General features: G+C 40.9%; 1 pseudogene; it reads left to right on the forward strand.

The window, feature by feature from the left end:
* Nucleotides 1-20,072: 20,072 nt before the first annotated feature.
* LOC142453870 (U1 spliceosomal RNA) lies at nt 20,073-20,208 on the forward strand (annotated as a pseudogene).
* The last annotated feature ends 51,881 nt before the right edge of the window (nt 20,209-72,089 follow it).

A 72,089-nucleotide genomic window follows, 5' to 3' on the forward strand; every position in this document is an offset into this window, starting at 1 on the left:
ATATATGCAATTCATCTTCTCTTGTCTTTATAATGTAATATTTTCAATTATCTCTGAGCTAGTTATGTGTCTATAAGTTGTCAGTTGACTTTATATCTCCTAATAATAATTGTTTGAACATTTAAAAAACATTTTCATTTAGAGAAACTTTAGACTCATAAAAAATTATACAAAATTTCCACATTTACTCAGAATCCTACCTTCCCCCTTTTGTGCAATATCTGTCTTGGTGACATAATGTAGTACATTTGTTACCGTTGATGAACCAGTATTTATATATTATTATTAAGCCCATACTTTAATACATTATTGATCCCATAGATTACACTAGATTACATAGGTTGCAACTTTTTGTGTTGAACAGTTCTATGGTTTTCACAATGCTTTATGTCATGTATTGCATGAGGATAAATCACAAACTATTGCTATAAAATCATAGAAACCTCTATTAAGCAAAAAGATCAAAATGTAAAACCACTGTTTCTCAACAGATCCTCTATCTATGGCTATACACTGCTGAGGGCAGTGTTTCCATTTCTCTGACCCTTCCCTGAAGGATTGTACTCTGATTGCTACCACACTGAAACAGCAACCTGGGTATCCTCGGCGAACTAAAATTGTGTTCATCTCACATGGTCTTTGAGTTTGGCAAACAGAAGTTTGAAGGGTGAAGCTCAGGGCTGCAGGGTGGATGGGATAAGTCTTCCCAAAAAAATTCTCACAGGCTAGCCTTGTCTAACCTTGAAAAGTGAGCAGAAACATTGTCATAATGGAAAAAAAATATGCAGTGTAACTTTCCAGTCTTTATCTCAGTAACACCATTTTCAATGTTTTTAAAGCTTCTGTCTTTATTAAAAGTCCTGTGATTGTCCTGACTCCTTCAACATACTATCTATATTAGCCTTTGGAATTTCCCCAAATACCATAACCACCTAAGCTATCTTCTCCACTTTGAACATTATGGATCCAGCAGATCCCCTCAGAACCACTGTATTGATCAGACCTGTCCTTGAAGGCACTCAACTAAAATGAAGACGGCGGTTTTACTGAGTGAAATTGTCGACAGGCATTCCCTGGGTGCAGACTGTGTTTAAGCACATTTTGTTTGACTGATCCAGTGCATGTATAAACCAGAACCCCAGGAGTCATCCTTTGTAACGTGCCCTCGTGGTATTATGCAGAGCCGTCTATGCTCCGACAATGACCTGCATGTTACCTGGTCAGCCCTCCCTCCTCCCTGTAAATCCTTGGTGCACTGTAATATGCTTGCTGTCTGTACTCTTGCCTGTTCTAGAATGGCTGTGTAGCTGAAATAATATAGTACACACTTTCTCCAAATGGACTCCTTTCATTTGGAAATATTCATTGAAGATTTGTTCATAGTATCCCACTATTTGTCACTGTCCTGTGGTGAGAAAGACAGGTGGCTGTACTGCTGGATGCTATCCCAGTGGGATTTCAAATACCAGATCACCCATAGTAGATAGGTTTCAACGGAGAGTCCTAACGAAGACAGACCAGACAAAAGGACCTGGTGAGTTACTTCAAAAAAAGAGGAGGGTGGGCAATAAAACCCTCATAAATAGCAATGCAGCTTTGTCTTATTTAGTGCCAGAAGATGAGCTTCTCAGATTGGAGGTACTCAAAATTCCACAAGAGGACTGCCTTCTGAAATGTACTTGACCTTAGTGACATGGGTGCAGCAAAGCACTTGGGACCTTCATTTGCTCATGTGGCATAACTCAAAAAAAATCCACTGCAAATAGCCATTGAGAATCATCATATGGATTGTATAAAGTATGAATATAGGAAGATTGGAAGTAACAAAAAATGAAGTGGAACATATATTGGTTCTGGGCATTAGTGATACGCGCCAGTCTGAATTAGAGAAGCAGATGGTTTAACACATTTAAATGACCATTTGAAGATCAAGAACATCACGTTCATGTATAGGATAATATCCATCTGCCTCTCACTATAAACCTTTACGGGAGCAGGACGTCTCATCATTTTCCCATGGAGTTCCAGGTAGGTTTGATCCACTGACCTGTCATTAGCAGCCCAATGCCTAACCCACCATGCCACTAATGCTTCTAATTAATGCTAAAGATAAATTGAAGATGGGGTTTTTTCGGAAGGTTTATTACCAACTTTATCATTCTGAAATTGTCAAAAGAAACAATCATGTTGCATAATCATTATTGGTGATTAGAACACAAAAGTTGAAAGAAGGATCAGTAACCAGAAACAATTATCTGGAAGATGGAAATGACACAAGATATCACATGATAGAATATTTTAAGATTAAAGTTAATGACTACGACAACTTTTCTATCGCAGATGCCTTTTTAAACACCACTTATATATGTCAGCCTCATTGACTGAGATACACAGGAATCAAACGTATTATTTCTGAAGAAAGAGACAAGGAACGATTCCAATAGCATCAGTCAGAACAAGGTTAGGGGGCCAAGGAACTGGTCATTTACAAGTCCAAGTGGAAGCTGAAGAAACTCAAAACACGTTGGCAGGAATGGGTGGAGGCCATGTTTGACCTCATCCAGCTTCACTAAAGAGAACAAGAACCTAACTCTACAGCAACACAGGACCATTTCTATAAGGCAAAGATCACACATGCCTCCTCCCTCCAACCTTCTTTCATCTATTCCGACACCAACCCTTCCTCCCACGGTGTTCTACTCCGCTGCCGGGTTCGCTAGACCATTGCAACAGCAACACAGGACAATACTCATGATTATGAAGTTTATTAGGGAAGATAGCAGGTTACACGTCCAGATCAGAAATGGTAACAATGCATCTCTTTTGTCCACAGCCATGCCCACAAGCATGCCATCATCTACTCCTTGGTCTCACAGCTACACATCTCCTTGGTCTCTGCCCTGGTCAGGCAAGTGTTGCAAAGGCCCTTGGGTGCGAATAAATGCCCCAAGGGCACTTCATTCTGCAGGCTAGCCCCCAGCTCCAAGACATTCAGCTTGATCCTCTCTGTGGGCCTCTAAATCCACTCTGTGTCACGCACTCAGTGCCACTATCTCTGATATGCTATTGCTTCTCTGTGCAGGGATAGAAAACACGCTCCGATGAAAACTTTTCCTTCTTGATAGCCATGAGATTGTTATTCCTGTTTCTGAGATGGCTTCCTTCATTTCAAGAGGAATGACGGAAGCAACCAATTCCCACACTAGAGCCTGACACACCTTATTTGCATGCTCCCATTCAGCCATTTCAAAGAGGTTACAAATTTTTTGGCCCAAGTAATTCAATTGGACCACCACGTCCATGAGAGCTAAAGTACAATGTTGAGCATCTCTCATCAGAAGGTAGAGACCATTTCAAGAAGAGATGTGGTCCAGGCTGTGAGATGCCAGCCAGCAAGAGCGTCACACACGAAGAAATAACGCGCTGTTAAAGACAGCGCAAAAGACAATAAAATGGATCTTGTTTGGATAGGTTATTGATGGTGGAGGGAGAGGAGGGAGGGAAAGGAAAGATCATATATGGAGGGTATAACAGGCTATTGTCATTGATTTCATTTCTTGAGATAGGCTGTGTATGTGTGTGTGCGCGCGCGTGTGTGTGTGTGTATAGTGTGTTTAAAAACGGGGGATGGGGGAATCCTCTAGATTCTTTATCCTCAAACCTAAATAGTAGTCTGAGTGGCTTTAAAAAAAAAAAAAAGAGGAGGTAAAGTAAAATTGAGGCCCAGCCCAGGGCACCTGCTCTGCCCCTGAACACCTGCAGGCGATCTCTCCAACTGGCATTCGGGAACAAGCAGGGTCAGTTTTCTATCAAAATAAGGAAGTATGGCGGAAAGACAATGCAGAATTGAAGACTGGGGAGATGAGAGGCTCAGAAGCAGGCTGGAAATCCTGAGCGGGCCAGAGATCTGGAGCAGGCTGGAGACCCGTAAGCACGTCTGAGACTATTCACCATATTTCTTTGATCTGTGTGCTAAGCAAATAATCTGAGAAATCTGAAAATGAATGCAGCATCAAAATTGAAGAAAAACTGGTTATCAGCCGGTAATATGCAGATGAAGCGACCTTATTTGCTGAGAGGAAGAATTGACGCCATTGCTGATGAAGATTAACTACAACTTTTAGTAGGGATTATACCTCAACATAAAGAAAGCAGAAATCTTCACCTCTGGACCAATAAGCAACACCATGATTAGGGCAGAAAATAATTAGGTTGCCAAATATTTTATTCTACTTTGATCTATAGCCAGTGCTTCTGGAAGCAGCTGTCAAAAGTCAAGTGATGTATTACATTGGACAAATCTGCTGCCAAAGATGCCTTGCAAGGACTTCAAAAGAGAAACATGTCCCGCTGAGGCCTAAGATGTGCTTCACCAAAGCCATAGTCTTTTCTCTAACCTCATATGCATGTGAAAGATGGATAATTAATTGAAAACATGTAAGAATTGAATCATAATGAAGACGAACAATATTTAATAACCCATAGATTGTGGGAAGAAGGAACAACTTGTCTTGGAAGAAGTATAGTTAGAATTCTCTTTAGTAGGGAGGATGTGGAGGTGTCGGCTCATGTACTTCGGACATGTTCTCAGGAGGGACGAGAAAGACATCCTGACCCTCAAGTAGAGCATCGGTTAAAAACAGGAAGATCGTAAAGATGAACACAGGGCCTGCCGCACTGGGCTGACACACAGGCTCAGCAATGTTTGGATCTGTTACATACAGAGTGGCGGCTATAAGATGAAACTGATTAAATGGTCCCTAGCAACCCTCTCGTTTTGTAGTTTGATAGCTCACTGCGTTTTGTTACTGAACAATATTCCATCGTATGAATATAATTAGCCACCATTCATCTATTTGGTTGACTACCCGTGTGTGTGTATGTGGTGTTCATGTGCACGCGCACATCTGTGTATGTATGTGCCTTCTGCATTACTATCCAGTTGTTTGTTTATATTTCTTCTCTTCATCCCTACTTCCATCCCATTACGTGGAGCTCCACGAGTGCAACGGGCATGGCATGTGGAGTTTGTGTCTCCAACGCAAACTGCGCACGGTGGGTTAGGCATGGAGCTGCTGAGATCTGCAGTACAAAATGAAAGAAGAGCGATAAGCTTGGCTGTTCTTATTAAGATGTACTAAAACATTAAAAGAAAGATTTACAGTCTTAAAAACCCTATTTAAAGCCACTCTGAATTGGAATTGGCTCAAAGATACTGTGCTCAGTTTTGGGTTTAGTGACAAAGACAGTGGTTGGTGTGAGAAAGTACAGTGTAAGTGTCAATTGAGGAAATTACAGACTGTCACCTTAGACAGAATTTTACATAAATGGAATCACACATAAGATCGTGCTTTTACTGTAAAGAGGTGGAGCGACACAGTGGCTTTAACTATGGGTGCGAGCTTAGGAATGCTTCCAAGGATGGTGCAGGACCAGGCAGTGTTCTGTTCTGTTGTGCACAGGGTCACTGTGGGTTGGAAGCAACTTGATGGCACCTCACCACAGCAACAACCGTAGTATGTATGGGTCTTTAAGTGAAACCGAGTTTGCACTTGACTATTAACCTCAAAGTTGACCAGATGGGCTCACCCAGCAACGCTGAAAGGAGCTCTGCTGGTGTAGTGGTTACACTTTGGGCTGTGACCCACATGGTCAGCAGTTCAAAACCATCAGCAGCTCTGTGGAAAATGGGGCTTTCTATTCCCATAAACAGAGTCTGGGGAGCCCAGAAGGAGGGGTGTGACCAGAAGTCAGCATGGACTCAGTGGCCGTGATTTTGAGCAGTGCTCAGGGTTCTGTGATCTGCCTCCTTAAGGGTTTCAGCGCAGTGCTAGCCTGTCACCCAGTGTCATTCAGGTCCCCACCAGTTACAATGTGGGCCAGCTCACTGCACTAACGAGTTGCTGTTGAGTTGATTCTGACTCACAGTGACCTCACATATCAAAGACTAGAACTGTACTCCGTCAAGTTTTCATGGCTGTGATGTTATTGGACCTTTCTTCCAAGGTGTCTTTGCAAAGGTGGATTTGACCTGCTGACCTCCTGGTTAGTAGTCAGGCACTAATCCTTGCCACCCAAGGATTCCTTTATAACATGTCTACCTGATTTTGTTCTTCTCTTGAATATCTCAACTTTGGTCTTAGTGTTTGACTAACACCTCAAACTGTAGTTTCACCTTAGACTTTAGAAAGCCTAAGAGTCAGCTGTCTAAGTCAAGTTCATTTCAGGCATACCTAAACTAAAGCAGTCATAGAGACCCACCATTTCCTCTAATAAACGTAACCAAAAGAGGGGGGCGGGGAGAGGAAGGAGTTGATCCCAAGGGTTCAATAGAAAGTAGCTGCTAGAAATGAATGGTAGCAACATATGTGCAAATATGCCTGACACAACTGACATAGTAAGCATAGTAAGAGCTCTCAGTAAAGTGATTTTTAAAAAAACAAAGATCGTGCTTTTAAAAATCTATTGATAAAATTTTTATCTTTAAATCACAGTTAAATACATGCACATGAAATAATGGTGTAAATAGTATGACTCTTGTAAACACACAAAATTAAACAGACACCTAGATTTTTTTAACCTACCAAATAAATCTTGTGACTTACTTTCTAAGTATTATTTTATCATGAGATACTACCTATGTCTGATGTTTACTTACAAGAAGAAAAACAAAAGGAGAAAATGAGAATGAACATCATTCAAATTAAAAAGGAAACTATTGTAAGAATTCTAATTCCATCGAGGTTAAAAAATATTTCAAGAGATAAGAGGGAGAAAAAAAATTACAATTTGTTTGGTGAGGAGACTACTCTAAAGTATGCTCCGAAACCAAACTTTGTATATATCATATGAAATGTCACTCTGACTTGCCCAGATTGTTGATACCTCTGTTGGTTCATTGCTTCATGCTGGTATGTTACATTCACATCTTGGCGAACCACGTTGAAGTCCAGTTCCTCTCTCTCTCTCTTATGGAGATATAAACAATACCCTCCCCTTGGGAGGGCTAGTGGCCTGTTCCCCCCACTACCCATGTATTTTTTTTTAAAGAAAAGTCTTATTACACAGATTTTTAGGACCACATTAATATATGGAAAGTTAGTAGTTTATCTATTTTACCATAGACAAAATGACTTTGTGCATTCTAATACATTCTTAAAGAAAGATAGATTTTATTCCATGTCAAGGTTGGAGAAAACACTATAAAACTGGATTCTAAAACCTACAATTCCTTTAATAGAAAGTTACGTTTTTGGACAAGGACACAGAAGCGATCATAAATTACTCATATTTCGTACTAGTTAGTCAGTTTCTGGAGAGGAAGATCATGCTGGGTTACGTAGGGGCTCATCCAAAAGGAGCAAACCCCCTCCAGGAGATGGAGTGACACAGTGGTTGCAGCAATGGGTTCAAGCATCACAAGAGTGAGGACGGAGCAGGACCAGCCAGTGTTTACATCAGTGTGAGTCGGTGCAGACTCCCTGGCACCTAACACCTGCAGTCTGATAGAATCGTCTGATGATGCAGTGGGTAAGCTGCTTCCCAAAACGTCAGTGGTTCAAACCCAGCAGGTGCTTTCCCAGAAGAAAGATGTGGCAGTCTGCTTCCGTGAAGACTTGCAGCCTTGGAAACGTGTGGGCCTGTTGGTTTTCCTCGGTCCTGCAGGGTGCCTATGAGTCACCAGCAATTTGATGGCCGTAGGTTTGCTTTTAGTTTTGTGTTTAGTCAAACAGAGATGTAAGTTAAAGTACACGATATGCTAGGTGACTTTGGAAATGATCATAGAAGTTATCTGCTAATAAATTAGTTCTTATATACCCGCAGATATTAAAGCAGCCTTTACAACAAGGATCTATAAAGTGGTTGCTCTTTTGTGTTGAAGTTCTGTCTTATTAATTTCCAGATTTATGATGTGACTGTTACACATAAATGTCCGAGGAAGCTGAAAATGAAATAATAATGTTTGAATGAAGAACTCATTCTTAGTAGACACTTGGCTCTTTGCTGTGTCTCTCTAAACTTACCTTTATGAAACCTCCCATTCATGAACATCGGTGTGGTGGCTCAAGCCATTAAAAAAGGTATTATAGGATTCAGGTAAGCCAGTGAGGAGAGAACTTGTCCAGAGTTATGTTCTGCTCAGGCTCCAAGGCTTTAGAAATGTTTGAAAATGAAGAGACACCCCTACATAGTCTTTAGGCCAGGTAGATTTCAAAGAGTAACTGAATGTGTTTTGATTTTTATGATTATTAATTTAAAAAGTACAATATAATGATACCACCTTGGCCTAAAGTGTTTCTTTTTCATCTAATTCTGATGAAAGCACTCATTTTTCATCTAGATCTGATGAATACGTCCAATCTGGAAAAGAAAGAAAAGAAAGCGTATTAAATCACCTGAGAATGAACATCAGTTTAAAGGTATTTTATATGTACTCCAGAATTTCATTGAGGTCTAGCCCACAGCAAACCTTGCTTTATGAAATATTCCTTCAGATCAGCCCAACCTTAGAATAACCCTTGTAAAAACCTCAACTGTGGTGCAGATAAACAGTGGCCGGCTTCCATCAGGAGACGTCCTTGCCAAATGGGAGTCAAAGAAGACAAGAAGCCTGCCTCCACGAAGCAACATGCTCCAGGGCTCTCGTGGCGGAAACGCCATCATTCACAAAGTGGACCTGCTGCCAGCAAGTCTAACTTTCACGCTGGGCTCCCAAAGGGGAAAACCTCTAGAACCCCTCATAACAAGAGAGCCCCAAAGATCTTTACTAGTTCTCACATGCTAATACCTACTTTGAACAGATGTTGCTAACACTGTAAGTAAAGGATCAGTTGCCATCACTACATCTAGCATGGTGTTAATCATGCACAAGTGCTTTGTTGTCGTTGTTCGGTGTCATGCAGCCAGGTGCCATTCTGACTCAGTGACTCGATAAACGGCAGCACTAAGCACTGCCTGGCCCTGCACCGCCCTCACAATTGTTCTTGTGTCTGAGTTCATTGCCACGGCCACTGTGTCAATTCATCTTGTCAAGGGCCTTCTTTTTCACTTAATGAATGATCATTGAAATTAATTACTTGTTGGTCTTCGGGTGAATTTATTTTAAAACGATTTCTTTCATGAGCAGGGTGGACACCACATGATGAAACTTTCACAGAAGCATCACTTCCTCCTAGAAAGAACTGATAGCCCACAGAGGCCATACACAGAGAGGACCAAGCAGTGGGGTCAAAAATTAAGAATACTAACAGCAAACAAATTTTGGAGACTAGCTACAAAGAGGGTAGACATGTAAGTAGAGAAGAGCTCACTGACCATTCCACAATGCGTCAGGGAAACCGTAAACTTCTATTAGCACACTTGTTCACGAAAGTGAGATTTCATAGGACATATGGGACAAAATTAATGTAGAACTTTAATCTCCGGTTTCTAAGAATATTCCTAGGGTTTAATGGGTTTACCTTGACTGCACTGTAGGATAATTGTTGAAATGTTAACCGCATGGTGGGCCGTTCAAATCTATCAGTGACTTCTTAACAGAAACAGGAGGCTAACATTGACATCCTCAGACAGTCGAGGAAAGGTTGCTTGAGGCAGAAGCCACTGGATGGCAATATGTGTGTTCAGCTGGGTTCTCTGGAGAAGCAAACTCTATGATATGCACACAAAGTAACTTATGTCAAGAAACTTGTTCCCAGCGTTGTAGAAACAGGTAAGTTCAGTTTGGTGTAAGCCCATGGTTGAGATACTAAACAATGGTATTTCCGAACTCAAGTAGCTGTCAGGGATGATGAACCAGGAAGGAGATCACACTTGAGTGGAGACCAAGGCAGATAAACCCAATGTCAGCAGGTTTGGCTTTGACTTCACTGAATGGATCCAAGGTTGGCAGGCAGTGTGTCAGGCCAGAGGTCAGTGAGACCAGCAGGATCCAAATCAGCAAGAAGGGACAAGCCTCCTACGGTCTGCTTAAATAGGAGTAGGCCACATTCCTCAGGAAATCCAATTGCGTCTGGGCTGAGCCAAGTTGATGCAAAAACCCACTACTATCACAGTGGGGTTTTGTTTGTTTAATTAAAGGATCTCTAATGGTGGGGCAGGTTCCAAGGAAGACTGCTGACCACTAGGTTAGCAGTTTGAACCCACTAGCCTCTTTGAGGAAAAAGATGAGGCAGCCTGCTCTGGTAGAGCTTTCTAGCCTCAGAAACCCTCGAGATCCATTGCATTCTGTCCTGTTGGGTCTCTATGAGTTAGAATTGGTTTGCTTTGGTTTTTATCAAAGAGCCTTGACAGTATAGTGATTCAAGTATTCAGTTGCTAACAAAAAGGTTGGTAGTTCAGACCCATCAGCTACTCCAGAAAGATAAGGCAATCTGCTTCTATAAAGAATGCAGGCTTAGACACAAGGCTTTCTTCTCCTGTGAAGACTTGCAATCTCAGAGGCTCCCGGGGGGGGGGGGGGGGGGGGCAGTTACATCCTACCTGCCAGGGTCCCTCTGAGTCAGCATTGACTTGATATCAGTGGAAGTGATAACCCAGGAGGATGATTGATAATGTTCTCTAACATAAGATGACAATGAGGTCTCTGTGCCCACACAAGTACAGCATCTTATCATCTACTGATTTGTTCTTAAAAAGGTATACCACTTTTCATTGGCATTAATAATTTTCTATTAATATTTCAGTAGTCACATTTTAAGTGTTGCATTCCATTTTATTCTTTTTAAGAGTAAGAATTATTGAATCAGTTAATGAAAATAATTTAGTAAACAAAATTAGAAGAAAATAATAGAGGGAAATGAAAGTTGCTACTTAATTTTGATCTTTTTGGCAATATTTTCTTCTGAATTAACTTAGCCCAAACTCTTTGGGGCTGAGTTAATAGATTTTATGTTGCCTATATCTTTCTGTATAATTGAGGCTAAGAAAAAAAAATACTGCTCTCTAGTCGATTCTGACTCATTGTATTATATGAACTGAACATCGATTATCAAGGAGATATTACTGAGGTAATCTAGATGCTATAAAACAGTTTGTGCAATATGTGACCTGGGACAATTAAAGGCATCCAGGTAAATGCCAACCCTTGGGCTTTTGTGTACATCAACAAGAAGACCGACCCTGTCTTGTTTTTGATATGTAGGAATCTGGAACTTGCTTTTGATAAGTCAGAGTATTGACCCTTTCATTACTAACATTTACAACATTTGTTCAGCATCTCTTCCCAAACTCTGTTTTTCATTTCTTTTGGCAAGAAATGAAAGTCTTTATTATGGGGTCATAATGAAATCAAACGAGACCATCCAAATTAGTTATTTTTAAAAAAGATTTATCCAACCAACTCTGACTTACAGTGACCCTACACAATATAGTAGGTGCGCCCCCCCCCCCTCCATAGAGTTTCCAAGGTTGGGATATTTTTAGAATCAGACTGTCACATCTTTCTTCTCAAGAGCAGCTGGTAGATTTGAACCCACAGCCTTTTGCTTAGTAGCTGAGTGTAAATCACTGTGATATCATGTCTCCTGAATTAGGTATTAGAGAAGATAGAGTCTATAAATCCAAGTGATTGTTATTTTTTAATATTTAGATGCTTTTAGCTTCTATTGTATACCTGAATTAAATTTGGTAGCTTTCTTTTTCAAATTGTTTTATTAGGAGCTAATCCAGACATCATAACATTCCATAATTAATCATATCAAGCTGTGTTGTCCAATTGCTACCATAATCAGTTCCAACCATTTTCTTCCTTCTTGACCACCTTGAAATCAACTCCCCATTACCTGCCCCCACCTGCCTCTCCACACCCCCCAGGAACTCTTATTCTATTGGTTGTCTCGAGAGATTTATCTATTATGGGTTCCATAGACCAGAAAACATAGAAAAATACATAAAAGAGAGTCAAGAAGGCTACCAACAATGATAAAATACAACAGAAATAAGCCCAAATAAGAAAGAAAAAAAACCCAGAAACCAGATCAAGCACAAAATGTATCAGAAGGGAGATCGAGTAACAAGGTTTTAACCATTCAAATCAGATTTAGCATTTTAATCTACTATAGTCATCTCTCCAATACTTTCTGTCTTAAAATCAGATTATTCCCATCCTCATTTGTAGTTAGAGGGAACTCATTGGAGGCTTAGTCCCTAGGTAGATGCTGCAAATGTATTTTGGGCTTCCACTGTCATCCAAAGCCTTCTGCAAACCAGATGCTCACAATTTATCCTCTGGAACAATTCCCTCCTTCAGAATTGGATTATATAATTTACAATCCTTGGATCAAGGATGTTGGTGTACTTTTTCCATAAGGGCTTAGTTGGGGGTCACACTTAGATGGCTTCTTGTTTGGAAATAAGCCTGTAAGACCACAGATGCTATTCTTTCTGATAGCCGGGCACCATCTAATTTCTTCACTCTACTTTACTCTAGCACCCGTATCGTCTGTGCTTCCTTCATGAGGGTCAGTATCACACAGGGCCATGACATAAGAACTGATTTTTCTTAGATTGGAGCTAAGATTAAGTACAAGCCCCAAATCCATTCCTGAATCTGTGTTTTTTATCTACCTCTGGTTCCCTTTCGAGACATCCTTGTTAATTTATGGTAAAGAATCTTATCGATCATCTCCCTGGAATAAAGGACCTCCAGTTTATAGTGTAATTGATTAATACATGGTAGTAATTTTAACACACCTTTGAGGGGGGAGATTAACAAGTGTAGGCTAACTACCTATCACAAAACATGGATTATTCACTTGTATAGAATAAGTCCTCGCATGACCAGACACTATTTGTACAAACAGTGGTATTTGGTAGTCAGGGTAAACTTACAATAATATTCCCTGACAATGTCAGACATAGGTCTGCAATTTGGTAACTTTTAATTGAGTAGTTACTTGATATAAAGTATACATTATGAAGGATAGTGAGAAGATAGAAAGAAGTAAGACAAAGTCCCACTCTCAATGAAGGAGGGCAACATACAAATGTCTGACTATAAAACAGTTTAAACAAGTTTAATAACTGAGCACAGCAGAATTCCAGGAAACAGACAGCAGTGCCTCTCTCACTGTGATTGACTCAGTTCTGACTCATAGCAACCCGATAGGTCAGGCTGGAATTTCTCCTGTTGTGCAGATGGTGGTTTGGAACTCCTGACCTTGTGGTTTGCAGCATAACTCGTAATCCACCACATCACTAGGGCTCCCGTTGACTACACTAAGGTGAAAAGAGAATGGAAATAATGAACGGTTCAGTAGCATTGTATTTGGTCCAAAAATATACATTGAAAGTTCATCTCTGTAATTAACATGAAATCAGGCAAAAGTCAAATATCTACCCTGGGATTACATATTTACAGTTATACATGTTTTTATACCAGATTAACATATTTCCTCTACCAGCGAGTTTTGTTAAATCTGAATTTGTCAGTTATTTTTATGGTTGGTATATAGGTCTATTCCATGGATAAATTTGGCAGCATTGTTCAGATGGGTGGGAATCGACTTCATGGCAGGAAATTTGATTTTGCATTTATTTTTTATCCAAATATTTTACCCTGACATGTTCTATTCGGGGCTTTCAACCTATTCAACCCACTTCAGTAATTGTCTTTCTAAATAAGGGCAAGTCCACATTGCACAGCAACAAAAGCAGTTTCCGGTGGTATTTTGACCTGGCTATAGGAAAAGCGAGCCGTCCCTCCATTCGACGGTGGCAGTGACAGTACAGTCTGGAAGGTGTGCTGCTCTTGACAGTCTTACAGCAGCGTTGCTCCCAAAGTCCCGCCACAGGCTTTCCTCCTAGAAGTTTCAGGGGCCTGGTGGGGGACATTGGGTTATTGGCCGACCTCTTGAGAGCAGCACGCATTCAAACTGACGCTTTCAGCTGCCATTCAGAGTGGGACACCACCGTTTATTCCAGTCCGTTCCAATTCAGAGCAACCCTGTAGAACAGAGCAGAAAGTTTTGCAAGAGGCAATATCTCATTATTCTCCCTAGGAGCAGCTGATGCGTTTGCACCACTGATTTTTCTTTCTTTTTTTTCATTTTAGTTTTTGTTTATTATTCTTTCCATTTTTGTTTTCTATCATTTTTAAATGATTTTTTTTACTATGAATGAACTTGGGAGACTACATTTCAAAACCTTAGCTCTGCATCCAACAATCTACACCACTCATCAGCACCCCCAATCACCACCTATATTCTATTCCACCTCACCTTCCATTTTCCCTGTTGTGGCCCTACATCCGTCCTTTCATCCAGGTCACCGCCTGTCAGCCCTCCTATCCTTTGCTGCTTCTTCCCACCCTTGTGCTTCCCTTTGGTATGCAAGCCTTTGGCTTAGTTTTTATCCCTATGGTAGTGGTCTCATACAATCTTTCTCTTGTTGTGATTACTGAATTCACTACACATAAAGTTCTCCAGGTCCACCCATGTCATGAGGTGCTGTGTGGTTTCATCTCTGTTTTTCAGCACTGCCTAGTATTCCATTGTGTGTATGTACCAAAATTACTTTGTCTATTTTTATGCTGATGGGCATTTGGACTGTTTCCGACGTCATGCTATTTTCAACAGTGTCAAGATGAACATGGGATTACATATATTTGTTCAGAGTATGGCTCCTACTTAATTGAGGCATATGCCCAGCAGAGGCTGGCCCATATGGAATTTCTATTCCCAGTCATTTGAGGGAGCTCCATGTCATTTTCCACAATGATGGTACAAAGCTGCTGATCCAACAGGAAACCCACTACATTACCAAGGCTCCTCTGTTGCTACTGGAGTAGAAACACTATGGGCAAGAACTGTAGCTGCTACCTCACCATGACCTAAGATGCTAATTACTGAAGTATTTTCAATGTGTTCATAGTCCTGTTTGTTTTCCTCAACCCATCTCTCTTCTCGACTATAAACACAGGTTAATATATCAGCCTTCATCTTTCCAAACTTATACAAATGTGAAATTCTTCCGATGTAATCTATCATTCGGGGAAAATTTGACCTAAAAATTGATATCTCGGTATCTTGTAATCTGTTGAAAGCTTGCAACTCTTACTCAATCTGGATAAAACGAATCAGCAGAACCGGCGGGAAGTGGTGCATCATGTTAAGTGATCTTTTAGCACATCCTTCTACCTCACTCTATATTTCTTTTTTTTTTTAACATTTTATTAGGGGCTCATACAACTCTTATCACAATCCATACATATACATACATCAGTTGTATAAAGCACATCTGTACATTCTTTGCCCTAATCATTTTCTTTTTTTACATTTTATTAGGGGCTCATACAACTCTTATCACAATCCATACATACATCAATTGTATAAAGTACATCTGCACATTCCCTGCCCCAAACATTCTCAAAGCATTTGCTCTCCACTTAAGCCCTTTGCATCAGGTTCTCTTTTTTTTCCCCTCCCTCCCCGCTCCCGCCTCCCTCATGTGCCCTTGGTAATTTATACATTGTTATTTTGTCATATCTTGCCCTATCTGGAGTCTCCCTTCCCCCTCCCTTCTCTGCCATCCATCTCCCAGGGAGGAGATCACATGTGGATCCTTGTAATCAGTTCTCCCTTTCCAACCCACTCACCCTCCACTCTCCCAGCATCGCCCCTCACACCACTCTATATTTCTTGGAGCATCTTTTTTTTTTTTTTTTGCAGTACTTTGTTTTCCATTCTCTTACAAATTCCTCCTAAGAAGTGCATCTCATCCACACTTGACTCCCCAGTTAGCAATAGAACACGGAACCATGGTACCACCAGGGCTCCTCATTTGGGACTTCTGCAGGCCCAAACACTAAGCTAGCACAGGTGCAAGACACACTAATAAACCGAATCTCTGATTTAAGGTTGGTGTGGGTACTGTTAAAGGAGCCCTGCTGGCATAGTGGTTATACGTTGGGCTGCGATCTACATGGTTGGCAGTTTGAAACCACCAGCAGCTCCAAGAAAGAAAGACCAGGTTTTCTCCTCCAGTAAACAGCTACAGTCTCAGAAGCCCACAAGCGTTCCCTTTGAGTCAGCACCGATGGCAGTGAGTCTGGTTTAGTTTTGTAAGTAACGTTGGTCTGAGTCCTCTCTGGCACTCTTCAATTAACACCTGCTGGTGTTTCATGAGACCCACTCTCTGTGGAAGCACTTGTTCCCATTCCTGTGGATTTCTATTTCCCTGCCATTCTTCCAAAGTCAATTCGCTTATCTTGCCAACACGTAGAATAGACACGCTGTGTGATGTGCACCCCACAGAGGGACAAGGCCTGGGAGAGAGGCAAAGAGAGCTTATTCTGGAGAGTCCCCATGTGTTCACAGCTGCGATGCTGTAGCCCTTGATGGGCCGTGCAAAAAGCTTCCTCACGACGCCGTCCTCCTCCTTCTGCTGGGAGAAACCCTCCTCGGGCTCTGTAAGTGGCCGAACAGAAGCACCAGCGTCAAAGCAAAGTGTCATCTAAGAGCAGCATCAAAAGTTGTGAGAACAACTTATAACTAGGAATACTTCTCATTTGTTTCAGAATTATATTTTTTAAAATCAGCTATGGGAAAACCATGACGTGACAAGTCCATTCTTTACAGTGCTTCACGCTTAGCAGTGTCATGCTGACTTGGTTCTGACAACCTCCTGGTTGTTAATTTGGAAAACATTACAGATTGCAACATTTATTGCAACATCGACGATCTTTCTTCTGGAAATCAGCAGTACTTGGGCTTTTTATCTTAAAAATAAAATTATTGCTAGTATAGCCAGAGAAATGTAAACAGTGTCCGTGATTTACTTAATGGATAATTCTCTTTGCAGTTGGTGGGTGTGACATTTATTTATATGGGAACTGGTCTATGTTGCTTTGAAGACACCTTATTCCAAAGACACCAAGCAAAATACTCAGCTCTTTTAGACTCCAGGGGAAATCTTCACTTGTTTCTGGCTGGAATATAATGAATGTCATATTCATGCATAGTTGGGGGGGGGGGCGTTGTAGAGGGTTGAGGCCAAGAGGATGAAGCCATTGGTTCATGTGCTCGTTCGTGGCTGTAGTGGTAGAACTTTTTACAGCTGCGTACATATCTCTGATGCTGAACAGCTACTAAGTCTAGTCTGTCTTACAAAAAATCATGCCTTTGTAACAGAAAGAAAAAAAATCCAACTCAAAATGCATACGGAGAACCTTAGGCTATTTTATTTCCATTTGCAAATGAGCAGCAAAAAATAACAGAAAATCAAGCCACTCCAATCGATCAAGTCAGAAAAGTTGTCTCGGAAAGTTGTCTACAACTGGGTGTATTTTTCAGACTTGACAGCTTTCATCGTGGAGACAAATTTCAGCACTGTAAACTTGAATTTCCTGAACAGTGCTCCAAACAGATCAGCTTTCCTTTTATTACTGTGCTTTGAATTTTTCTCGAATGGCACTGCAAATATTTTAAAGCATTTATTTGCGCCAATCAGGCTTTTACTCATGTTCATCTGTGTTATCCTGAGACTGTCCATTACTCAAACTGAACCATCCATTCTGGGCTCCAGGAGACGCCAAGCTCATTTACATCCATGTGGCAACCAGATCCTCCCTCTCGGATGACTCACCAGGGCCATTTTGGGAGATCCAGGGAGAGCCGAGCCCTGGTAAAGCCAGGGCAGAGAGCCCTTTCTCTAATCCCTACATTGTCCAAGTTCATCTGTGGCCTTATGAAGAGAGACTTTCTCATCAGTTTCTTCATCAGCAAAATGGAAATCACACTAGTATTATGGCACTTAATTCTGTTTTCTTTTATAAAGTGCTTTGAAGATGAGAAGAGTTGTGTTTATTTTGCTTAGTAGTTTAAATTAATGGGATCAGAAAATGACACATCCTGTGTTTGCTGACTCATCCTTATTGTCTGGCTCCACCTAGCCCATTGCTTACACGTTCAAATATATTAAACCTGCTTACTGAAGACAGCCTTTGACTTCGCTTTTAGTCTTCTAACTCAAAATCTTCTTGGGAAGTAGGATAAACTTGTCCTCAACTTATGGCAGGTACGCTTCTGATGGGATCATAAATCAGTTCCGATGTAAGTTGAATATTTCCTCTCTGTTTGTTTCACATTTTGCCTTTTGTCAGTATCTTTTAAAGTCTGACCTCACTAATATTTGGAGGCTGGAAACATTATATATGAAACTACACATATGTATTTTAATACAAGCCCCTAAGACCCAAATGCACGACATAAGTAGATTCTGACTTACAGTGTCCATGGGTTTCTAAGGCTGGAAACCGTTTCATCTCTCTCCCATGAAGTGGCGCAGCTAGTGTTTGAACTGCCAACCTTACGGTTAGCAGCCCAATTTGTAATCTATTAGGCCACCAGGCCTGCTTACATATATGCCCACAGACATTAAAAAATACACAATTCACACACACGTGCTCATTGTAACTCACATGTGTTAAGTTGGGGTCTGCCTGTAGTTTGGAGCCCCTGGGTGGTACAAATAGCTCACACACTTGCCTGCTAAACAAACAGATTTGCATTTCAAATTTGCCCAGAAGTGCCTCAGAAAAAGGCCTACTTCCAAAACAGTGGGCACCCCGAAACCCCTATGGCCCACAGGGGTTTGCCACAAGTAAGAACCAATTTGACAGCAACTAGTGGCTTATTTTAGCTAAATGTTCATTTTGAGTGTTATACATAAATGAAATTAAAGCTATATGTTTCAGTGTGACATTTTTCATTAGGTAAATTGTGTTTAGGTTATTAGAAATAAGAATGTTGATCCCAAAATTCACTAGAAGAAAAGTATCACGAGTGATCAAAAACACAATAAGGAAGGACTGAAAAACAAAATTCAGTGGGGTGAGGCAGGGGTGGGTATGAATTGACATGATTTTCTATAGTCTTAATCCTGCATTCTTTTTAGAACACTGGCCAATATCTAATTCACTTTTAACTCATACAAAAATGTTCCCCATTATATTCCCTTCATGTTTCATAAAATGTTTGATTTCATTTTAAAAGCTGAGTGTTCTTTCAATTCTCACAAGTGGATATTCCATTGTAATTGTGTGTGCATGTGCGTGTGTGTGTAACTGCAGATGAGAGTATTCCTTGAGCTGCGCTTCATGAATCCGTGGCACTCCTTCTGGGTGACCCTGACCTGGTCCTTCAGTAGTCAAAGGGAAAGGGAGTAGCAAACAAAGGGTTGAGGAAATTAAGTGGAACTACTGGTGCCCTGACTTTGTTTACACAGAGCATTCCATGCATTGCCATCCAAAAAGGAAAGGAAAAAGTGAATTCAACATACCCAGGCGGTGAGGTCTGCTTAAGCTGAATGTGAGGAACCATTGATGCTTGTCGACTCGTGGGGTTTGTTTTGTTTTTAATTTTTCATTCTATTAGTCATAGATGTTATTAAGTGACAATGTAATCCTGGATTGCAAAAACATCTTTTATTTTCCAATTAGTCAGTGCCGAATGAGCGGTGGGCCTCCTTTAGGAAGGTATATAGACCAGCATTTTCCCTCAGCAACGGAGCTCGGCTTGCTTGATCTAGGCCAATTCCTGGTGCCCTGGCGGGGCTGCTCTCTGGCTAACTGATAAGAAAAGTGACATCTTTGGGACGCATCAGTAAATCATGAGGCAGAGACTCCTTGTTGACCTCAGTGGAAAGCTACCCAGGGAAAACTTCCACCACATGAACACTCTTTTGTGGCTAGTCTGGGAAGCCAAATGGAGGGACTTCCTTTTACCAGAAAGTCACCCAGGACCAGGGATGAACTGGAGGCTGGAGATCAAAGATCTAAAATTTATAACTCTTACAATCACCAGAGCAGCCCAGAGAGGATTGAATGAGCATTGTGTTTTGACATTGCAAAAATCCCCTACATTACCAAGTTGACTTGAAATTTATGCAGCAGGTCAAATAAGGGTCAGCCAATGTCATCCAAATTGAGTACCAAAGTTTGACTAAGCAAACATTTACATCCATGCACATATTTGTGTAACATTTAATAATAAGCCCAACTCTACTCCTTAGTCTAAGAGAAGTCTGACAGTTCTTCTAGGTTTGAAGTGGGCTGCTTATTAAAGTGGGGAGGCATACTTACCTGGCAAGGGAGGTCCCATGATCATGAAGGTGGGTTTCTCAGAGGGAGGCTCACCTATAGCACTACGGGTGTGCTGACCTCTGCAGTTTCCCCACACACGAGAAGCTTGGCTGCATAATTTGTGGTACTGGGGACAGAATTAAAACAATAATAACTAAGTGGGGACGTAGACAAAGAGTTAATGATAGTACTTCCAACCATCCTCAATGTTCTTATGAAACATTTTTGAATATACATGGAGGCATGTTTGACTGATACTACCAAATTCTTATTCATAGTTGGCTACAGATGAATCTCCAGAAATGTCTAATTAAAATCTTGGCGTTGGGTACAACCTACGTATAAAAAGAGAATAACTACTATATAATTCAGAGAAGGAAAGAAAAGAATATATATAGTCTTTTCATATATATACACACATATATGCATACCAGATGCTTTACTTTTATGTTCTTAGTTTAATTCTCACTGCATCTTGTTGGACTGGTGTGGTTTGCATTTTGTGGGTGACTAATTGGGAGCCCAGAGAGCTTTAGTAAGTTGCCTGCTCTGCATAATCTGCAAGTTGACAGAATCAAGATGCTGTTCTTTTCTACAAATCCAAAAATTAAAAGAAGATGAGCCGTGTTTCTTTTGCTATGCATTTGCATTTTGAACTTATTGATGGATGTGGTTATTTATATATCACATTATAACTTGTGAAAAGCAAAACATGTTGACTTTAGTTGAATATTTTTCTTCCAGAAAAATAATATATATTCTTGCATGTTTTGCATAAAATGAAATAAGCCTGTCACTTTGGGGGTTGAATAAAATATGACATATTTTTTAAGACTGCACATTTGTTCCAAATGTTTTCTGAGAACTCTTATTCTGTAAACTGATGCACATGACAGCAGGAGTGTCATTTAGAGGAAGTGACTGATTATCACACTGCAGTTACATGTCTGTCCGAGTGTCCTGTCCATCATTTGTGACCCCTTGTCAGCACCTGAGGACATGGAGCGCTTTCTCCAGGAATGGAGATGTGGTCATGCTGGAACAACTACGCTTGCACTCAGTTCTTGCTGTGATCAATAGCAAATATTGAACATATGGCTGAATAGGATTTTTTTTCTTTATTTTTCTTGTTTTCTTTTCTACCCAACAGTAGTAAAGTCTCTCACAAGGATTCCCCATAGTCTCACATCATAAAAAAGAAAACATCATTTTAATAATGATAAAAGAATAATATCTCCTTAGCAAGGAGCATGCAGCTCTTTAATGGTACAAAGTGCATTCTAATAGGTCTGTCATGGCAAAATCTAGGATTTTTATTTTAATTTAGAACAAACCAAGTCTAGAACTATCAAGTCAATTCCAAACTATAGCACCCTTTTCAGCCAGAGTAAATCTGCTCCTTAGTGTTCCTGAGGCTGCAGCTAGCAGACAAAGTACAGCTAGTGCACTCATTCGAAGTAAGAATGCCCAGGCTTCGTCTCGTATACTTACTGTGGCTGTGTTGTTGTCAGGAGAGACCAGTCCCTGGGAAAGGACCTGCTTGATAGAGGGTCAGCTAGAAAGAACATGACCACCAAGGAGATGAACTGACACGGCAGCTACACCATGAGATTCAAAATAGCCATGTGATTATGCTAGATGACAGGGAGCATTGTATTCTGTTGCACATAGGGAATACCAGGAAATGACGTTTACTTGTGTTTTACTGATGGTAAAAAGACATTCAGCAAGATATGACAAAATAACAATCTGTGAATTATCAAGTGCTCCTGGGGGAGCGGGGAGCGGGGAGGCAGGGGAACAAAAGGAGGACCTGGTGCAGGGGCTTGGGTGGAGAGCAAGTGCTTTGAAAATGATTAGGGCAAAGAATGTACGGATGTGCTTTATACAGTTGATGTATGTATATGTATGGATTGTGATAAGAGTTGTATGAGCCCCTAATAAAATGTTTTTAAAAAAAGACATTCAAGTGTGCGGATCATAATCAACTAGTGACAATCTTTAAAAGAATGGAAATCCCCAAATACTTCATTGTGCTCATGCCAAATCTGTACATGAATCAAGAGGCAGTCATTCCTTGATGAGACGGATTGACACAGTGGCTGTAACAATGGGCGCAAGCCTAACAGCTGTTGTGAACATGCAGGATGGGGCAGTGTTTTCTTTTGTTGTATCTAAGGTCACGATAAGTAAGAGCCAACACCTAACAACAAGAACATGAATTGAAAATGACTCAAGAGCACCCAATGACCAAACAGTCCAAACACACTTTAAAAACATTAATAATAGTGTGTTTCTACCCAACCCTCAGAGAACCACACCGTGGACTAAGCACCACAATGACTTTAGACACTGGTCTTAGAGGCAATATAGCATCCCCCACGGGTCATGCCCAAAGAACACAGCATAGAAGCCCGACTGAATGAACTGAGCTCTACCTGAAAACTACCTGCACCCTGGGATTTAGGACTGGAATACGCTGATGGGAGAGGAAGCAAAGGGTGGCTCCCACAAGACTGGAAATGACTGTCATTAATCCTCTGGTGGCTTAGTGGATGACCAATGAAAGGAGACACAGAACCACAATATATTTAGTACCTCAATGCTCCCCTTGAATTAACATGACAGGTTATAATCTGTTAGGCAAGGGTCTGCACCTGTAAGAAGTGACACAGGAAAATGTCTCCCAGCACCATTCCCCATGTTCACTGTAAGCAGATGCCAATCAATTCAGAAGTAAAGCTGTACAAAGCAGCAACTCATGGATTGAAGCCCACAGTTGGATTATACTCACATAAACTCCCCATATCAACAGTATCTCAAATTCTATGTCACTGGAAAAATTACTGATGCTATCAATGTAATCGTCTTATACCCCAGGGGGAATGAGTAACGATGTTTTTCTTTTTTGTTTCTTTGGGGTTTTTTTGTTGTTGTTGTTACAAATTTGATTATGGTGGATCAAATCAGATGATTCATGCTATAATATGATACTTGGTCAGCTGACCTACCTCTTGACCCAGCCTGAATTTGCTCTATGTGTAAGTTTTTCTCAACTGCTCCAGAAAAGAAATTTCTTCTCTGGCTGTTAAATATCAATGGGGGTCTTTTCATTATTATGCTTTATTTGTATTTTTATATATGTGTTATTATTTTCTTCTTGCCATTTTGTTTTGGTTTTGTTTCTTATTGCTATTGTTGGGCTTCCCAGGTTGAAAAGCACAGAAGGATTGGATGCATAGAGACAAGAACAGATGTAACAGTTTATTGGGGATGTAGAAGGAGGAGTGGGGTGGAGAGCATGAAGGGAGGTGGGGAGCAAACAGTGACTGCAGGAGTGGGGAAAGAACTCTAGAACTAATTGTGGGGATGTATATACAACTCATTTTAAAAGCAATTTGAACATTAAAAAAGACTATAACAATAATATGTTATTGTTAGGTGTCATAAAGTAAAATGAAATCCTTGACAACTTCAAACTTTTCGCCATTTTTTGTGCTCTTGCTTATTGGTCTAATTGTGAGGGGGGGGTTTTTGTTGTTGTTTTCTTTATATTGAGGTGAAAACCAGACTGAAGACTGTGGTCTTTGATCTTCATCAGCAGCTACTTCAAGTCCTTTCAGAAAGCAAAGTTGTGTCGCCTGATTCAGCAGGCTCTTGTCATATAGTCTCGTATCTCCGAATATCCCGTTAGGACAAAGATTGACCCAGTTTGGTGAAAAGCTGCACCCATGACACGCAATTCCTTCCACACAGCTATAACTTCTTCCTTTATTATTACCACTGCTTTTTTTTATCATTTACCATCTTTTGAAGTAGTTAAACATTTAACATGTCTTTGGGTATAATCCTCCTGTGTATTTCTTCCATATTGTTTTAATTTCCCACGTCAAATATTTGCCAAAACAATCCCTCAAACAAGCCTTACAACTCAAGGCTTGAAGTTTTTTCTTCCATTCTTTCAGCTTGAGATATGCTGAACATATTATAGTCTCCCTTTCAGCCTTTCTAATTCCAGGTGGTTGCACATTTCACCACAATACTGTACTTTCTCTCAGTTAAATTATGATATACTCACAGTTACATTTTGCCAAATGTTGACTCTTTAATTTTCTTCAGCTTCAATCTACACTCTCTATGAGCAATTTTGCAGTTGGTGCTGGTATTGTCCTGACTGATGATATTAAGCTCCATTGTCTTTTTTCCATTCTCAAAAAAATTCACTGCCATTGACAACTCACAGTGACCCTCAGAGTGTAGTGAATTATGCTTTGGGATGATAACTACAAGGTCAGTAGTTCAAATTCACCACCCACTCAGAGAAAGATGAGGCTTTCTGTTTTCATAAAAATGTATAGTCTTAGAAACCGACAGCAACAATTCTTCGCTGTCCTTTAAGATTGCTGTGATTCTCTTTCCTGAGTACAGCCACTTGGATTCCTGTATGCTCCATCTAGTAAGTTTCACTAGTATACCTCCCTTTTTTAAGATATTTCCAATAAACAGCTCATTGCAAAATTCTATCATTTGATTTCAAATGTGCTTTTTATCATGAAGGTCATTATTTTTCAACTGCTTTTTCCACCTTTTGCATTCCAATCACAATTAATTACTAACGAACCTTGATACCATGTTTAATCAAATTCTGACAACAAAAGTTAGTGAAAAGTCTTCCATTTCCTTATCGTTGACACTAGTGATTGGCATATAAATTGGAATAATAGTCACATCAATCAGTCTTCCTTGTAGGGTGCACAGATTATCTATTTTCACTGACACCACTTTTCTTCAGACACATCTTCAAATGTGGCTTTTTAAATTAATTTTATTATATTTTATTTAAAAATGAAATGTGCTTTTAATGGTGCTTGTGATACCATTACTCTATATTTGTCATTCCCAGCATAATAGAATATATGCTTGTCTAATTTAAAATGGCTAATACCCAATACATTGAGGAAGTGGAACGACTTTGAGACTCTTCTCAAGTCCTCCTCTATGCAAGAACATTTTGTTCTAATAACCTGACATTCTGTGATGCTCACCCTCCCAGCACAATCGCTGAAGACAAAATGGGCACACAAGCAAATGTGGTGAAGAAAGCTGATCATGCCCGGCTATAAAAAAATATAGCATCTGAGATCTTAAAGACTTGAAGTTAAACAAGCAACCATCTAGCAGAGAAGCAACAAGCCCACATGGAAGAAGCACACCAGCCTGTGTGATCATGAGGTATGGACAGGATCAGATCATAGGCAACAGAGAACAAACAAACAACATTGTGTGAACAAGACCGGAGTGGGGGGATTAGAGCAGAGATCCAAAGCCTACCTGTAGACAATGGGATATCCCCTCACAGAAGGGTCACAAGGAAGGGATGAATCAACCAGGGCACAGCATAGCAACGATGAAACATACAATATTCCTCTGGTTCCTTGAGGCTTCCTCACCCCACCCCCCACTATCATAACCCCAATCCTGCCTTTCGCTGCAGGCTAGGCTGGAGCATATTTGCAAGTACAGATAAGAGCTCAGGACACAAGGAATCCAGGCCAGTTAAGCCCCTCAGGAACAGAAATGGGCCTAGCATAGCAGAAGGATAGGGGGAAGGTGGGTAGACGAGAGGCCAAGAAACTACAAGGGAAGCGAGATAGCAGTTGGTGAAAGATATTAAAATGATAATCATTTATCATTTATCAAGAGGTCATGAGGGTGGGAACGGGGAATGAGGATAAAAGAAGGAGTGATACTAAGGGCTCAAATAAAACGAAATGTTTAGAAACTAATGATGGCAACATGTGTACAAATGTGCTTGCTACAATTGATGCATGGGTTGTTATAAGAGCTGTAAGAGCCCCCAATAAAATGATCTTTAAAAAATAAACGGCCAATACCAGTCTATTTTAGCTCACTAACACCTAGGATATCGATCTTTATTTGTTCCACTTCATTTTTGATGACTTCTAATTTCCCTAGATTCATGTATGGTACAATGCACCTTCCAATTAGTACCTCACAACTGTTTCTTCTCATTTTGACTCATGTCACATCAGTAAGTGACGGTTCTGAGATTTCTGCTTCATTCACCTCATCGAGGTTGACTGTTTGGGGGCAATCGTTCTGCTCTAGTCTTAGTTGAGAGTTTCCATCATGACGAGGGACTGATCATATGACACTATATCAGACAAGGTTTTGCAACTTTTTAAAGAAATGAATCACCTCTTTCTTCCCCCTAGTCTATTTTATTTTGAAGATCCACTAAAATCTGTCCACCACAAATGACCTTTCTTATAGCATACTTTCCAGTGTTATAGCAACACATAAGCCATCAGAGGGTGACAAGCTCTCTCAAGGTAGTGCTTAAGAATAATATAGCGTCCCATGGAGTTTTCTTCCTATAAAGTACTAGTTTAAGGTACGCAGCAATAGCTGCCTCGATTGTTGTACTCTTTTAAAACTACTTGTATGGCTTCAGACTGACAACAGTAGCTCAAGAGATTTTGTGAGGGAGCAGCAAGTTTATGTTAACAGGGGATGGAGAGAGTGGTGGCACCACTCCAAGAATTTAATTAAATTCAATGAATGGTACTTACAGAAAGTAGAGAATTCAAAGATGTTTTGAAGTGCATAGTCTCAAAAACAATACAATAAAAATTTTAATCAGATATTAAGCATATCTTATTACTCCTAAAATATTTGTTACATGTAATGCATATATTTAAAGGTATCTCTATATTATATTAACTACATTTTACATGTATGTAGATATATATCCTCATGGTGATATTCTGTGAGTTGCATGTTACTATCATTTTTACATCCATTCCTTAAATAAACGAAGTAAACTCAGAGAAGCTGAGTGAGAAGCCCAAAGTTTTGCAGGCAGTGGTCTTAGGGCTGTGTGAGAATCAAAGCCAGCCTCTGACTCTAAGCTCAGCGGTCCCCTTTCAAGTGTGTGTTTATAATGGAGTGGATTATTTTCACTTTTCAATTTTATAAAAAGGTGTTTTTAAAGGAATTCACTGTCGACATGTTAAGCTCAAAGCTCCACCAATGCCATTGTTACATTCTTAAAGAGAAACACAATGGCCTTGGCCTAGTAAGACGCTGTCCTCATTGCTGTTACCAGTAAGGAGGGTGGTTTATTATTTTTGGAATAGAAACCAAAGTAAAAGAGCCGAAGAGTATGATTTAAAAGTCTGCTATTTTTCACCCCCTAGAATCAGTGTAATTGGTCACTGCCTAATAACAGTGTTTTATTCTTTTCCTGATTTGGGTGATGGGTCCTGGTTGCTCTGATTTGAAAAACAAGAAGTGGAATCTCACTTCAAACCTCTTGAGGCTTGAGAGAGGCCTGGATGCTTCCCTTGAGCATGGGGCCAAGCTTCAAATGAAGTACGCATCTCCGTGGGTATGTGTAAATGCAAAGGAAATTACATTCATCCACTCCGTTCCAATTGAAACGTGGCGATAATGAGAAGATATACCAAGTGCATCGAACTAGTCAAGATGGTGTAAGAGCAAATTGATTCCCTAATTGTCTCCACAATTCCTAGGGGAAAATCTAGTAAGATTTCCAAAGGCCATTGCATGTAGAGCATGTGTTTGCTCTGGGAAATACACCCGCACTGTCCATGGTATTACTGCATTGTTTCCTCTGTTGGGGTGTCATTTCCCGCACTCAAGAGGGTGCTGTTTTATTTTCTCAAAACCAAGCTCTACCAAACAATTTGAAAGGTTTGACATTTATTTTAGGCTGGTTATAGCTTGAAAGTTAAATCCTGAATAAATACTCATGTAATAAAGCTAGAAAAAGCATCAAGGCTACCTTATGACATCAGACCATGGGAGAACAGGAGGCCAGGCGGTCCTTCGGGCACACGTACATAAATTTACATGGGGATTACATCCCTAAGAGGCTTCTTTTTGGCTTTGTTTCATAACTAAGCAAAGCCCTTCTGATATTGAAGTGGCTTCGAAAATATTGTGGAAAAAGTAACTCAAAGATAATGATAAATTTCCACAAATAGATAGAAGCCCTGGGATAGAGAAAGAAACATTATTTTGAGATGGTGAGATCCTCTGGAGCTACAACTGGATTAAAAATTCAGACTCTATTTTTGTGACTTATATTTCATAAGGTGGCATGGTTCTAAATATAGTTTGAAAAACCACTGGAGACGAAATAAAGGTAAGCATCAAAAATTAATTTTAATCTTAGCAAACTATAAAAGATAAAGGCGTTGTGTATAAGTAAAAAATCTAGCATTTAGATACTTAATGATACAGGTACCCTTTTCTGAGTGCCTATTCTTGGTGGTATTTGGAGTTCTGGTGGCATCATGGATACATGTAGGGTAACCATGAGTCAGCATTGACTCAATGGCAGTGAGTTTGATTGGGGAGGGGGGTGGGTGGGTTTTTTAAATCATTTTATTGGGGGCTTGTACAATTCTTATCACAATACATATGTACATCCAGTGTGTCAAGCACATATGTACATTTGTTGCCATCATCATTCTCAAAACATTTGCCTTCTACTTGAGCCCTTAATATCAGCTGCTCATTTTCCCCCTCCCTCCCCACTTCCTCTCCCTCATGAGCCCTTCATAATTCATAAATTATTATTTTGTCGTTTGATTGGGGTTTTGATTATTCTTCATAGCATTGGTGGTTCCGTGGTAGAATTCTCACCTCCTGTGTGGGAGACACAGGTTTGATTCCTGATGATGTACCAAGTGAACAGCTGTCAACCTTCTTGCGGTAGAAGTTGCTTGCTGCTATGATGTTGAGCAGGTTTCAGAGGAGGTTCTAGATGAAGAAAAACTAGGAAGCAAGATGTAGTAATATCCTTCTGAAAATAGCCAATGAGACTTTCTACTCCTATAAAGAGTTATAGTCTAGGTGAGATAGTTAATGTTTATTGTGCCAACCTGGCCAATAAACACATGTGGGGTTAATTGAAGGGCAGAGGGATAAATGACTCAGTGAGCCTCACCTTTCAAGTTCTTGGGTCTCTTGCTTTCTGATGGTTGGACCAGGGTGCAGCTGCTTAGCCAGTGCCCTGCTTCAACTAGCAAGGCTCACTTCCTGGGAGACATCCCTGAGGAGAAGCCCCATGGACCTACCCCGATGCAGCCCTGGATGCTGGAGCAGCCGTGTGGAGACACCTGCCAGCGCTGAGATGCTTACACGCTCACTGATTCCGTTTTCCTCCTGAAGTCATTATTGTGTGTGTTTTGTGAGATGGAGGATGTGTGTGTTTTGTGAGATGGATGGAGACTTTGTGGATTGATGTTGGATATATGGGCTAATGTTGGACTTGTGGGCTTGGGCAGCACTGGGTTGGGATGTTTTCTTGATGTGCACTTACCCTTTATGTAAAACTCATATGTATGGGCTTCTGTGGATTTGTTTCTCTAAAGTACCCAGACTAACCCAGAGGGCAGTTCTACTCTGTCCGAGAGGGATGCCATGAGTCAGAATCGATTCAATGGCAATGAGTTTGAGTAAGTGTGATCAGCCAACAATAACAGGCTCTTGTGGGATGCGCTGGCTTTTGATCCCACCGTGATTAGGGAGCGCCATGTGCAGGGTGGGTGCTGGCTGGCTAGCAGGGAACAACAGCAGTCTACATCGCAGGGAAAGATTTTATATAAGCATCACAAAAGCCCTTTCACAGATTGGAAAACCACTGCTTAGTTGGATAAACAACTAACAAGTCACTGTAGGAACTGTGGGCATGCTCACATCTCTGGTCAAGCCATCCTATCCCAGCTTAAGGAATCATGCCAGCGACATGAATTTTGCCCATGTTTTGTCATTGCTTTGAAGACTGCTTTATTACAACAACAATCCAAAAAAAAAAAACATACACTTTCAGTCACCCCACTGTTCAATTAGCAGCTGGAACTCTGCCTGAAGAACAAAATCAGGCCACTTTTATGCAGCCTAGTTAATCTCCTGGAGGAAGTATAATCTCTGCCCAGGCTCCGTGGAAAACTCCGCCCCATTTTCCCCAAATTCCTCTCACATCCAGGCCCATCCTTCCTCCCAGGCCCGCTCAAAGAAGTAGGAGATCTTTGTCCACTAAGACGACTTATTATAAATCCTTTTAAAGTAATCATTTAAAACAGCTTTAAGACTTTCCTGTCTTATTCTTTCCAGATGACCATTAGTATTGAAATTTGGTAATAATTATTTTTTTTTCTGAGTACCAAAACCAAGTTCACTGCTATCAAGTCAATTCCAGCACATAGAGACCTAATAGGGCAGGATAGAAATGCCCCTGTGGGTTTCTGAGTCTGTAACTTTTTTTTCTTTTTAAAATCATTTTATTGGGGTCTCCTACAACTCTGATCACAATCCATCCATCCATTGTGTCTAACACATTTGTACATTTGTTGCCATCTTCATTCTCAAAACATTTGCTTTCTACTTGAACCCTTGGTACCAGCTCTTCATTTTCCCCTCTCCCTCACCAACCCCCCTCCCTCACATCTGACTGATAATTTATAAATTATTATTATTTTGTCATGTCTTATACTGTCCAATGACTGCCTTCACCCACTTTTCTGTTGTCCATCCCCCAGGGAGGGGGTTATATGTAGACCCTTGTGATCGGTTTCCCCTTTCTCCTCCACCTTCCCCTTCCCCTCCTGCTATTGCTATCTCATTATTGATCCTGAGGGGTTTATCTGTCCTAGATTCCCTGTGTTTTCCAGTTCCTATCTGTACCAGTATCCATCCTCTGCTCTAGCCAGATTCCTAAGGTAGAACTAGGGTCATGATAGTGGTGGGAGGAAGCATTAAAGAACTAGAAGAAAGTTGTATGTTTCATCGGTGCCAAACTGTACCCTGACTGGTTTGTCTATTCCCTGCGACCCTTCTGTAGAGGGATGTCCAGTTACCTACAGTTGGCTTTGGGTCTCCACTCCACACTCCCTCTCATTCACAATGATATGATTTTTTTTTTGTTCTTTGATGCCTGACACCTGATCCCAAGACGTTTTACTAGAATAGAGAGCCTCATATTTCTCCCCATGGAGTGGCTGGTAGTTTGAACTGCTGACCTTGAGGGTGTTAGCAGACCAATGTGTAACCAAGTATTACCACCAGGGCTCTAATTCTGAAGAAACAGATATTTTATTGATTATTTAGCAAATGTCCCAACTGAGGCAAACATTTTTGCATTACAGAAAAGAATTGGTGTTCAGAAAAGCAGAATAGTTTTTCAACAAATGTTCTGGATAGAATTTAAAGTCAGATTTCATTCCATAGCTTTTGTTCTTTCTGATCTCCCATGAATTAATGTAGCATTAACTGATTGAAAGTGGGAATAGATTCAAAATCAGAAAGAATAATTTCCTTAGAAATTAGAAATGGCTACACAGAACATTTATGTCCTCAGCCCTAAGGTTCCGTCACTCCAGGCCAGCAACCACTTATCTCATTCCCCTTCCTTTGCTTATCATGTCACCTGCTCTGCCCTCCACGATTATTGGACGTGTCCGCTCTCGCTGCTCCGATCTGTTGAGTACAACTGTACAACTGAGGACCATCTCAGGGCCTAGTAAAAATTACTGCGCCTAAAGACAAGCACAAAACCCCCTTTGAGTTTAAAATGATCAGTTAATCGAGATGGGAAATGCAGGGCTTCATCTTGTTTTGAGCTGGTTCAGTCATGTCTAACACAGTGAAATAGGAACAGGCCAAATTTATAAAATGTGTGTGTGCCAGAACAATAACTGGAAAGGGAGCGATTATGCGTTGTGGTAGTTCCATAATTTGTTGTCAATTTGAGAGAATTATGAGTGAAGGAGTGGAGTCTAGTCTGTCAATTGGATCACAGCCAATGAGGACTCTGTGTGGGCATGGTCTTCTCCTGAGAATTCTGGTAAATCCTGCATTCCTTCTTGGAGATAGAAGGTGTTAGCTCTCTCTCTGCTCACTCCCCAGAAGACATTGCAGCTGACAAGACACATGGAACTACACTAGTGCCCTGAACTAGAAAAATCACATGGACCTACCCTGATGCAACCAGACCTCTGAAGCTGGAGAAGCCACGTGGAGTCCCCTGCCAGTGCTGAGATGCTTACAATGCCACTAGATCCAAAGACTTTCTACCCACTGGCCTGTGATCATCCTGAATTTGGCGTCATTGCATGTGTTTCGTAATTCTAAAGAAGACTTTATAGATTGGTATCGGACATCTGGGCTAATGTTGGATTTATGGGCTTGGCCTGGACTGGGTTGGGATGCTTTCTTAATGGACAATTGCCCTTTCTATAAAACTCTCTCTCATACTCATATGAGTTTCTGTGGATTTGTTGCTCTAGTCTACCCAGACTAACACACAGGTTGAAGCCCTGAGATGGGAGAGTCAAAATCAAGAGGTGTAGGGAACCCTTTCAAGAGACTCTTCTACCTGTGGCCTAATGCAGGAGATCTGACTATTGCCAGGACTGTGGAGAATGACCAAGGTTCAATGCAACATGGAGGGCAGCCGTCTTTGAGCATGGCCCTGTGCTTTCTCAGCCAATCAAGACATCTCGTTCCTATGTCTCGTGCATGCGCGCGCGCACACACACACACACACACACACATACACAGTACTCTTGTTTTCCATGAGGAAAATTAATTTCCATCAAAGCTTTGACCCATAGTTTTTCTTATTGCTGTTGGCATTTCAGTTCAAGCACATTTTCTTAAAGCTAGGTCTGTTCTGGTGTTATTTCACTAGCCATGACTGAACTGGTCTGAAGGCCTGAGGAAAATATAAAACATTATTTGAACATTAGTGAATTCTTACATTTATAAGTTTCTAATAGAAGTGGTCCCTGGCTATTATAGACTTTATGAGATGGAAATTGGTTTTATTTCTTAAGGAGAGATTCCTTATTACTTTTCTTTAATCAAAATGTTGGTTTTATATATGTATTAGTCTGGGTACACTAGAGAAACAAATCCATGGACACACATATATGTATAAGACAGAGATTTATATACAAGAGCTATTGAACATTGAGAAAACATCCCAGCCCAGTCCAGATCAAGTTGATAAGTCCAATATTAGCCCATATTTCCTATATCAATCTATAAAGTCCTCTCCAGACTCATGAAACACATGCAATGATGCCAAATGCAGAAGGTCACAGACCAGTGGGTAGAAAGTCTTTGGATCCAATGTCATTGGAAACATCTCAGCACTGACAGGGCTCTCTCTGAGGCTTCTCTGGCTTCTGAGATCTTGTGGTGTCCATGTGATTTGTCTTCGGCAATGTCTCCCCGGGAGTAGCAGAGAGAGAGAGAGAGGTGTCTTCCCCCTCCAAGGAGGAAGTATCAGATTTCCCAGAATTCTTAGGAGAAGGCCATGCCCACAGAAGTCTCATTGGCGATCTCTAGATTGACAAGCTAGACTCCACCCCTACACTCTTAATCCTCAAATTGACAAATGATTATAAATCTACCACAATGTGTTTTCTGTAGAGGAGGGTAGATCTAGCAGATCTATGAAGACAGCTACAGGATTAATAATTAACTAGGGGCACAAAGGCGAGATGGGGGAAAATAAGGTGTCAACACAATGCGTAGAAGAAGGAAGAAAATATTCCAAAGTTGATTGTGGTGATGAAAGCACAACCCTTCTAACTATGATTGAACTTTTGAGTTCTATGATATCTTAATTATATATCAATAAATGTATGTCTTTAATCCTGTAGATGCTTTTATTGTTGAATGAATGGACAAAAATATATAATTGAAAATATCATCAAGATAAGTAAGCAAGCACTTTCTCATTCCAGGTAGATAATTTATATGTTTAATGATTTTCCACTATATTGTATTAGGCAGGTTTATGCACTGCTCAATATTGTGAATATTTCACACAATTCAAAAGAGAAGAAAACATTTCATCAAGAAGATGTACAAAATAAATTGGCTTCTATTCAACAGACAAGAGTCTCTGAGTGGTGCAAACAAAAATGCTGGTGTTTCAAATCCAACCAGAGGCACACAGAAGAAGAAAGACCTAACCAACAACTTCTAAAACATTATAGCAATGACAAGCCCGAGCCAGGGCTTTACTCTGAAATCATGACAAAACTGCGAGTTGGAATCTACTCAACAGGGCATGATTACTCAACAGACAACAAAAATACCTTGCCGGCAGAGAAACAATATTTTCATCCACTCGAAAAGATTGCCCTCTTCCTCTTCAGAGCTGACTCTGAGCAACAGGTTCACTTGTGAACACAAGGAGGGAAAAGATACAAGGAACGCTCCAAAATAGAGCATAAAACCCTTTGCCTAACATAATAAAGTTCAAGTTCAGTTGGTATATGTTTACAAATTATGACTAGTTTAACTAGCAAAAAATTCAAGACCACATTGTTTTATCCATCATTATCTTCATAAAAGGTCAACCACAGATTATATCCTGGCTTTTGCTGGTAGTGATTTTGGGCCACTACATGGTAAAATACCCAGTAAATCTCTGAGAACAAACGAGATGGTGCAATAAATAACTACAGTTCCTGTCTTTTCCCTCATGGGTCTCCCACTGTGCTCATTTAATTACACTGGTACCCACCGTCTTTATCAAATTTCAAAGTCCTGCAGTGTATAATAGAAAGGAATGCTGGGGAGAGTGCAGAAAATTGTGGTGGGCTATGTGGCAGTGCAAACGCTGTAAGGGATCCTTTAAAAGCTAAACCAAGTAATAGTTTATACAATCGATTTAAAAGTCATTTCAGAAAAAAGGCAATTTTAAAATATATAAAGCCCTTCTCAATTTTGTCAGCTGTAAAAATAGAGGATTAGACGAGGTGATCAGCCAATGGTGTTCTATATTACTTGTGCTACAATTTGTGGATTTAAGGGTGATTTGATTCAATTCTTGGATGTGGGTATGTGTTGTTGTTTTCTTTAAGAAAAACTGATGTTTCAATATGTTAGATTCTATCTCATTCAAACACCACAGTGTGAACATTATGTTCGGAGCCCACCCTTTGCTTTTGAAAGGAATAAAATCAGCAGTGCCTTCAGTCCCTTGCGTTACCCGCATTGGCTCTTCAGTGATTGCATCACTCTCCTTGATCATGTGGTCTCGGGGCAAAACTTCACTATCATCGAATTCTTCACTCCCTTCTTTCGAGCCAGATTCCGTTTTCATATTTTATCGTAACAGAACATTGGAAACTTTAAGTTCATGTATATCATTCAATATCACTACAACAGCATTTGGACAAAGTTAACCAAAATAAAATTAATATCACTATTACTCATCACAAAAATAAAGCTGGCCAATATGTTTCACTAAATAGCTTTGCTTTGTAGGTATTTTTCACTGTGGGGAAGTGATCGCATACAGTCAGGCTGTCAGCGGGTTCTGGGCAGGAACTAGCTGCTTTCACATAGGCTTTTTACATTGTGTGATTGAGCGTTCTAATTTTTATGAAAGTTTTCATCCTTATTTTTAAAAGAATCGATGCTTATATTTCTCCTCTTTTTCAAATTATTTTATTGTCATTCATTTGGTCGGTTTCTCAAAGGCAGGGAGACTAGAGGAAGAAGGGATCAAACATCAACCAGAAAGGAGTGCAAAAGTGCCTCAGCTACGACCTGAGTCACGGGCAGAAGCGGGAACGGACAAAGTCTCGCCTGCTCTTGGCTCCAAATGTCTCTGGCCAAGAAGCGAAAGGCCACAGGAAGAAACACTGGTAGATGGCAGCAATTCAGAGAGCCGTTCTCCATGAAGATCCGCAGAACCGGGCACCAGTGTGTGCTTACATTAACAGCGAGGCACTGATCAATTGATGTGACTCAGAGTTTTCCAGATCTCTGCAGGAAAGTAATTGACTTTACTCAGTCTCTAGAGTTAGCTGCTGAGGTATGCTGCCTTGCCTGGAAGGCAAGCTACTTCAAAGCCAATGCAATTACATTGGAATCTGCTACTGAGATATATTCATATGGAATCAGTTTCAAACGACATCATCTGCTTGTTTGTCCTTTCAAACTTGTAGAAAGGTTAGTTTTCGCTTTAAGCAAATAATACTTAAATTATATATTTAAAAAAAGCCACCCAAACGCAGTGCCATTGAGTCCATTCTGAATCATAGTCTGGAAATCAGAACCATTGGACAAAAAACAACAACATGAACATATCTGCTTCAGTAGAAGCTGGAATTTTTATCTGAATAAATCTTTTGTGTATTCTTTTCTTTAGAAAAATTATCCTCTGCTTTTATTGCACACCAATAAAGAAAAAACGTCTGTGTCAAGAATAACAAATATCGTTTATAAGTCACTTCATCTTAATTTTATGGTCAATGTAATACCATTATGCATCTAATAATTCCTTCTTCCTTTACAATGAATACAAATATATCAGAGATGCCTAGCAAACCATTTTCTCATCATTGTGTTATTAACTAAAAAAGATTAAACTTCAAGAAGTTAACTTATGATATCAAATAACAGGAGTGAAAAAAATTTTAAATAACAGGTGTGCATGTGTCAATATTCAATACGCTCAAATATCCACACTGAGTTACTTGTGGTCTCATATGAAGTCTTACGTATATTTGGACCCAGAGCCTCCTATATATATGGACTTAAAATAAACTAGTTTACCATCGTAAGTTACAATTCACAAATTTATTCTGGCCACATTCCTAGAGAGATGGTCATCTCTTTCTGCGCTATTTGTTCTTCTTATTCCCAAATTCTAAATTTTTTGTGAATTGAAACTTCAAAATGCCGAGTGCTTGAGAGACTCTCCTTATAAGTGTGCCTCAGCTTTTTCATTTCTGTCAACATGGTAATGACTATGTACCATTTTAGAAATGCCCATTTGCTTGTGTAAATGGTTGTTTTTCTTCTTGTGTGGAAGTGTGCATCATGGGCAGGACCAGCTGCATTAGGTTCTGGTTCCAAGGGACTGCTTTGAAGCCAGCTCACTGAATAATTGTTGCCCTAAAAACGTGGGAGGCTGTACCTGTGAGTTTAAGGTCAAAAGTAACTCATGTTTGCAAACTACCAAAACATTTACAGATATTCTGAAATCTCCAGTGTTTTGTCATTGACCGGAAGATGGGATGATAGTTTATTTTTTAATGGAATATTTATACAATGGGTTTTTCAGCAGCAAATGAAATTGTCTTTATTAAGCACTTCTCATAATAGGTGAACATATTTATTATATAATGTTTTTTAAAACCTAAAAGATACATGTAGCACCCCAATAAAGTGATTTTTTAAAATACATGTAGCAAAGTAAAATTGCTTAAATGTGGCACTTTTATCCATCTCTTTGTAACTGCTGCCAAATGATTTGATGGGCCAATGCAATAGGGTGCTTGAACCACTAATAGAGAGCACTGGTCAGTTTGCCATTCCTCTGTGTATAAGAAAGCCACCTCGGAAGCAGAATTGGAGAGAATTCCAGCACAGCAAGAAAGAAGTACCAGGGAGCACACGTGAGATCCCTGCCTGAAGTGGCAGAGGCCACAGCACAGAGATATGACAAAGAGCAAAGGAACCATCCAGAGAAATATGGAGAGCAGGTAAATTAAATGATGCATAGTACGCACTTAATACATGGTAGATCTGATGATACTGATTAATATTAATTCTCATGGTTCAAAACCAATTTCCTTTTTATAAAAAGAAATTTCAAAAAAAGAAAAGAAATTTCCTTCATTATAAGGGGAATGAATACCCATTCATAAGGAAGGCAGATGCTAGATACAAAAGCATTTTAAAAAGCACAAAGAGAAAATTTCCACCACAATTAGATAATACAGTTTGAAAAACTTACAACTTGTCATTATTATTATTATTTCCTTTGGAGCCGTTGTTGGACTCTCTGTGTCAATCCACCTCCTTGGTGTATTGTCTCCTCTGAGACATGGCACTGTGAGGTCAGCCAGCAGGCCAGCTTTCTGGCTTATGGAGGCAGAGGCCAGGGCACAGCACGACTGAGGAGCTCAGGACAGGAGAACCAAAGAGAAACTTGACTTCTGGCTGAGAAGAGGCATTATGGACCACTGTCGTATCCTTAAAGCAGCGGTTCTCAGCCTTCCCAACGCCACGACCCGTGAATCCAGCTCCTCAGGTTGCGGTGACCCCCAACCATAAGATTATCTTTGTTCCTACTTCATAACTGTGATGTTGCTATTGTTATGAATCATCATGTAAATATCTGATATGCAGGATTATTTTCATTGTTACAAATGGAACATAATTAAAACACTGTAATTAATCACAAAGATAATGTGTAATAATATATTGTGAAATATTTATTTCTAATGACAAATAAATGAAATTTTGTCTTGAAGCATGGTGTAGTATGGGTAACAAACAGTCTTCACACTGGGTCCTCGTATGTGGGCGTATCTGCATGTGGGCGGACCTGCCTGGAGACAGAGGAGCGGTGTCTCCATTCCTAGGCGACCCCTGTGAAAGGGTCCTTCGGCCCCCAAAAGGATGGCGCCTCACAGGTTGAGAACCTCTTCCTTAAAGTTTTATGATCCCGACTTGTGCTAGTCTGCTTCCTTAAGAACTTTCCATGAAAATTGTTTGTGTGTCCCGTATGGCATTGCAGTGGATTGTTGAATCAGGCAGAGAAGTACAGTGTCATCAGAAAAAGAGTTAGTGTCAGAATAGTGTGAAAAAGGATGGAGCCGGAGGCCTTTCTGCCTTCTGCCGTGTGCCAGTGGACCTTGAACTGACATGAAATTGGGTTTTCGTGCTCCTTTTGGGGTCCAGGGGAGTTCAGAGGCCAGAAGGAAATTTGTTTTGAATGATGAGAACTAATATTAATCAGTATCATCAGATCTACCATGTATTAAATACCTACTATGCATCATTTAATTTACCTCTATCATCCCAGTATTTGTAGCACACATTACCATGGCACCATCATCTCCATTTTCCAAAGCTAAGGCTGAGATGGGGATTGTGCCAGGTGTTGTTACGTGCACTCAGCTGCTAGTGACCCCGGGCACAACCGAATGAAGCACCGCCGGGCTGCACTAGCCTCAGACTCACTGTTCTTTGGTGCCATTGGGAAGCCACGGTATCACTCGCCTTAACGATCTGCCTCTCTTTTGATGAGCCGCCATGTTAACGTTCTTTCGCAGGGAGGGGTATCTCCTGAGATATGTCCACCGTATGAGAAGCAAAGCCTCACTATGCTCACCTCTAAGAAGCATTCTAGTTGTCCTTCTTCCCAAACAGATTTGCTACGGTTCTGGAAATTCGAGTCACTTTCAATATTCTTCTCCAGAACCACAATTCAAATGTACCAATTCTTCTCCAATCTTCCTTTTGCTTTGTCTAATTCGCACATGCATATAAGGCAATTTACCTTTATTATCACAGTTGTTTGACGGGTAAGTAAGGTTAGGCACACAGAGGTCGTGTACAACAGATTTGCCTAATGTCATATATTTTAAAAAATGTTTTTTGATTGCTGCTTCTGTAAGCTGGAGACCGGGTGACCTTATGATTATACGTTGGGGTGCTAACCACAAGGTCAGCTGTTCGAAACCTTCACCCACTCTGTGGGAGAAAGATGAGACTTTCTACTCTAAGGAAGAATTTCAATCTCAGAAACCCACAGGGGTAGTCTACCCCATCCTATAGCATCACTATGAATCAGAATTCTTATAGAATTTGCCTTAAGCTAATGAACACGATTAACTATGAGGTTCCTAACTATTTCTTTCATTTTGAAGGAAAAGGCATACCTTTTCTTTAAAAATTCACGATTCTACAAGATCTCATTGAGCAATTTGCTACAGACAAATGTGTGGACAAAGACATTTCCCCTGCAACCTCATAATAGGTCTTTGCTGAAAACAATGGCAAGTCAGTTCATTCAATTGAGGATATTTTGTAAGAGAGAGTAGAGAAATTTAGCTGTGGTCTACTGAGTCAATTTCAACTTTAAGTTAGTGATTGTCTAAACAAATCTGACTTTCATCATTGATTTGAAGTGTCCCAATTATATAAAGTATGGTAATTTTTCAAGTAACTGTACTTCTACTACCTTATTTTATTATCATCACTAATTCAGTGTATGCATAATAATTTTTGAAAACAACAAACTTATGTTGCCTGGTATAATAACTAATTAACAACCTGCAACGTGAAAATGACATTATCTTGCTTGCTGAAAGTGAAGAGGACTTGAAATACTTACAAATAAAGAACAAACACTATAGACATCAATATGAATTATACCTCAACATTAAGAAAATCAAAACCGGTCAGACTGATTTCAGTTACTGGAAGGGGTGGGGGAAAAAATCAAATCCCCACCACTGGATCAATAAGCAGCATCATAATGAAAGGAGAAAGTATTGGCATTGTCAAGGGTTTCATTGCGTAGACCCACAGTGAACGCCCGTGGACATAGCGGTAAAGAATTCAAAGAGTAGAGAACATGGGGCAAATATGTTACAACAAATGTCTTTAAAGTGTTAAAGCACAAAGCTGTTATAGATTAATGTATTTACATTGTACACATCCCTGTTAATATCCCTATCTATGCTGTTGCTTACGAGAGCTTGCCTCTGTTTGCTTTTACCTCCTCCTGCCCCGCCACCACTTTTCCCCTTCTTCCACCCCTTAGTGCTTCCCCTTAGCTTGGTATTGCTCTAACACTCACAGGATCTCTACTCTCTAATAGACGTTGGTTTTGATTCCCTAATTGTTCTCATGTCCATGACGCCGTCCACGCAACACACTCTTCTCCCCACCTCCTTCTTCCCCCTCTCTCTTCTGGCGCCATTGGCCCCATTGCCTTCTCCCTGAGCTTCCCTCCCATGCACATCTCATGTAAGTAGGCAAACCAGCTATGTGCTAATCTAAACAATAAAAAAACATATGGTTGAAAGAAGAATAGGAGATAAAAAAAGACAAGAAGAAAAGAAAAAAAAACCTCCATAGGTGCAGGTCTGTTCACTGGGATTCCAAGGGCTCAATGGAAAGTAAATGTCTAGAAAAGAACAGTGGAATATATGTACTGATATACCAGATAAAAATTGATGTACGGATTGTAACAATAATTGTAAGAGCCCCCGATAAAATTATCTTTAAAATAAACCCACAAAGCTGTCCCTATGAATTTAAGGTACATCTCATGCAAGCCGTGCATAGTATTTTCAACCGCCTCTTATGCATGCAAGAGCTGGGCCATGAATGTGACTGACTCATTTCAATCATGGAGTTATAGAAGCATATTGAATGTACCATGGGCTTCCAGGATAACAAAACATCTATCTTGGAAGCAGTACATTCAGAATGCTCTTAGAAGCAAAGACGCCTCACAGAAATGTGAGACAACACATGTGAGGCTTTGTGTCACATGCTTTGGTCCTGTAATGAGGAGGGACCCATCCCTGGAGGAGAATGTCATACATGGGAAAGTCGAAGGTGAGCAAAAAAAAATAAAAGACTGCCAATAAGATAAATTGAAGATGACTGCAACAATGGGAAGAAACAGGAATGATTTTGAGGATGACACAGAACCATTTAACATCTTGTTCTGTATATACGGTATGCATTGGAATAATTCAAAATCATCTAACAACAACAACAACATTGACATGAATCTTTTAAATTTTAAAATTGATATATTCAAAAATTGATATAGTCAAAGCAATTGGAAAATAGTTTTTGTAAAGGAGAAATTTGACAAATTTATTAAAGTTGCACATTATCAAGAATGAAATTAAAGGTAGCATTAAAATGAATGTTAATCTCATCATATTCTGTACCACTGGGGGGAAAAATTGATTATTGGAAAAGCAACTGGTATTGTAGAGCCAATCTACCTGGCAGGTGTTTCATTTCTGATCTTCAGAATAAAAGATTAATGTTGAACAGAAAACTTAATAAATCATTCAATCAACACATCCTTTGATAAGGACTCTTGTGTGATACTGTGTTAGTATGGGTTTACTAGAGAAACAAACTCATAGACACTCATATGTGTATAAGAAAGAGCTTTATATAAAAGAGCAATTGTATATTGAAAAAACAGCCCAGCCCAGTTTAGATCAAGTCCTTAAGTCCAATATTAGCCCATATGTCCAATACCAATCTATAAATTCCTCTTCAGACTCATGCAACACATGCAATAACGCCAAATGCAGGAAGATCACGGGCAGTGTGGATAAAAAGTCTGGTGGATCCGGTGGTGGTGTAAGCATCTCAGTGCTGGCCTGGGTCTCCATGTGGCTTCTCCAGCTCCAGGGCTTTAGCATAGCTCCATATGTCTTGCCAGCGGGAAGGTGAAGCAGAGTCTCTGTCTGGCTGCTAGTGAGCTATTTATGTCTATCTCACCTCCAAAGGAGGTCATCAATCAGTGACTTGATTGACAGGCTACACACTCCTTCACACGTTGACAGGCGATTATGTAACTGCCACAGCTACCAAGGTTGGTTTCATGGTGATGTGATCTCTACATAAAGCCTACTACACTGCATTCAAAAAGACCCTACATTGATTTCATGCTCTGAAATGTCCATAGTGGTATTCTTCATAATTTTGAGCAAGGCACCTTGCATTTTTCAGCTGGACTGATCTTTGCAAAGTATACAAACTGACCCTATATGGGTGACACTGTAGCAGGGAACTACAAAAACACCATTCTCTTCCTCACTTCATTTATAGTTCCCTAGAAACCAAGAACATGATGAGCTTAACTAATAGTACACTATCAGTTACCAGGGAGCCCTGGTGGATAGCAGTCACAACTTGGTCTGTGATCTGCAATGTCAGCAGTTCGTAACCACCAGCCACTCCACGGGAGAGTTACAGTCTCCTGTAAAGAGTTTCAGTCTCAGAAACCCACAGGGGCAGTTCTGTCCCATAGGGTCCCTATGAGACGGCATCAAATTGATGGCAGTAAATATCAGTTAATATGAGTTGGAATCAGCTTAATGTTTGCAGGTTTGGTTTTTGATTTAAGAGAAATATGGAGTGAAAATTATGAGGAGTGGTAGCTTTTAGAAAATACATTATGCCGTTTTAGGAAAAAAGTGCAGCATAAAATCTATTATTGAAATGATACTTCTGTTTTTTCCCATTGCTTCAAATTGGCCATAATGAGAGCTGAAATCCAGTAATTTTGTGGTTTGTCTCTTTTCAACTCTGCTGACCTTTATCTTGAAATAGTTAATAGACTTAAGGGAAATTTAGGACATCACAAGTGAAAACCATATCTGTGGTTTTTTCTGTCCTTGCTGCTGGAGCTCTAATTCACAGTGCTTGAACTTGTGGTCGATAAGGGTGTAATCTGGGGTTGCATCTTTGGTAATGTTCAAAAGATGAGTCAAAAAAGAGAACTATCATTATTTTTTGTCATGTGAAGTTTAAAAAATACCTTATTCTGCCATAGCTCAGAGGAAAGTCTGAACATGTCTGCCTTGAGCATGTTGCTGAATTCAGTACTCGATTTGTAGTTTGGTGTTGGGCCTTTTCAGGTTGTTAAGGGAAAAGATACTCTTGACTTGGCATCAGCCGTGAGTGTTTTCTGTAGAAAAACAGAAGAGAAGGACTACAGGAAATCTCAAACTGGCTTGCCCTTCTAGAGCCTTCAAGTGCCACTGAAGAAAATAGTGAGTACTGTTTGCAGAGAATACTTGCTTTGTGCTTTAATTCGCTCTGACTTTCCTAGGATCTAGGGCCACCTCACTATTAATAGTTCTTCACTGCTTGCTGAAGAAAAGTTCTTTGTATTTCAGGGCCATGTTGCTCTTTTTGAAGAATTTAGTATATTTTATACTCAGATTCAGAGAGAAAATATTACGAGAAAATAGTCACCCAAAGAAAGAATATTTTCCCATCATTTTGTCACTTTCTCATGTGAGCGTGAGATACAAGCATAGTTTGTATGGAAAATCTTAGGCCAAACAAACTCACAGTCTACTGACCAGCACATAGATGCCTTCCTTTGGCTGAAATTCTAATCTTTCGTTTAAGCTAGTGTTTTGGAATCAATGGACAAAAGTATGACCACTTTTACACGTTGGGAGCTTGGGTTTGACGATGCTCAAGTTATTATTGGTCCCTCAAAATAATAATTAATAATTATAATAAGAGCTATAAATGCTTGATGATCTCATATGAGGTTCAAAGAGATCGAAAACAGTTGAAGATTTTTAAGCTCTTTGTAGAAAAAAGCTATATACATGGGTGTATGTGGTAGTTACATAATCTGGTGTCAATTTGGGACTTGAGAGGATTAAGAGTAAAGGGGTGGAGTCTAGTCTGTCAATTGAGTCATAGCCAATGAGGCCTCTGTGTGGGCATGGTCTTCTCCTGAGAATTCTGAGAATTCCTGTATTTTCTCCTTGGAGGTAGGAGATACTCTCTCTCTGCTCACTCCCTGAAAGATGCTCTACTGACCAAATACATGGATCTAAGCTGATGGCAGCAAGAGCCCTGGACTTGCAGGACCCACATGGAGATCCACGCCAACACTGAGATGCTTCCACCGTCACTGGATCCAAGAGACTTGTCACCCACTGGCCTGTGATCTTCCTGCATTTGGCATCATTGCATGTGTTTCATGAATCTGAAGAGGACTTTTTAGATTGGTATCAGACATAAGAGATAAAATCAGACTTATGAACTTGGTCTGGCCTGGGCTGGGATGTTTTCTCAATATTCAACTGCTCTTGTATAGAAAGCTCATTCTTATACACATATGAGTGTTTCTATAAATTTGATTTTCTAGTCTACTCAGACTGACACAGTATATTATAGGGAGGAGGAGGAGTTGGGAGGAGGGACACTACTGATGTGGAAAGGAAGATATTATCCCAAATCTGCAAACTACCATCGCTGTTTATATCATTACTTGCATTTCCATGTCTGGAATGAAAAAAAATATCAGCGACAGAGGTAAGATTAGACAAATTCTGATGAGCTGGAGCAATACTAAGGAGCAGGGTTTCACAGCACAGTAGTGACATTTTATGACCAGACTAATATTCTGCTATCTGGGCCCTTAGTACAAGATATTGTTATTGTTATTAGATACCATCAACCCTATGTAAAACAGCAAAACATTGCTACATTATGGTACCAGGAGTAGGGTTAGCCTGGATTGACTAGAGCAGTGATTCTCAACCTTCCTAATGCTACAATCCTTTAATACAATTCCTCATGTTGTGGTGACCCCCAACCATAAAACTATTTTTTTAATTGAATTTAATTTTTTTAACAATTTATTGGGACTCATACAGTTCTTATCACAGTTCATACATATACATACACCAGTTGTATAAAGCACATCTGTACAGTCTTTGCCCTAATCATTTTTTTCTCCTCTTTTCTTTTTTTACATTTTATTAGGGACTCATACAACTCTTATCACAATCCATACATATACATACATCAATTGTATAAAGCACATCCATACATTCCCTGCCCCAATCATTCTCAAAGCATTTGCTCTCCACTTAAGCCCTTTGCATCAGGTCCTCTTTTTTTTTCCCCTCCCTCCCCTTTCCCCCCTCCCTCATGTGCCCTTGGTAATTTATACATCGTTATTTTGTCATATCTTGCCCTATCCGGAGACTCCCTTCCCCCCCTTCTCTGCTGTCCCTCTCCCAGGGAAGAGGTCACATGTGGATCCTTGTAATCAGTTCCCCCTTTCCAACCCACTCACCTTCCACTCTCCCAGCATCGCCCCTCACACCCTTGGCCCTGAAGGTATCATCCACCCTGGATTCCCTGTGCCTCCAGCCCTCATATGTACCAGTGTACAGCCTCTGCCCTATCCAGCCCTGCAAGGTAGAATTCGGATCATGGTAGTTGGGGGAAGGAAGCATCCAGGATCCGGGGGAAAGCTGTGTTCTTCATCGGTACTACCTCGCACCCTAATTAACCCATCTCCTCTCCTGGATCTCCATTGGCCAACAAATGGGCTTTGGGTCTCCACTCTGCACTTCCTCCTTCATTCAATATGATATATATACACACACACACACACATATATACACATACATACACACATACATACACACACACACACACACACATATATATATATATTTTTTTGCATGATGCCTTATACCTGGTCCCTTTGGCACTTTGTGATCGCACTGGCCGGTGTGCTTCTTCCATGTGGGCTTTTTTGCTTCTGAGCTAGATGGCCACTTGTTCACCTTCAAGTCTTTAAGACCCAGACACTATCTCTTTTGATAGCCGGGCACCATCAGCTTTCTTCACCACATTTGCTTATGCACCCATTTGTCTTCAGCGATCCTATCACGGAGGTGTGCAGTCAATGATATGATTTTTTGTTCTTTGATGCCTGGTAACTGATTCCTTCGGGACCACTCGATCACACAGGCTGAATAAAACTATTTTTGTTGCTACTTCATAACTGTAATTTTGCTACTGTTATGAATCAGGCAACCCCTGTGAAAGGGTAATTCAACCCACAAAGGGGCCACGACTGATAGGTTGAGGACCACTGGACTAGAGAAAAATTCATTGACACTCATATATGTGTAAGGAAGAGCTTTATATCAAGGAGTAATTGAATATCAAGAAAATAACCCAGCCCAGTCCAAATCAAGTTCATAAGTTCATGCTACTCCATAAGTCTGATACTAGTCCATAAATCCCCCTTCAGACTCACACAGCCACATGCAATGATGGAGAATGCAGGAAAGTCACAGACTGGTGGGTGCAGAGCCATGTGGATACAATGGTGGTGGAGGCATCACAATGTTCTGATAGGTCTCAGCCACATGGCTCACCAACAAGAAGGTGAAACAGATGGAGGGTGGGGAGCTTCCCAGGACCCTCCTTATGAGAAGGCCACACCCACAAGGAGGCACTATCAGGCTATGACATGAATGACAGGCTAGACTCCAACCCTACACTCAAGTTGACATGAAATTATGAAACTACCATACAGTCTCACCATCCTTGCTTTTAAGGACCATCTGGCTATACTTCCTTTAAGATATATTTGTTTGCTTTTTGATCACTGATGGTAATTTTAATGTTCTTCTCCAACACCACCATTCAAATACATTAATTCTTCTCCAGTCTCCTTTATTCAGTGTCCACTTTTTGCATGCAGATACAGCTACTGAAAGCATCATGGTTGCATATAGCATACCCACATAAAGGAGGGGGAAAGAGGGGCAGTGGGACAAGGAAAACAAAGAGGGGGAAAGACGAAGACATTGAGGGGAACAAGGTACTAATCCACCACAGGGACGATACTGCTTATGTCTCCATAGAAAAGGGAGAGAGGGACCTGACCTAAAACTGGTACACCAAGCCTTAAGGACAATATGTGGCCCAAAGCAATGAACTAACAAAAAATTCTGCAAGGTTGGGCCAGCCTCTATCCCAGCTACATCAACCCCCTCCACAGAAGACTGTACTACAGAGGACAGCACTGAAGAAACAGCCCGGGAGAGGGGCAGGTCTGCCCAAAGTACACAGGAGAAGACTAGGGGAGAGAGACAGAAAAAGAGAGACAGAGAGAACAGCATTCGCATTCTGGCCTACCAAGCTTCAAGGATGCCATTCCCACTCAGAGCAGCCAATGCACAGAGAACACCATACGGTAGGCCCCACCACAAGACACGATGTCCCTTACTGACCCACAGCACTTTGGGGAGCAGCTCCAGAGACACAGTGCGGGTATTGTGCCAGGTCTGACGCCCCCACACCAGGGTGCAACATGAAGGGAGCACAACAGAGCAGCAAGGGGAGCAAAGCAACAAAGTCCCTGAAGAATTCTGAAAATAGACTTCATATTTGCGGGGGTGGGCCAGAACTTGGCACTGCATCAGACCCAATCAGAAAACATTCATAAGGGTCAGCAGACAGACCTGGATTTATTCATAGGCTATTTTTTTCTTTCTTTCTCTTTATGTCGATTTATAGAAGATAGGAAGGATAAATAATCCTGAGGAGGAAACCACGGGACCAATGGTTCTGGGGGAGAGGAGGAAGTCAGGAAAAAGAATCAGGGAGCCAACAAACCCAGGGATAAGGGAACAACAAGAGATCTAAAATTGATGGCAAGGAGGATATAGAATGCCTGGTGGAGTTCAATCAAGTGCAATGTAGCCGAGAGGAAGTACAGAGAGTCAAGTGAAAGATGGGCATGATAGTGGTTCAAAGAACCCCCAATTAATGATTTATTAAAGTTGAAACAAAATTATCATGGCATGTAATAGGTAGAGATTAATTCTCAATGTAATATATTTTCTTTTTTACACTTTCCAGAGGTTTTGCACAGCATATTTTCCTAATGTTGTTTCATACCTTGACTGATGATTGTGGAAAATGGAATTCTGGACACCTTCAAACTCTTCTCCACGTAGCATCATGTTATCTCTTTGTCCAGTTGTTGTTGTTTTCTGTACATAGCATTGACATTCATACGAAGACTGTTAGTCCTTGGTTTTCCTTAGTAAATGCTTCAAATCCTTTCAGCAAGCAAGGTTACATCATCTGCATATCAAAGGTTTTTAATAAGACTTCCTCCAAATCTGATGTCAAGTTCTTCATTTGGTCAAGTTTCTCAGAATATGTTCTCAGCACACAGATTGAATATGTGTGGTGGGAGGATTTAACCCTGATACACACGTTTCCTGATTTTAAACCATTCAATATCCCCTTGTTCTGTGTTAGCAACTAGATAAAGACTATTAAACACAGGAACATTCTCTAAGTGTTTCTTATCATTGACGCTTTGGAGACCAGGCGGCAATACTGGAATCTCCAGTCAGCTATAGATGCTTGAGGGTAAAGGAAGTCAGGACCCGGAGATATAACCCCTCCTGGATGCCTCCAGCCCCTGGCTTCCAGCCTCCCACATCTCCCGGTACTTTACAATATGTTTTTCTCTCCACTGAGCTAATTCCATTGAACTAATAAAAACTACAGATAAAGGTTGAAGTGTTAAATATCAGACTGACTTGAACATGTATTTGAGTCTCCTTCCCGACTAGTGTTTGAGCATGACTCAACAGAACAGGTTCCACTGGCTATGTGTAAGTTAGCTTAGTAAGCATGATAGGATAGAAGGATGCAGGTAAGAACAGAGAAACCATAAAATGAAGGTAGCTTTCTGGAGTTATGATTTATTAGAAACCTAAGTGCTTCACACCCTCCTTTCATTTCTAATGTGTGCAAAAATTTTTCTTGTTGCCTTGACCCAATATATTATTCTTCACTTTCAAAATAATTTTTAATAATAGCAAGTATCCTCTTATTGTTGGGGTAATTTTGTTAATTTTATATTTTGATATTTTTAATCTTTAATACCAATTGTCAAGGAGTTCTGGTGGCATAGTGATGAAGCATGAGGCTATAATGACAGGTCCAGCAGTTCGGAAACCATCAGCTGTCCCGTGGGAGAAAGACAGGGCTTTCTACGCCTGCAAAGAATCCGTCTTGAAAGCTCCTGGGGCTGGTTCTACTCCATCCTATCGCGTTGCTAAAACTTGGCTTTGACTCGACGGCAGAGAGTTTGAGAGTTTGGGAGTTCATTGAGAAACACAAGTATTGTAAAAATCAGAGGTCCTGTAAAAAGGACAGGGAAACTGGAGATCACATTAGGGGGTTTACCAGAAATGTGTCAACTGTCTTAGAAAACAAACAAAAACAACGAAGATCTAAATCTACACTGCACTGTGTACCCATAGATTATTCCAATTCAGAGTACCCAAAACCATTGCCATTGAGTCAATTCTAACTCATAGCAACCCTACAGGGCCAAATAGAACTGCCCCATAAAGTTTCCTGGGTTGTACATCTCTTGGTGGAAACATGCCCCATCCTCTTCGAAAGAGCATTTGCTGAGTGCAAACCTCCAAGCTTCGGCCTTGCAGCTGTGTACTTAACTCATGGCCCATCAAGGCTCCTAAGTCATAGAGTACATTGGATTTCAGATAAACCTTTAACTTTCTACGATGACAACATATCTAGATTTCTCAATTATAAAATGATTCCTAGATTTCTTCTAATTTTTCTCTCTCATATATGTATATATATATCCTCATATAAATATTATGTGACATATAAAAGTATAGTAATCTCTTTATTAGTATGGGGTATACTTTCAGATTAGATTAATTGATTGAGTTTTTAGGAGTCAACAGTCCCTAATTATTTTCCTGAATAGCTGTCATTTCTGCTCAGGAGCTCCAATTTCATTCCCCCAAAATAGAATCAGTAAATGCCTCATAAGGAAGTGTTTCATATACCTCATAGATACTAAAAAGAGCAAGCAAAGAAATTTAAACTCTAGACATTAAACTCCTCAGACCCACAAGGCTATTGGATAAGTCATGACTTCAACCACTTATTTGCATGTCTTTCCTTCTAAACAACACTGATATAGCTTCCTCCTCTTTCATCACTACATCAAATCACTTCTAATAGAATAGGCCAACTATGTATTTGGCAAGTAAATACTCTTAAATTTCTGGTAATAGATATTTCATCAGTGAAAAGACAAATGATAAAATGATTTGTCTTAACAACCTTTGTAATGTATGAAATATACAAACGTAAGGAGTACATCTTTTAAACACGTGTGATCATGAAGGACCGAGGCGACCAGGTCTCAAGCACCAAAGACAAGGGGGGTGGAATCATATCATCGTGAATAAGGGGAGCACATGATGGGGACCCAATGCCCATCTGTAGACAGCTGGGCATCTCTTGCAGAGGGGCAGTGGGGAGGAGATGAGTCATTCAGGGTGCAGTGTAGCAATAATGAAACTCACAACCTTCCTCTAGTTCTTAAACGCTTCCTTCCCCCAATTCTAACTTGCAAACCTGGTTAGACCAGAGGATGCACAGCGGTACAGTTGGAATCTGGAAACACAGGGAATTCAGGACAGATGATCCCCTCAGGACCAGCAGTGAGAGTGGCAATACTGGGAGGGAAGGGGGGGGGTAGAAAAAGGGAACCAATCTCGGGGATCTACATGTAACCTCCTCTCTTGGGGATGGGCCACAGAAAGGTGGGTAAAGGGAGATGCTGGGCAGTGTAAGATAAGATAAAATAATAATTTATAAATTATTAAGGGTTCATGAGGGAGGGGGGAGCAGGGAGGAAGTGGGAGGGAAAAAAGGAAAATGAGGAGCTGATTCCAGGAACCCAAGTGGAAAGCAAACTTTGAGAATGATGAGGGTAACGAATGTATAAATGTGCTTTACTCAATTGATGTATGTATGGATTGTGATGAGTTGTATGAGCCCCAATAAAATTATTTAAAGGGAAAAAAGTACATGTTTATTCAATGGATTTAAAATAAGATAGCCCTTACTTAACTCAAAGCAAAATCTAAGACATATTAAGTAAGGGGATCCACACAGAATAATTTTAAAGCTGCAGCAGTAGCTGAATTATTTAAACCAGAGAGCACACTAATTTCTTAAAGTAGATTTTTATTGTTTTGGATTGTCCTGATCTTTAGTTCTCAACCCACTTCATTTGCTATTTGTAAAGTTCATTCTATTTCTCTGAGTTTTGTCTCATTTTTTTCCAAACAAGACCCTCAACAAAATATAAAAGACTCACTTCCTGCAGTCCTACCTGGAATTTTAGCCACTCACATGCCATTGTCACCCTGGCCCAAACTTTATTAGTTACCTGAAATGTGGTGACAATTCAATTTAAATGCAAGTTCCAAATTTTTGTCTTCAGTGTCAACAAATCCAGCACCAAGTGAAGGTACTCTCCTGACATCAGATTGTGTCTCTGTGAGATAAACAATGGCCCCTCCTCTTATTCGAAGGACAGAGGATTTAAATAGATAACTGATGTCGAAATGTAGCATATGTGGAAGAATATATTTTAAAGGAAATCACATACAAACCACCTGGTATACTGCTGTCTACTCAATTCTCCACTATCATACACACCCCCACGATATTGACCCCTCTCCATCACATGATTACAAACCTAGCATCTGCACCTGGTACCGCCCATGTAAGTCATACAGTGCTGGTCTCCGAAATGTGGGATCATGATTAACAGCCAGCAAAAATGTCTGACGGATGCTATTTAGTTGACAGTTTCCTGAGTCGGGGTGAACACAATTCACCATTTATAGTTCATGGCGATAGAGGCACTGATTGTGAATTAGAAATGCTTCACTTGATCTGAGTATAATCTTAGCAAGAGCCAAATGCTAGAACTGATGTGATATATGAGTGTTTCATAGATTTACTCTAAAGTTCACAAATTTCCCTTCATTTGTACTATCCAGTTATATGGAAGTAGATGAATAGTTCTGAAGTCAAGCACACAGAATGAGAAATACTTATGTTTGAAGGAAGAAAGAAAGATATAAAAGAAATAGAAATAAAAAGACCATCTGGAGTCATAAAGGCTTGAAGATAAATAAGCGGCCATCTAGGTAAGAAGCAGCAAAGCCCACATGGAAGAACACACCAGCCTATGTAATCATGAGGAGTCAATAGGATCAGGTATCAGGCATCAAAGACTGAGAACAAAAAAATCATATCACTGTGAATGAGGGGCATTGTGGACTGGAGACCCAAAGACCATCTGTAGGCAACTGGACTTCCCCTTACAGAAGGATCACAGGGAGGAGACGAGCCAGTCAGGGTGCAGTATAGCACCGTTGACACATACAACTTTCCTCTAGTTCTTTAAGGACCACCCCCACCATCATGACCCTAACTCCACCTTATAAATCCGGTTAGACCAAAGCATGTACACGGGTACAGATAAGAGCTGGAAACACTGGGAATCCATGACAGATAAATCCCTCAGGACCAATATTGAGAGTAGTGATACCAGGAGGGTAAAGGGTAAAGGGCAAAGGGTAAAGGGAGGGGAGCAAAGGGGAACCAATCACAATGATCTACATACAACCCCCTCCCAGGGGAATGAACAACAGAAAAGTGGGTGAAGGGAAACATTAGTCATTGTAAGACATGAAAAAAACAATAATTTATAAATTATCAAAGGTTCGTGAGTTGGGGGTGTGGGGCAGAATGAGCTGATATCAAGGACTCAAGTAGAAAGGAAATGTTGACTACTAGAAAAAAGATTTCAGCGGTTTAAAAAATGTCATGAACCTTTTAGATAAAAGTAGAGAAAAGCCACACACAAAAAAGAAAGGAAATGTTTTGAAAATGAGGATAGCAACAAATGTACAAATGTGCTTGACACAATGGATGGATGGATGGCTTCTGATAAGAGTTGCACGAGCCCCCAATAAAATGAATAAAAAATAATGAAAAATAAAATATTGTGGCACTGAAAATAAAAGAAAGACGACCCATAAAATATTGCATTCTATGTTTATTGTATCCTTATGGTCCAGTGACCTTATTTTTCAAGACAACCTTTCTATGTGTCCCAAATGGACCCATTAGTTATAATGTTAGCAAAATTCAATTATAAACAATCTACATATGCTAAATATCTGGTCCTTTCTAGAATATTTAACTGTGTGTTGAATTTATATCCTAACATACATATCCAGCGAGGTAATAAAAATAGGTTTAAAATATTTTATTAGAATCCTTCTTCAGTCAAGAAATAGGTTAAATGGTGTGTTGAAATGTGCTCCTGTTGGCTTGAACAGTGGACTAAATTGGACTAATGGGGGCATAAAAATACAAGATACAAACTTCCAAAAGTACAAAAATAAAATGTAGCTTATACAACTGGAGAGAGGAAAGGGGGGCAAGGGCTTAGAAAAACTTGCGAGGGTGTGAATTAGGCAATACTTCAATTGCACAATGTGATTAATGAATGTGACAAAGTTTGGATAAAAGCACAAATTGTTTACAGTCCTAATTACAGGCATAATTGCTGGCTAAATCTCTAACTATTGACTATTTCTTCATTGTGTTTTTCCTTAATCTTCAGCCCAAGAATCCATTTCCTTTTGGCCTTAACAGCAAATTAATGACATTTTAATTTGTACATTACCTCTCTTTTCCAACCTACGAACTTAGTGGCAGACTTATCTAACCAATGATTAAAATGGAAAGCTGTCCAAGGAAAATGATGAAGCACCATGTGAGGGATGTTACCTCAGATGCCATTCTGTGCTATGTTAAGCGAAATATCATACCTCACTGGGTGTCTGATGGGGGCCATCTAAACTCCTCCGGCCACCCAAGGGAGAAGGAGCATCTAATCCCATACTAGCCCGGCCCATTGCCGCAAGACAAGGCCAGCAATAAACCACAAGCCCAGCGGGGAAAATAGGCAAGCAAATGCCGGTTTTAATTTTTAGCTCTATATTTCAAAAGTACTTTAGGAAGCTTTATCGGTCAACTATCATATTCATTTTTATTATAGTTATTCCATTCTCCAATTAGCTCACCTATTGCTGTACACAGATGATCCTCAGAACTATTTCTAACCCAAGTAGTGAAACATTTAGAACATGAGTAAAAACAACGTTTAGAGTTTAGCTTTTCTCCCATTAGCTTTATGCGTTTCTGATTCTTTCATGTGCATTCTGCCACTTCTCGATCAGCACGCACTTCTCTCTTCCCTGATGTTTGCTTAATCGTGGCTAATGCCAAACAGTGAAGGAGGTCCATTCATCTTTCTAAACTGCTGCATTATTTCTTAAGGTCGACAAGGGTGGTTACATTTTATAAAGCACGGGATGAACAAATGAAAAGCGACTCGGTCATTTGGGGCTAGCCAAACATCGTTTATCTTCATTCTGAGGTTACACTGTTTGCAAAAGGTGACCTCAACTCAAAAGAACTTTCATGAATTTCCAATGGTCTACCAAATTTGAGCTTTTTTTCTTGGTCTCTGTTATGTTCCACAACTTTCAAACAAATATGTTTACCGTCGCACTACGTAGATTCAAATGGAACTTTAGACACACAGACCTGTCTTAAGATGGAAATCGGAGGAAAAGGTAAGGAGCAGTAGAGAGAGGAAGCATTCTAAAACAGAACACACATGTGGCTGTCGCAGAAAGAAACTAGAGACTGCTTTTATTCAAACCCGTATTTTTAAAATAGTGACAGCCAGTGTATCAAAACAAACCATTTATGTTATGTCTTCTGTTGTGTATTCAAATAAGAAGTTCAGGAAATTTGCCAGGTATTTTAAATAAACACTGCTGGTTAATGTCCCTGTCCTAGAACAAGCAAAACTCAAATGACTCCATTTCTGGTAGGTAGAGAATGCTTTTTCGTTCCAAATTTTTAATCTCTCTTACGTAAATTCTAAATTCTCATTTAAGTAATTGATTTAACAAATACAACGAAAATGTTCAATATCTGAATGGACATTTAGAAAATATTGTTTCTTTATTGTAAGACAGAATAAGTTATGTAATTATCCAAAGTAAAATAAAATCAGATACTTTTCAAGCCACAACACACCCTGACCCTGTAATTTTGCTCAAGAAGGGGCCAGGAGGAGTTCTCTGAGAAGCATGGGGGGGGGGGGCACGTGGAGGGCTACATCTGACTCCTTTGGCTCCATGAGGGAGAAGGAGAATCCATCTCCACACTAACCCAACCCTAAATGCCATGTGCCTCCACTCCCCCTCCTTTCACCTTATTCTAATGTCGACAGTTCCTCCCACAGCACTGTCTACCTCTCTATGCTGAGTTCAGTAAATCACTGCCATGGCAATATAGTATTTTCAGATAATAAACACAATTAAGGGGGGTTAATTAGGAAAGTTATTACAAATCAGAAACAGAAAACATTAAGGCATTAGTTTACAGGAACACCTCTCTTCAGCCAGCAGCCTAATCTCTCTCTGGTTCTCAACCTCTCAGCCACAGGGTTCCTTCACCACTGCCTCCGTGGGCCAGGAAGCCTGCCCATTGCTCTACTTCACAGCATCATAGTCTCAGCATGACTCCTCTGCTCTGTCTCAGAGCCCCCTTGCTTCAGTCTCTGATGTCTCTAGTGTGGACAGCTGCTACTCTAGGCGAGGATCATGAACATGCTCAGCTAGCGGCTCGTTTTTCTTGATGGTCCTAGGATTCTCCCTATTCCCACTTCTGAGGTGCTCTCTTGTAAACAGGGGAATGGCAACAAAACTGACCAATCCCACCTATTAGTGCTTTGCATCCCTTATTTGCATGGCCCCACCCAATAATTTGGTGGGAGACAAGAGACATGAGTGGAAGATCCATCTTAAGAGATTTAACTTAAAAAAAAAAGAGAGAGAGATTCAACTTCATTAACAGCATATTATTTCCTAAGTATATTATTGCATTTAAACCTTTCTGTGGTCAGATAAGCATCATTTCCCTTTATAGATAAAGGAACTGGAAGTTAGAAGTTAATTGTCTATTAATCTATGGAACATAGGAAACTACTTGCATTTTATGCTTCTGGGGTTGCTTGGGAGCAGCCCTGGCGGTGCTATGCGATAAGAATCGGACTGCAATTTCCAGGTGGGTGGTGAAAATCTACCATAGGGAAAAAGATACTGTGGGCTCCTATAAAGCTAGACAGGGTGTTAGAAACCCCAAGGAGCAGGGCTGCTCAGTCCTACCGTGTCATTATGAATTAGAATCAACTCAACGACGATGGGTTTAGTGGGTTTGGGGTTTCTTGAGAGGCTTTTACCCCATGTACAGTACATACTAGTGTCTGGGCGGTGACTTGTGTAAGTGTGTAAAACAGAAAGAAGTTTGCTGGTAGATAGCATATTACTGTGTTAAGAAGTTATTGTATGAGGCGGTGCCTGCTTGAGTTATTATGCAAAACTTGTCCCTTTGGGCTTCAGTGTAGTAAGATAAGGATTTTTAGTATATTTCTTTTTTCCTGTATGTAATTGGGAGGGTGGAATCTGCCAAGTTAAGTAATATTCACGTGGCCATTTCTTTCGATGCCTCAACCTACCTATCCTACCAGCAGAATCCATTGGGATATATATGTCTCACAAAATATTTATGAACATCTATGAAATATAATAAACAATCAATGATTCAACTTATGTTAGCAAAAAAGCTATGTCTAAATATTTACAAATAATACAAATATGAAAGAGGGATACAATGTGTCAATCACACAGTAAGTAGGAGATGGTTTAGAAGACCTGAGCCTTCCGCTCTTGTAAAAATTAGGGGGTTGCCTCACCTGACATCTCTGACTTCACAAGGGGTGAATTCACAAAGAGAATCAAACTCAGCATAACTCCCAGGGGGACTCCTAGGAGGCTGAGGTCAGACCTGCAGCTACTCTCCAAATGTCTTACTAATTCTGACACCAACCATCTCAACCAACACTCTACTTCTTGGATGGATCCCAAATTGATTGCCATGGCAACACAAAACTCTGGCAAAGCACTCCCAGAGCCATAGCCCAAAGGGGTTCAGACCGTAAGCTGTTAGCTGGCCTGGATGCTCCCTACACTGCAACTGAGTCCCTTACCCAGGGACACTCAGTCTCACTTGCTCTATGGCTCAGGAAGCCCAGCACCCTGTCTTGTGCTCTGGCTCTGCTTCTGCCACTTGTGTGCTGTTCCTCTAGTGCCTTTCTCCTTGGCCTAGCAAGGTCAGCATGCAGGGTTCTTGGGAGTCCAAAGGGCACTCTCTACTCCTGACTATTCTTTCTTGATGGTGGCAATTATTTTCCCTCCTTCTTAGATGGCTCATCTTATCTCTAGCAGTAGGGAACATTGGTCAATCCCAATATTAGAGATTCAAGTTTTATGGTCACAGCTAACCCTAGTAATATTCACTCACAAATGAATCCTATAATCCTATCAGCATTTCCCACATGCGTTATTCCGGGTTGACTAGAAGAACAAATCCAGAGACACTCATGTGTGTATAAGAGAATGTTTCATACCTAACAGTAATTGTATCCTGAGAAAACATCCCAGCCCAGTCCAGATCATGTCCATCAGTCTGATATTTGCCCATTTGGCCAATACTATTCCATAAATTCCTCTTTAGACTCACGGCATCATGTAATGATGCCGAATGCAGGAAGATCACAGGCCAGTGGATTCGATGGCAGTGGAAGAATCTCAACACTTACACAGGTCTCCATGTGTCTCTTCCAGCTCTGAGTATCTCAACAGCAGAAAGGGGAAGCCAGAGAGACAGGGTCTGGCATCCATTGAGCTATTTATCTCTGTTGCATGTATTTCCCAATGTAATAGGCTGCTTTGTTTTTTGACTGCTGCTTCCATGAGCATTGATTGTCAAGAAAAAGGAAATCTTAACTTCCATCTTTTCTCTGTTTATCATGGTTTTGTCTATTGATCTAATTATGAGAACTTTTTCTTTTTTTTTTTTGTCAAGGTGCAATCCTTAGAGAAGTTGATAGTCTTTGAATTTCATCAGTAAACATGCCAAGTCCTTTTGGCATTCATCAAGCAAAAGTGCTAAGAAGCCTTGCTCTAGTCCCAATGCCAAATTGTTCTTCATATGGTTGACTTTCTTGAATTATTTGGTAATCAAGCAGACCAAGTAAGTATAGTGGAAGGTTATAATCATAACATATATATTTCCTAATTTTAAATCATACAGCATCTTCTTATTCTGTTTCAATAACTACCTCTTGATCTGTGTACAGGTGGAGGAATGAAGTTATCAGGAATTCTCATTGTTCTTAATATTATCCATGGTTATGCTTGCCTTTATGTAGTCATGAAAATACAAGTAAATATCTTGCTGGTATTTTCTAGTTTCATTCAGAATGCATCTGATATAGTTGCTCGCCTTCCAGGTCCTCTCCTGTATGCTTGAATTTCTAACAGGCACCTATTATTATATTTCTGCAATTCTGTTTGAATATCTTCAGTAAATTTTACTTGTATGTAACATAAATGATATTCTTCAATAATTTCTGCACTATGTGGGGTCATATTTCATTGGAATGGACACATATATGAATCTCCTCCAGTCTTTTAGGAGCCCTGGTTGAATAATGCTTATGCATTGAGCTGCTAACCTCAAGGTCAGCAGTTCAAAACCACCAGCTGCTCCTCAGGAAAGAGATGAGTGTCAGGGGAAGCCAGCCCCTAACATGTCATTACGGGTCCGGTAGGCACAATTGTACAGCAATAATAAGTAAAGATCATAGAAAAGTTATAGAGAGCATGAGAGATCGAAGTGAAGTATTGAAATAAATGGAGTCAGACACAATTCATGGTAGCATGCTCACCTCAGCTCTACTTGATGATCCACGTGGAGGGAGAGCGAGAGAGATTTAATGCTAGCCCAGACCTTTTATATTCTCTGGGGACATGCAAGCCCCCTAATTACAGGTGAGAACATCTGTCACTTGAAGTGGCTGTCCTATAGGTAATACAGTAATGAGAGGGGGTGATCTAGGGACATACACGCAATAGAAAGGGGAGGGATTGGGGTTATACATGTGACAAGATGGGCAGATCCTAGGTTTAGGATGGTGGCTTAACTTTGACCTATCCCTTAGATCTCCATAAGAACCATTGTCAGTAGAGTGTAAACCCCACCTACAGGAACCAAATAGATGACTGCAGGCGTCCATTGTCTTTAACAGCAGGGAGTGGGGCCTGCCATATAGTCTGGCAATTGCTAGCCCTCTGGGAAGATGTCTGTGAGTATCTGACCTCCCCCCACAAGTACCCCTTTTACTTTATATATAAAATTCAAAAGCCACATGGGCGACATGGTTATTTTCTATACATCAAAGCTATCAAGGCAAAACTTCATGATCCAATTAATATAGCCAAAAATTCAGGCTTAGTAGAAACATTTTGAATCCAGGCATGCAGGATAAAGTCCCCCTGTGTCCATCTGCTATTGGAGGAAGGTATGAGAGGGGCTGGATGCCGCCGTGGGAAGAGAATAGAGCCAAATAGAAATGTCTGCTTCTGGTGTTAAAGCTGCCGGTCACGCAGCAACCAGCTATGGGCTTGTAAGAGACAACCTCAGATCAGCACCATACAGGAGGGTAAAGTGAGGAACAATGTCATGAGAATGTGATTAGGACTTACCAACAACTCACAAGGGTGGAGGTCCCCCCCCCCTACCACTAGAAACCTAGCCTTCCAGGCTCCTTTGCGAGACAATGGAGGATTCGTCCTTAAACACTCTCTTCCCATTCTCTGCTCCTCACGGTATTTGCCTTATGAGGGAACTCCAGAAGTGCCATAGAGGCCGTATGATTCTGCTTCATATGCCTTAGCTTTCTATAGAAGCAACACGTGATAGCCAGGACCAAAATTGTGATAATGAGCAGCACTGATAGGCTGGAACCCAGGCTATGAGAAATACTTTGAACCCAAGCACGAGGATCCATCCAATCCTTGCATGCCCCTCACCAATTGCTTAATTATATCAGAGCCAGGAGATGCCTCAAGCCTGTCTTTGAATGTATAGAAAATATCCTTTTTAAGCTGATCAACATCCAATGAAATGTTTCCCTGAACTCTTGCAAATGTTTCCTAATCAAATCCCAATCATGCAATACTACATAATATAGGTAAGGAGTTACAGAAATCAGTTACATTCCAATCACATTATAACATTGACAAGTCCAAAATCTTGATCTTTCAGCAAAAGTCTGCAGTAATAGTCCAATCACTATTGTATAAAATGTTCAGTTATGATAGAGTCCCAGAGTTTCTCTTAGACAGCGTCAGCAATGGAAGAAATATCTCAGCAATTAGCAGTCACCATTCTCAGGAATCTGTGAGGTCTTCTTGATGTTTTGGATAACTTCAGTAACAGGACAGGGTCAGGTCACACATCAGCTTCCCTACTTTTTTCTGGGTCTTGCTGGCTGAAGAGAAACCCACCTATCTCCTTTGCCTGTGAAAATATAAGCAAATAGCCCTTCTCTTCGGGGTGTCATTAACCTGAAAACGGAATTATGATTAATATTGGATGGCTTCTCAATTTCTTCCTTGTCCGTCTTTCTCCAAACGTGGTTGTACCCTTTTAAAGGGAGTCCAACAGCTTTATTCTGTAAAAATATAAATGCATAACCCTTTCTCCAGATGACAGATGAACCTGGATCCCAAACGCTGTTCCCCTCATCTTCGGATTTCTTAGGATCAATTTTATCTTCCCTAATTTTATTAAGCTTTTAGTAAGGAGAAAAAAATTTTGGTTAAATTAACCAAATGAAATGTGTCATACATAAGATTCCTTCTCTCCCCCTCCTGTTTTAACAATTCAGACTTTAAAGCATTGCTGGCAATCTCAGTTAACTTGCTTGGTCTTGAACCAGTAAAACTATGAGTTAGATAGCCTCCATTGTTAAGTAAATTTTGGCTTCCAGCGCTCAGGGAATCGGGAAAGCTAAGATGAAAATTTTGGCTCCCAGCTCTCAGAGAATTCAGAGAGCTGACTAGTTGGGAGAACTTCTTACCATACTTTGAAAGACTGAAAAAAATCTTAATGAATTTGTTCAGATGTTCTTGAAGCAACTTATCAAACAGACATTTTTTCTCCAAGCTTACCAATAAGGTTACAGGCTTTGCCCTTCAGGCTTTGCCCTTCAGGCTTCTTACACTGTATGATTTTACAATCTTGCAATAGTCTCTCTTGGTTACCCCCACTCATTCCCTCCATGCTGGATTTAGAGGAAGTTAATGGGAGGGTCTTAGGCCCTCCTGAATGCCCTAAGGAAATGTCCCTGTATCCAAAGTTTAAAAACCTCTTCCCTTCAATTTCTAATTCCATGTGCAGGCGCTGTTGTTTCCAAAACAGCATTCCAAAAGACCCCTTGATTTAAAGGGTGGTCAAACTTCTCAAGTTCTCTTTCCTAATAGACATACATTTTTACTCTAGGAATGCAAGGAAGCAAAAATTGGCTTAAGCGATCTTCTTTCTTTATAAACCATGGTATATCAGAACTCATCGCTGCCTTAATTTCTTCATAACCCTGATCAATAATTCCAGCAACAATCAGAACACCTGGAGAATTTACATTAGACCTTCTTAATAAACATCCTATAGTTCTTTTAGGTAATGGACTACAATTATCTCTCTTAATAACTTCTGATCCAAACACAGCTTTTGGCTTTTCCTCACAACTCTGATCAACTCCAGTATCAATTTTAATTCCCTGAGTACTTAGGTCAAATCTTCCTGATAGAGACTGTATTACTCTTTCAATAAGAGGTTCCTGCTTTTTAGAATCAACAGGCTGCTGCAAGGGCTTCTGAGTCATTTCTTGGTTACTCAAACCAACTGCAGTGAGAACAGAGGCTGGGGGATACGTGAGATTTCTGCCATTCAAAGATTCTCTTGCTGGGTTAGGCAGAGGCCTTGCCTTCTGCGCTCTGTTAGGTGGGACTGGAATCAAGCTCCTTCCTCTATTTTCCCGCTGGGATGCCTTTGCTAATGGCAACCCTTCACTGTTCAACTTTGAGCGACATGGACTCGACCAATGAGTTCCCTTCCTATAGCGGGGGCAGAGTTCAGGTTCTTTAAAACCGGAATGAGGTGGCCTGGCCCCTGCTCTGGCGCAGGCTGCAGTTTGCTTTTCACGGCCAGGCTGATCGGCCTGTGCGATCTGTACTCTCTTTGAAGATGACCTGTCTCTCCGCAACTAAAGCACTCTCTTCTCGGTCTGATATAATTTGCCAAAGCCGCTGCCATGAGGTCTGCCTTGTGTTCCTCTGCCTCTACACTCCTGCATATCCTAAGATAATCCAGCAGCGTGCCCTGTTCCCTGTAGGGACGCAAGGCATTTTTACAGTGTTTATTGGAGAAATCATAAGATGCTTTATGCACTAGGTCTCTTACTGCCTGGACAGTCTTCACACATTTGGAAATAGCATCTTCCAGTCAGGACACAAAGTCAGCATAAGACTCATCATTCCTCTGTCTTATAGCCATGTAACTCGGCTTTCTCTCTTCTGATGGACTTATCTTTTCCCAGGCACTTAAGCAAACCTCACGTATCTGTCCTATTGTCTGTTCAGTAAACTGTAGCTGAGATTCGACTGTGATATAATTCTCATCTCCTAGTAATTGTTGAATTCCTATAACTATCCCATCCTCAGCATTCTTCCGAGCTCGTGCAAGAGCGGTTTCCTTCATAGCATTTGATACTGCAAGGATTCTGAAGCGTGAAGACAAATTCTCCCTAAAGCTCTCCAGTCTGCAGGGGTCCAGCTCTCTGACTCTGCCAGAGCCCTTATCACGCTAATTACAAAATGTAAGTCTGGGCCATAATCATTGACTGCCTGCTTAAGATCTTTCAGTAGCTTAAAGGGAAAGGCAGTATATTGCCTTTCTTGACTCCCTTCCGGGTGCTGTTCCTCGGGCTCCCTGCCTATAATTCTAACAGGATAAGCCATTCTGAATTCGAGGTCTGCTTCTTGAGCTATACCCTTCTCCACTCCTGAGAGCAAAGGTGTTTTGCCTCTCACTTTCCCAGCCTCATTTGCTAGGTTAAATCTCTCTATTTGCATTCCTTTGGACTTAATCTCTTCTCCTCCAGCACTGGCTTGCTTGATAGCATTGTGATTCCCTGCGCTATACTCCGGCGGGGCAGATGCTTCTACTCTGCTATCTCCTGATTCGAACTTTGCTTCTCAGCTACACTTGAAATCTCTTCATCTGCCTGAAACTCATTCTGCCTGCCTCTCGCTGGATTTAAGTCTGCGTAGTTTAGAGGTTTCTCACTACTCTGCTGGTCTAGTTTCTTTGCTTTCGAAAGCAAGGGAGTCTCCTGGAATTGTTTAATAGCCTCGCTTTGGGTCTTGCGATCCACTGCCTCTAGTACTTTATCACCTTTAAACCTCCGGAGGCTGCAGTCCCCCGAGGGCATGTAGGCTTTGACCACCAGGTTCCATTTAGAATTGGAGGCCTTAGATAACAAATCAATTCCTGCCTTTTCAGTTTCTCCTGAAGTTTCATCACCGAAATCATGCTTATTCACAGAGGCTTTAGCTTGCTTTTCTAAATTTAAATAGCTTGAACAAGACTTCTCACTAGACTGATAATCCTCATTCTCTTCCTCCTGCAAAAGTTTTAAAACCATCTTAACTTGAACCCACAGAGACCATGTCTCCACGGGGATACTCTCCTCCCCATCTCTGTGTGCTTCCTTTAAGTTCACAAGGCCCTCCTCCCAGGTCTCTAGATCAAGCATTCCTTTCTCCGGGAACCACGGATTATAGCTTTTTACTACTTTTAGAAAACATTGCATCTTTTTCTTCGTTACTTTTCCACCCTGTCTTTTAACTAAGTGCATAAGCATAGTGCCATAAGTTTCAGGTTTACTTTTACCTTGTCCCGTCGCCCTCTTTAATATGCTCATTCACTGTTTCCACTGCTTATCTGCCAATCCCCAATCCCCACACCGGATCCTCACTTCACACAATTTCCCATTCACTCTACATTCCAGTGGGGCCGTACAATTTTTACATGGATATAACCCATATTGCCACGCGATGGGCGCCATTTGTCAGGGAACGCCAGCCCCTAACACATCATTATGGGTCCGGTAGGCGCAATTGTACAGCGATAATAAGTAAAGATCATAGTAAAGTTATAGAGAGCATGAGAGATCGAAGTGAAGTATTGAAATAAATGGAGTCAGACACAATTCATGGTAGCATGCTCACCTCAGCTCCACTTGATCCACGTGGAGAGAGAGTGAGAGAGATGTAATGCTAGCCCAGGCCTTTTATATTCTCTGGGGACGTGCAAGCCCCCTACTTACAGGTGAGGACATACATCGCTCGAAGGGGCTGTCCTATAGGTAATACAGTAATGAGAGGGGGTGATTTAGGGACATACACGCAATAGGAAGGGGAGGGATTGGGGTTATACATGTGACAAGATGGGCAGATCCTTGGTTTAGGATGGCGCCTTAACTTTGACCTATCCCTTAGATCTCCATAGGAACCATTATCAGTAGGGTGTAAACCCCACCTACAGGAACCAAATAGATGACTGCAGGCATCCATTGTCTTTAACAGCAGGGAGTGGGGCCTGCCATATAGTCTGGCAATTGCTAGCCCTCGGGGAAGATGTCTGTGAGCATCTGACCTCCCCCCACAGACGAGGCTTTCTACTCTTGTAAACAGTTATGGTCTCTGAAACCCACTGGGCGTTTCTAGCCTGTCTCATAGGGTTGCGATGAGTTGGAATATACTCAATGGCAATGAGTTTGGGTTTTGTTCTTTTTTTTGTCCAGTCAACTAGTTGTCTTTCAAAGTTTTTGGCATAACTAGTGAGTGCTTCTAGTTCTGTGTCAATATGTTGAAACATTTTGGTTAGCATTCTAGAGCCTTGTTTTTCTCTAATGGTTTCAATGCCACTTATATTTATCTCTTCAATACCATCAGTTCGTAATCACATGCTCTCTCTTGAAATCGCCATAATGTGACCAACTCTTCTTGGTACAATGACTCTACGTATACCTTTTAGTGCTTCTTGCATTGTTCAATATTTTTAACATTGCAACTTGAGGCTTGAATTTCTTCGGGTCTTTCAGCTTGAGATCTATCGAGGTGTCCTTCCCTTTGGGTTTTTACGCTGGTTCTTTGCACCGTTCATGGTAATGCTGCCCGTGGTCTGTGAAAGGTTTTGTTCAGTTCTTTTACTTTATCGTTTCTTCTAGCCACCATAGTGACACCATGTTCACTTTTGTTATTCCACATTAAAGAGCACGTTTCAGAGTCTCTTCTGGCAGTCACTTTGGTCGTTTCTGTCTTTTTGGTGTTGTTGCTCTGTGATCTGCTTTCTTCGTATACTACATTGTTGGTGTCATCTGGCAGCCCATCTGTTATTCAGTCATTAGTGTTTCGTGGGGCAAATCTGCTCTTGAGATGGTCAGTAAATTCATGAGGGATATACTCCAGATTATATTTAGACTCTTGTAGACTTTTTTCTATTTCTTCAGCCTCAACCTGAACTTGCATATGAGCAGTTGATGGTCTGTTCCACAGCGGACTCCTAGCCTTGTTTGGGCTGATGATATTGAACTTCTCCATCACCTCTTCCCATAGATGTAATCAATTTAATTCCTGTATATTTTATCTGACAAGGTCCATGTATATAGTTGCTGTTTATGTTATTGAAAAGGTATTTGTGAAAAAAAATTCCCTCTGGCCTTCAGGGAAGAGGGCACTGTGTTAGCCCCCCTTCGTCTCTTACCTCTCTCCAAACAAGAACTTGACTTTTCCCAGACATCTCCAAACTCCACCAGCCCAATTGGCAAGAAACCTACACTATCTTGGAAGACTCTGAATTACTACCTGCAGCTGAGCTGTTTCCCCTCGGCTGCGTTACCATGCCAACCTGATAAAGATGTAACTGGCAGCTGGCGATCCAGAGCGGATCCAAAGCAGAACCATGGACTGCTAAAAGGACAAACTGATTTTTATTGGAAGAAGTAAGGCCAGAGTAATCTGAGAGGCAAGGATGGCAAGACTTTGTCTCACATACGTTGGACACACTGTCAGGAGAGACCAATCCCTGGAACAGGACATTATATTTGGTAAAGTGGAAGGGCGACGAACAAGGGGCAGGCCCTCAATGAGATGGATTGACACTGTGCCTGTGAAAGGTAAGAACATTAGGGATCGAGGGGGTGTCTCCACCAAATGCCTACATGAAACAAAAATTCGCTGACCATGCCACAAGAAGGGGTTGGGAAGAAATCGGGCATACATTAGACACCTGTGGGGACCATGCAAAGCTGGGGATGCTCACCTAGACACAGGTAAAGTTCAACCTGGACACACACACTTGGCACCAAGGACATCATGTCACAGGTACACCTGAACTCAGCCACTAAGAACAGCCAATACCGTCAACCACACACACACCCTGCGCCCCCCGACCAAGTGGGGCTAGTAGGGGATAAATAACACAGACTGAGGGCAGGCCGCTCTGGCTCTTTCAGGTCGGAGGGTGGGATTTCTCCCAGGTGGGCAGCCTGCACGTGTGTGTCCTCTCAGGGCTGGCTGCCCTCCCAGCGCGTGCTCTCTCTTTCGGTTCTGGGACTTTAAATACCCAAGATGGCTACTGCCAGGTTGGCACAGGGGGAAGCCCCCTACCATAGTCTCCATTGTGAAAGTCAGACTCCTCCCTTATCTGTTAACCAATGGCCTCAGGGGTGTACTATTACCTTTAGTCAATATATGACAGCCTTCTAAAACAAAGGATTGGTAAAATTCACATTTTATTTCTCAATTGCTTATGGAACTATTTAAGTAAAAGCTTAACTTTGATTTTGTATGATTTGCATCTTCTGAATAAACTGTTTTATAATAACTTTAGGATCAAGATCTGTACATTACCCGATAAATTGTATGCTCTTTGATTTTTATTTTTCTTAAGGGGTTACTATAAGAGTGGTTTAAAACAATGTGAAAGTTTTATTTTTAAGGTTTTTATAACATTATTTAGAATTTAGTAGATTCTAAGAACAAGGGTATTTTCATTTCAAGAGGTTCTGCAGGCCAGGGGCTAGTTATCATAAAAAACCCCTTCTTTGCATTTGTATCCAACTCTGCCCGAAGTAGGGGAACCCGTTGGCTCAGGGTAGCCCTGCTGGCACAATGACTATGCATTCAGTTAACTGTAAGGCCTCCCAGGTTGCAGGCTCAAAACCCCAGAGTCCCTGTGATTTGAAATTGATTCAGTGGCAGTGGACTTATAAATGACACCATGGCTAGTTTATAACCATAATTAGTTCAAGTAAATGTTAATTATCATATTCGTTACATTGTACAACCGAGAAACAACAGAAAGTTTAATCATTTGAATTAGGGGTTAGATCTGAAACTTTTAAGAATTGTGTATTTCCTTTTGGTCCAATGTTCCTTCTGACTTTAGATTAGCCTTCTTCTTCTTTTGCATTAGTTTGTAAACTTCCCGCTTACATCTTTAAAAATATATATGTTTCTAGTTTACTCTGACTTTACCTTAGCCATATTAGCTTTGTCACCTACAATGTCACTTTGCATTGTGGACTTGATAAGATGTTTAACCAAAAGTTTTTTGCAGAAATTAACTTATGAAAAGTTGGAAGCCACCAAACTAAATCAAGATTTCTAGGCCCCTGAAAGGAAAAAGGGCACAGGAGTTACAGCTAATCCAAACTGTAAGAGACAGAACCCTTAAAAAGCAATTCAATTCAATTAGGAAGCCAGGTCAGCAGGTGAGTTGCACACAGCAAAGTTTATTATGCACCTGGGTGCAGATGGTCTGAGGGAGAATTATGCATCAGTCTGAATTTAAGGGTTAGTGCACTTATATAAAATGCCAGGCTAAGGCGGAGGGCTGGGGGTGCCTGCCTGGAGATTGAAAATGACAAATCATTGTTTTCACGTGCTGTCAGTCTTTCTGCTTCAGGTTCTGAGTCGCTGGGTGTCGCAATGTCTCCAGGTGTACCCCTGTGGTTGTCAATCTTCTTGTGTCTCTTCTTCTTCCTCTGGTTCCAGACAAAGGCACATTCTTTCTTAGCAGGCTCTATTAAGACTTACAGAACCTAGTACGAAACAATGTGGGCAATTTAAGGCTCTCTCTGTATGTGAGTCGCTACTCAGAAAGGGGCTTGCTGTAATTTAATCTATTCAGTTTGGGACAAGGGTATTATCCTTAGAACACTGTAGAAACCCAACCATCTCTAAAATATCAGCCTAGAGCCCTGGTGGTGCAGTGGCTTACACACTGGACTGCTACTTGCAGAGCCAGCCGTTCAGGGCCACCAGCCACTGCGCAGGAAACAAATGAAGCTTTCTGCCCTCAGGAACATTTGCAAGTCTGCATTGTCCTGTGGTGGTGCTGGAAGCTAGAGTTGACTTAGCAGCAGTGGCAAAAAGCTGCACAAGAGTGTGGAATTCTATCTCAGGCCACTTTACCTTACAAACTGGAGACAAATAAAACCAGGATACAGTTTTACTTTAGGGGTCTTACTAGAGTTTACCAACCTTCAAATGATCGTCTTTACTTGTTGGCACTCTTTTGTAATCCCCCACACTATGCAAGAGGTCTTTTGAGCTGCCTCTTGCTTTGCTAATTGCAGTCCAGGGGATTTAGCAGTAGATCCAGGACTAAAGCTTTTAGAGTTAGAATCATGTAGGCCTCACAAGACAGGAGTGACGTGAGGGGCCACTCGGTAAGGTCCTGTTAGTTCTGGAACCCCAGGCTTAAAAAGGAGACATCCTTTCCCAAACAAGTTTTTAACATGGTCTCTACCACGTTCTCTCGTCTGCTCTTTTTCAGTTGGGAAACTACAGATGAATACCTCCAGACATGCCTACCTCTGGGATTCACATGTAATCCTCAGACCTAAAGAGTAACTGGCATGCTTTGGGAGAAGTTACGTGGTGGGAAATTTGGCCTGAAACAGTAGTCTACACAATGATGGCAAACTAGCCGCCATTCGCCAAAGTCCTCAAGAGAACCACCTGGCATTTTAGAAGTCAAGGGGGGAGGGGGGGGAGGGGGCTACAACAAAACCTCTGGATCTGGATCCGAGAGTCCCTTAGGGAAAAGATGGTGTTAGAGGTACTGTTATAAATCTGCCCTCCGACATCAAGAAGCAATTGGTGATAAATTCAGCAACCCTCTAGATCTCTAGTCAGTTTTGAGAAAACAGCTCCTGTAGGTCAGGAGAGCTGAAACACTTCTTTCCATTTTAAAAGCTAAAATACTGATTGCAAAGAGAAACAATGATATTCCCAATCCTCTAAAGACATTGGGTTCTTCAGTTTTCTATTACTTCAAACAATCTGTCCTACATTTGCTACTTATATTATAACCCTTATCATCTTCTGCCCTAGTCTTGCAGATTATGTTTGCCTTACTGGATAAGTGCAAAATGGTCTAAATGTTGCAAAATTGCCAGGTATTAAAATCTTGGGTACAAATTTTTTTTTAATCTGGGGTACATCTTTCTCACCTAAAGACAGAGTTACAAACCAAGTAAAGGACTGTACCTAGAAATTATGCACCTTTCTAATTCAACCATTGATCAATCGCATTTCTGATGAATGACTCGCCTTCAAGTCAAATCTAGCCATCCCTACCTGTGCTACATGTTATATCTTTTCATCTAAAATTATGTTGACTCCCTCTCTAGTTACCTTTTGCCTTTTAGGGACATAGATGCTTGGTTGGGGATGCTCCTGTTGAGCTGTCAAAATCCACAGCAAGCTCTGGGAATTGAATGCAGTTTTAATCTGCCCCAGGAAATTATTTTAACTGTCATTTGATTTTGCCTCTCAAAACTTTTGCAAGGTTTTACTTCACGTAAATTAAGTTAAATTATGAATTTAGTAGCTTGACTACCCCTAGAACCACCTTGTTCTAATCTGATTGAGAGCCTAGTTAAATGATTCTCTAGCACAGTTGCCAAAATAATATCCTCACTTGCCTTTCAGGGGAAATAGATATTTGGTAGTATTGTACCAAGCCTTTTCTTAAAATTTAAGTGGAAGGTGTCAAGAAGTTATAACACAATTTGAAACTGCAGCATTGCATGTTGAAACTGAGAATTTAAAAAAAAGAAAAGAAAAAGGAAAATGAGAATAAAGAAGAAAGCTCTTAGTCTAACACTAAGGTCAGGGTTGGTCTTTTTTTTTTTTTTACATTTTATTAGGGGCTCATACAACTCTTATCACAAGCCATACATATACATACATCAATTGTATAAAACACATCCGTACATTCTTTGCCCTAATCGTTTTCAAAGCATTTGCTCTCCACTTAAGCCCTTTGCATCGAGTCCTCTTTTTTTTCCCATCCCTCCCCGCTCCCCCCTCCCTCATGAGCCCTTGATAATTTATAGATTGTTATTTTGTCATATCTTGCCCGGATGAGCCCTTGATAATTTATAGATTGTTATTTTGTCATATCTTGCCCGGATGAGCCCTTGATAATTTATAGATTGTTGTTTTGTCATATCTTGCCCTATCCGGAGTCTCCCTTCCCCCCCTTCTCTGCCGTCCATCTCCCAGGGAGGAGATCACATGTGGATCCTTGTAATCAGTTCCTCGGGTTGGTCATTTTTAAGAACTTTAATCTCCAGTTGTAGTTAAATTAAAACAGTCTTTTAGAAATTTATTAATCATGATGAGCACAGCAACGATACTTAACCCCTGTTCCCCAAGTGCCCCAAACGACAGCCGCTTTAAACTTTTACTGTCCCATAAGTAGAGTCTGTCTGGGAGTCCTCCTCCTTAGAGCACATACAGAGGCAACACAGGGAAGGCAGGCAAAGACACACCCGGCATTACACACATTGCAACACACACTCTGACAGGCCTACCGTACGTGCCAGCAAGCACAGTCACATGAGGAAAGTCAGCTAGACAAGTGATAGCAACGATTCCACCTGTGATCCACCTGCATTCACAGGACCGTCTTTCACTGCTGCCTCACGGGCAGTAGAGGCAAAACATGGCTTGGACCCAGGGGATGAGCATAAGCTCCGTTCGAAACTACAAATTTTTCTGGTGAAGACAGACAAGATGGTATCGGTGATTCGAATGTGAACACTGTGACTTTCCAGAACCTGCTCTGGCCTCCACTGTGAGCCCCGTCAAAATGAGGGTCATTACCAGTGCGCTCTCGTCAGTGTGCAGCAAGAGGAAGGTGTCGGTGCCCGAAGCAGAACGGCACTTGTACTACGGAAGCCACAGCCTGCCCAGAGTCCTGCTTTCATGCGATGCTTTGAGTCAGTCCAAAGCCATGCCCGGTACTCTGAAAGGCAGGAAGATTAGGGATAGAGAGGTAGTTGGCTCCACTGAATGCCTATGCTAAACAAACATTAACTAGCCATGCCGCAAAAAAGGTGTTGGAAAAAAATCAGGCGCACATTAGACACCTATGGGGACAATCCAAAGCTGGGCCTGCTCAGACCAAGGTCACCGGAGGTGGAGGTGAAGGTCAATCTGGACACGCACACCAGACACCAGCAACAGACATCGATCGCACATGTGCCTGAATTCGGTCACGAAGAGCAGCTACTGCCCGCAACCACGCCGCCCACTCCTCCTCCTCCCGGCAAAAGTGGAGGAAAGAGCCATCAGAAGCAGAGACT

The sequence above is a fragment of the Tenrec ecaudatus genome, chromosome 7 (assembly GCF_050624435.1).
Source record: "Tenrec ecaudatus isolate mTenEca1 chromosome 7, mTenEca1.hap1, whole genome shotgun sequence".
Classification (NCBI taxonomy): domain Eukaryota; kingdom Metazoa; phylum Chordata; class Mammalia; order Afrosoricida; family Tenrecidae; genus Tenrec; species Tenrec ecaudatus.